The 64,354-nt window shown below is 47.7% G+C and overlaps 2 protein-coding genes across 3 annotated transcripts; one reads left to right on the top strand and one right to left on the bottom strand.

Annotated features, from left to right (window-relative positions):
* Positions 1-973: 973 nt before the first annotated feature.
* Positions 974-27,445, bottom strand: PPP1R9B (protein phosphatase 1 regulatory subunit 9B). 2 transcript variants are annotated; one of them, XM_043963178.1, is made up of 10 exons: positions 25,062-27,445; positions 19,474-19,606; positions 17,133-17,253; positions 13,248-13,352; positions 8,198-8,333; positions 6,888-7,022; positions 6,696-6,749; positions 5,062-5,291; positions 3,623-3,719; positions 974-2,735 (listed from the first exon to the last, which is right to left on the bottom strand). In XM_043963178.1, exons 1-10 carry the CDS (start codon positions 26,445-26,447, stop codon positions 2,682-2,684), a joined length of 2,451 nt encoding a protein of 816 aa, XP_043819113.1. In that variant the 5' UTR covers positions 26,448-27,445; the 3' UTR covers positions 974-2,681. The 2 variants fall into 2 exon arrangements, with proteins under 2 accessions (XP_043819113.1, XP_043819112.1); XM_043963177.1 differs by having other exon boundaries at positions 6,870-7,022; positions 25,062-27,081.
* A 15,393-nt stretch (positions 27,446-42,838) lies between these two features.
* Positions 42,839-56,828, top strand: SGCA (sarcoglycan alpha). The gene is made up of 10 exons (XM_044005045.1): positions 42,839-42,992; positions 44,521-44,634; positions 44,874-45,028; positions 45,394-45,466; positions 45,958-46,156; positions 47,091-47,253; positions 48,571-48,779; positions 49,457-49,483; positions 55,502-55,705; positions 56,676-56,828. Exons 1-9 carry the CDS (start codon positions 42,950-42,952, stop codon positions 55,680-55,682), a joined length of 1,164 nt encoding a protein of 387 aa, XP_043860980.1. The 5' UTR covers positions 42,839-42,949; the 3' UTR covers positions 55,683-55,705; positions 56,676-56,828.
* Positions 56,829-64,354: the final 7,526 nt, after the last annotated feature.

Consider the following 64,354-nt stretch of genomic DNA (forward strand, 5'->3'; position numbering starts at 1 on the left):
AGGCCTGGCACTCCATCCCCTGCACCACCTAGTTGGAAGCAGGTATGTATTATCATTTCCTTTATACAGATGAAGAAATCAAGTTTCTGAGAGGTTAGGTGATTTGTCTTTTGTCACGAAGCTAGTGAGCATCAGAGGAAGTATTTGAACACAGGCTTTCCTACCTCTGAGTTCAGATTGCTGATCCTCTATGATAGGGTTTGGGTCTAGGTCTCCCCACCTCAACCCAAGCTGGATTGAACCTGGTGCCGAGGAGGTAGAGAGTGGTCTTATTCTGTACGGGGGCAGTGACTTAACGAGACATAAATTGGTGGTCTCAGCTATCCCAACCCTAATCCCTCACTCATCACTAGTCTGCTTGAGGAAGGGGGCCGCATGAGAAGCCAGACTCCAGTTCCCCCAACACACACAACCCTCTCCCCTGCCCCTCAAAGGAATAAGTCAGGCATAGGCACATGGGGGATGGGGTGGGGGGCTGTTTTTATGGGGACAACCTGACAGAGGGCATGGTTCATACAAAACCGGGGACAATACATACATACATATATATATATTATATACAGAGACATGGCCCCTCAGCAGGGGACAGGGGCAGGCAGGAGAAACCTGGAGATGCTCCCTGGCCAACTCTCCCACTGCCACCCTAGCCCATCCTGAGCCTCTAGCTCCCTTCCCTCCCCGACATCCACGTTGCCCCAGAGGTCCCCTCCATGTGCCAGGGATGAAGTCGGGGCAGGGCACAAGAGCGGGGACACTGAGACATCCAGCTCTTTGCGGGAGAAGGCAAAGGAGAGGGGAACAGAGTAGGAAGAAGGGGCCAAGAATACTGATCATAGGCCTATTTACAGGGGGAAGCAGAAATTAATACGTGTTGTTTCTAAAAATTAAAAAATGGGGAACTGCTAGGTGGGGAGGAGATAGTGATGGGGTAACCTCTAACCCTGGTCCAAGCAAGGTCCACCCCCTTCCTCCCACCCATTGCCTGGGACTGCAGGGGTCGATAGTGGAAAAAAGAGAGAAAATGAAAAAAAGCAAACAAACAAAAACACTAAGCGGGAAATAGAATCTGAAGGGGGTGGGAGTGGGGAGGGAACATCAGGGTCTCTCCTCCCTTGGTCCAACGGTATGTCTGTGGAGGGGAAATGTAGGAAGAGGTGGTCTTATTTAGAAAGTAGATCTGTAGGCATCTATCTCCTACCATCTATCTCCAAGGAGAAGAGGGGATAGGGGACAGGGGAGAGAGAGGGAGAGAGAGACATGAGCTAGGATGTAGAAACTGAGAAGGTGGCACTGAACCAAAAAACGGGGAGCCAGGAAGGCTTAAGCCACTGAGAGGTTGAGTTTTTTACCCTCAACAGGCACTGGGGGAAAGAGGGGGTGCCCTGAAGAGAGACTGTTCAAAAGAGCCCTGCCCCAGGACTAGGAGTTGAAGAGTTAACATTCAGAGTCTAAACAGCCAGAAAGAGTGAGTTTTCCACCTGCCCCTTTCTCCATCTGTCTCCACCAGAGGCCCAGGAACTAAAAGGGACAAAAGAATTCTAACACTATTTGGCACCTGCAGGGTGAGGCTGGTCAGGAAGGAGCACAAAACTCAGCAAGGAGGGGGTGGGATCAGGGAGAAGACTGACCTAATGGAGTTTGCCCCCAGGGAAGGGAGGAATAGGAGGTTGGGGACCCAAGGGTCCTGAGCCCTCCCCTTGTTCCCTCTCGATTCCCCTCCGTGGATACCAGGAAAGGGAAATAAACCAACCAGAAGTCAGTGCGGGGCCTGACCCAACCTCCACGCATCCCCTTGTTCTTATCCACCCTGACCTAGGCCCCAGGACCAGAACCCAGGGAAGGCAGGGTTGGGAGAGGGGCACTGGGTCCCAGGAGCGGGAAGCTCCCCCCACCCCAGAAGCAGGAGGAGCAGGATGAAACTGAGACAGCAAATTGATCCCCAAAGTGAAGTGGAGTGGGGAATGAGAGGATGAGTCAGGAATGAAGTCTACAGCCAAGAGGTCCTGGGGGCCCTGGTGGGGACAACAGGGCAGCCCCTTCAGTTTTGTTTTGTTTTGTTGAGATCTTTGGGGTAGGGGCAGTGGAAAGGGGAAAGAGCTGGCCAAGAAGCACAGTGGCCGCTCCCCAGAAGTCTCCAGCTACTTCCCTTCCCATTCCAGTTTGGAGGCAGTGGCTTTTGGAGTTGGACAGTTTGGGTGGTGGGTGGTTGGGTCCGTCTGTCCATCCAGAACCCACCTCGCACACATGCCCAGAGACAGCAAGAGGGATCACCCCATAGCACCCCTCAAAGTCATCAGGAGTCTCCCTCCACCCTGGGTAGCACCCTCAGTCTTGGGGAGGTGGTGGCAAAACTGTCTTTCAGGATGGACGCGGGCCAGGGGAGGGAAGCCACCCTCCCCAGCCACTTCTGCTTAGGCTCTGACTTGACAAATAGAAGATGAACCCAGTTGAGCCCTAAGTCCAGAGGCCTTCCCAGCTGTTCCTCTGGTCCCTGAAGCAAGGAGGGATCAGGGTTGGGAGGGGAAGGAGAGAATTGGGGCACCTGTCCCCAGGTGGGGAGTGGGAAAGAAAGGGTAAGGATTGGGATGGGGGGGGGGAGAGGAGGGAGGGGAGAATGGGGAGAAGAGGAAGGAAAAATCCAAGGGTGGGTGGTTAGATATTGACTGGGAGTTGGGTATGTGTTAAGTGGAATTGGAATTCCTCATTGTCTGTAGGTTCCCCTCTAGTTCCGAAATCTGGAAAAGAAAACAAAAAAGGACAAATGATGAGGCCAGGCAAGGGGCGATGAGCAAGGGAATAGCTGATTGGCAGCAGGCCCAGCCCCTTCTTCCCAAAGCTACACACTTCCCTGGGGAGAAAAGGCAGGGGTGACACTGTCCCCATTCCCACTCACAGCAGGTTCATGTGGGTATCTGCTAGCGTTGGGGTGGGAGTGGGGGGTGGAGGAGTGAATTTCTGGGTCTCTCCTCTTGGGCTCTGTTGCTCTTCCTTTTGGACTCTCTCAGATACTCTGATTCCCTTCCCAGCACTCCATCTTTGTCTCTCCGTGTCTCTGTCTCCTTGAACTGTCTGTTGGTCTCTGTCTCTATGTCCCTCTGTCTCTGTCTCTCCCTACCCCTCCAACTCGTGTCTCTGTCTTTTTATAGGGGGGAAGGGAGGAGGAGTACTTGAAACCTGCAGCATTTGCCTCTTGGATCCCTTCCATAGCAGGTTGGCTGGCATGGGAAGCTACAAAAAGCGTGGGCATGGACTGGGCAATACCTAAGCTTGGCTCTACCAGGGTGAAGACAACTAGGTGGGCAAAGAAGAAACTCATCCCTCACTTCCATTTCCACCTTCAGTCTCCTAGAAAACTCCCTTTGGGAAGTAAATTCAAGTATTCTAGTTTTCCAGTGTCAGCCTCCCAAACTGACCCTAATGATCACACACACACACCACCACCACACCACACCATGGTGTCATTTAATCCCAAATCCCTGAGGGCGCCATCTCATTACCCTATGCCGACCATGCTGAAAAGCAGAGAGAAGGCTCATTAACTCAGCATGAGCTTTGTAATATCCCTGATCATTGGATGGGGGAGGGAGAAAGAGAGGGAGAGGAGCAGATTTGGCCACCCTACCTTGTCCCGGAGTTTGTCTATCTCCTCCTTTCGAGCAAGCTCCGATTCTTCCAGCACTCGACGCTGTGCAGTTTCCTTCTTCAGGAACTCGATCTCCCTTTGGAAAAAGAAGGGAGGAGGGTAGATCAGGGCTGGGTGCTGGGCTCAAGCATTGGCAGGGATTCTCATGCCCAAAGAAGAAATAAGACCCAGGAGTTCAAGTTCTCCTATCTCCCCAAAGAGAGACCCAAGCATGCAAACTCTTGTCTCCAATGCCCAAAGTCCCACACCTCCTCATGTTGTGGGGTTCTATGAAGAGCCCCCATATCCCTATGTCCAGGATTGTCCTACAAAGAGGTTTCTCCCAGACTCCTTTCTGGAGACCCATTTCTCTTCAGGATATGTATTTTAAGTAGGGGGGAAGTGTAAAAAGTAATGGGAAGTTTGGGACCAAGTTCCTGGGATTCAAGATAAAGTAGAAAAACTCCGGAATCTCAGTGTCTACCTCTATTCTTTTTTTTTTTAAAGCAATTGGGGTTAAGTGACTTGCCCAAGGTCACACAGCTAGTAAGTGTCTGAGGGGGAATTTAGTCTCAGGTTCCCCTGACTCCAGGGCTGGTGATCTGTCCACTGTACCACCTAGATGTCTTTTTCTACCTCTCTTCTAAGAGGTAAGAGTCAACAGGGGTTTGTTACTCTTTGGAGGATGAGCTTTAAGGAAAACTCTCATCTGCCTGGGGCTGTTTTCCCTTTCTCAGCTCTGAGAGCCTCGGTCCTAAGACCTTTAATACTCTGGATATTCACCCCCTGAGGACTTGTGCACCTGTGTTCTTCTGGTCAGCCCCTGCCCCAGGCATCTATGCCTGCAGCTTTATCCTGTGGAGGTCCACACTTTCCCTTATACTTCTGCTAGGAGTAGCTAAAGAGATGTAAGACACTTCCTCTCTTGCAGGCCCTCCATCTGAGGTGTTCAGTTCCCTTGGATCTTGGATCTCCCAAATGCCTTTCACTAGTACTGGGAATCACTAGTGCCTTACCTCGAATGAGTACCATCTGCCCCTTAGCACCCCATCCATACTCCTCAACCTCCCTCCCTCTGGGCAGCCTAGATCATCAATGGAGAACTAGAAGAAATCTTGAAGGCCATTTAGTCTAATCCCCTCATCTTAAAAAGGGGGAAACTGAGGCTCATGGAGGTTAGGCGACTTCACTGAGATTATAAGGCAGCAGCAGCAAGCCTATGAGACAGGATTCAAACCCAGGTCCTCTTACTCCAAAGCTTGTGCTTGTGCATCTGTCCTGTGTCGTCTCCCCTTGGCTCTGATCCAAGACTCCCCAGATTTCCCCTTTGTACTCTCAGCTTCTTAGGGTTCCTCCAGAAGCCATCCCAGTCTCCCTCCCTGCACCCCAGCCCCCGAGCCTCCTCCCTCCCCTGCTCGGACCCTTGCCCAAGTCCATACTTCTGCTGGTAGTCCTTAATGAGCCGCTTGGCTTTGCTGTACTTTCGCTCCAGGGCCTGGTACTGGGCCTGAGTCTCCCTGAGGTGCTCGTCCACGGCCTGGCACAGGCTCTGCGCCTCCCCCCAGTAGCCCTCCAGCTTCTCCATCCGCTCCTTGTTCTCCTCCACACTTTGTTCTAACTGCGCCTTCTCAGCTCGCCATCGACCTTTCTCCTGCTCCAGGCCCTGAAGCTGAGACAACACCAGAAAAAGAAGGATCAGGGGGAGAGAAAAGCAAGCGCCCTCACTCCGACTGGCAAAAACATGTGGGCGGCAGGTCTGTGGATATTTCAGATCCAAGGCCCTTTTCTCTGAGGTCTCAGTCATGAGATAATAGCTTCAGAACTGGAAAGCATCGGAGAGACCATCTCCCACTGTATAGATGGGGAGACTGAGGCTGAGAGAGACAGAATTAGTCTATGACGTCCTGGTCCTCTGGCCCTCCCCCACAATTTTGCTTCAACGTCTCCTCCTCATGCACCCTGCCTCCTTTGCCGACGGCTGTCCTCTTCCCGTCCCACAATCGTGGGCTCCCCCAGGAGCTCAGTTCTTGGTGCTCTGCTATTCCGTCTCCACACTCTCTGCCTCAGAGAGATGATGCTATCTCCTGGCTTCAACTGTCGCTTCTGTTTGGATGACTCCCAAATCTCTATTTCCACACCAGACTGAGATCTTGAGATCCAGATACACACTTTCAGCTACCTCCTGAGTGCCTCTCCACTCGCCACTTAAATATCGTGGAGGAGGGGCACTGGGCCATGCTGCAGTCATTACTGAATGAATTCAGTCCTCATGGAAAGCTATCCTTTCTCCCACTAACCTGCTGCCCTTCAAGGTCTAGGTAAGGGGCAGCTAGGTGGCTCAGTGGATAAAGCACTGGCCCTGGAGTCAGGAGGACCTGAGTTCAAATCTGGCCTCAGACACTTAACACTTACTAGCTGTGTGACCCTGGGCAAGTCATTTAAACCCAACTGCCTCACAAAAAAAAAAAAGTATAGACTTGAGAAGGGAACAAGTAAAACAAACCTCCTCTCTGATGAGTGAGTAAAAAGAAAGAAAGTATAAAAAAACTTGAGCCCAAGCTATAGGTAAGTTCTGTCTCCTTTATGAAGTCCTCCCTGACTCTTTGTGTGTGTGTGTGTGTGTGTGAAGGGAGTCTTGTAGTCTCAGAAAGGGTCAATCCTATCCATCCACAAGCATTTATTTGTTCGTTCGTTCATTCATTCAATTCATCTATCTATCTGTCCATTCATTTGTTTACTTGTTTGTTTATGTATTTATTTTGGGGGCAGGGCAATGAGGGTTAAGTGACTTGCCCAGGGTCACACAGCTAGTGTCAAGCATCTGAGGCCAGATTTGAACTCAGGTCCTCCTGAATCCAGGGCTGGTGCTTTATACACTGTGCCACCTAGCTGCTCCTCACAAGTATTTATTAAAGACCTACTATGTGGCAGGTATTGTGTTAAATACTAGGGATACAAGTATAAAGAAGGAAGCAACCTCTACCCGCCAAAGAACTTACAGTTACAGAATCCCGACCAACCTCCCACCAAAGTGACCCAAAGAAGGCCAGGGTATCCCAGGAGAGACCCTCACCTTTCTTTTCAGCTGCTGGATCTCAGCCTCAGTGACAGCGTGCTTGATCTGGAGCTGTAGGGAGGAGTGGAGAAGCTGGTTCAGCCCACAGTTCAGCCAGCATGACACCCCAGCAGCTGGGCACCCCCATCCCCCTTCCCTCTTTAACCCCTGGGAGCCCACCCCCACCCCCACCTCCTTAAACTTGTGCACCAGCTTCTCAGGCTCCATCTCTACTGGGGACAGGGCATCCTCATTCTCCGCCAGCTCAAACACCTCTATGGCCATTTCACTGCCCGGGAAGGTGGGGCTCATCTCCTCGTCCTCGTCTGTGGCGTACTCGCCTGTCTGAAGGGAGGGAAACAGGGCTGTCGTGACAACCTCCCTCTAGCCCCCTGCTGACTCCTCCCTATTTTCCTCACCTCAACTCCACCTACCCAGCCACCCATCCCCAGACTTTGGGGCTAGAGCGCTGTCCATCCAGAAGCTGCTCTTCCCTCTCTCTCAGCCTTGTGCATATTTCCTAAGCTCTCTGTCAGGCTAGAATCCACCCTGCGGGACAGTGTCCAAGTCACTTACTTTACAAAATGCTTCAAAGGTTAATAGGGACTACATATCTGGAATAGTCCTTAAGGGTAAAGGGAAAAAGGAGAGACAAATAAAACACACACAGCAGGTAAGAAGTATATAAAACCCTAAGAGATATAGGCAGAAAATGTAAGCGGATTCAAGAAAGGACTGGACAGATCAATGAGCAACAGAGCCAAAAGTGTCTGTGAAAGATGCTGAGCCATACTTAACCTTAAGGAGGAACAGTGGGAAGGAAATCAGGACTTCCCGTGGTATGGAAAGGAAAGAAAACATCTAATCCAATCCCTTCCCCGAAAAGAGAAGGAAACTGAGGCCCAAAGAGGGGAGGAGATTTGCCCAAAGTCACAGCAGCCTTTGAGCTAGTGATGATCATTAGAGAATTGAAAGGCTGTGGTCCAGGCTCACTCCAATGTGGACCGAAGTCACTTTGGAAGGGCGGGCAATGCAGCCTTTTCTGTTCTCTTCCTCCTCTCAGTTATTGTTTAACAAATATTGTGAATTAGCATGATAACTAGTTAATATTTAAATGTTTTGAAAACCTTAAGGTGCCATAAAAATGCTAGCTATTATAACAACAACAACAACAACAATAATAATAATAAACCATTTTGCACTTTGCATATACGTTATTTTTGAGCCTGTAAGTCTTGTTTCTTCACTCTACTATAATCCTCTGTGGGCAGGGAGAATGTATAATATATTTTTGTATTCAATATACATTTCCTAAGCACCTACTACATCCCTCTTAGAGGATACACAGTGCCAAGAATATATAACCATTGAGTACTGAGGAAGGTGAACAGGGATGAGGGTGTGATACCCAATATGACCACCAGGTGGCACCCCACACTGGCATGTGAGGCCAAATGATGGGCAGCAAAGAGTTCTACCCCTTCTGGGACTGGACAGGTGGAATCAGGGCTCCACACTACCTCTTCATCTTCTTCTGCATATTGGGCATATCTCTGCTCCATCATTTCTCGTTGCCACCGCTCCTGCTCCAACGTCTGCTGAATCAGTTGGGCTACCTCACTCTGCTCTCCCGGACGTTCCCGCCCAATAAGAAATCTGTAACGTTTGGAGGGAGGGAAAGAGGAGAGAGATAGATATCTTTGTTTCAGTGGTGAGCTGGTAAATGTGCACACAAAACACTTTTAAGTTTCGCTTGCATTAACATTTTCTCCATCACTTTCTTAAGCCTGAATAATCAACATTTGTAGAGTTTGCCGATTTCCAAGATGTAAATGCTCACACTGAAAATTTAATGATTTCTGAGGTGTAAATTATCACACTGGAATTTAACAACCAGCTCTCTGGAGACTGTAAAATCTGGTTCCCACATACCCCTGAACAGACCCCTTTGTAAATGTCTGTGTTAAGAGCTGGACTTTTGAAGGAGTGGGGCCTGCTAGGGAAAGAGGGTAGAGGAGACAGATATGAGAGATATCCTATGCATAGATTGGTCCAAAGCAGTTGATGTGGTTCTGGGGATATCATTTGTCCCCTCTGTGTTTCTCTCTTTACAATCTCTATCCCTTTTTGTTGCTGTTGTTCAGTCATTTCAGTCATGTCTGACTCATCTTGACCCGATTTGGGGTTTTCTTGGCAGACATCCTGGAGTGGTTTGCCATTTCCTTCTCCAGCTCATTTTTCACAGATGAGGAGACTGAGGCAAACAGGGTTAGGTGACTTGCCCAGGGTCACACAGCTAGTAAGCGTCTGGGGCTGGATTTAAACTCAGGTCTTCCTGACTCCAGGCCTGGTACTCCATCCACTGTGCCACCTAGTTGTCCTAGCATTTATATAGTGCCTACTTTATGCCCTGGGCAAGTCACTTGATCCTATTTGTCTCAGTTCCTTCATCTATAAAATGATCTAGAGGAGAAAATGGCAAACCACTCCAGTATCTTTGCCAAGAAAACCCCAAATAGGGTCACAAAGAGTTGGACACGACTGAAAACTACTGAACAACAACAAAGATATGCCAGGCATTGTGCTTTGTGCTTTTTACAAATATCTCATTTGATCTTCACAATAACCCTGCAAGGTATAGTTGTGGAAACTGAGGCAAAAAGTAAGTGACTTGTTCAGGATCATACAGCTAGTAAATGTCTAAGACTGGATGTGAACTCAGATTTCCCAACTCCAGATAATTGTTCTATTTGCTGTGCCTCTGTCTGCCTCTCAAGGCCACTCACTCAGAGGGGAGCCCAACTACTTTTTTGCCCAGATATATAGTCTGACTTTATAAGCTGACCTCTGAGGAAGAAAAGAAGATGCTAGAGGAGATAGCAGCAGGATCCCTGTCTACCATAGTTAAATAGTCAAAGAGCAGCATTGTTTCTCCTCAGTCCTCCATGAACTCACTGCTTCTTTCTCTTTTGGTCTTAGAAATAATACTTTCTTGGCTTTCCTAACTCCCTAACATTCCTCCAGTTGTACTGCCTCCTTGTCTTTATCCGGGGACCAGGAGTGTGCTGGTAAATGTTTAACAATCAGCTTTTCCCACCTCTCATCTACTCCCTCCAAATGTATGCATGACACACAAAGTTTATTTTGCAGTATTAACATTTTCTCCATCACTTTCTTAAGGCCAGACAATGAAGAAAACAATAGATGAAGCCTTTATTTGTAGCTTTGCTGATTTCCAAGGTATAAATGCTCACACTGAAAATTTTTAAATTGGCTCTCCTGAGATTTTTTTTTGGCAGGGCAGTGAGGGTTAAGTGACTTGCCTAGGGTCACACAGCTAGTAAGTGTCAAGTGTCTGAGGTCAGATTTGAACTCAAGTCCTCCTGAATCCAGGGCCAGTGCTTTATCCATTGTGCCACCTAGCTGCCTCTCTCCTGAGCTTTAGAGCTGGCTTGAGCACACCCCTGTCCGACAACATTCTATCCGAGGTCCTCCTCTCCTCAATCAAGCACTAAATCAACATTTATTAAGTGCTTAGTATGTGCTATGTATACTGTGCTAAGTGCTGAAGCCTCAAAAAGGGGCAAAGAACAGTCTATTCCCTCAAGGAGCTTATAATCTAGTGGGAGAGACAACAAACCAACATATAGAGGCAAGCTACATACAGGATAACTAGGAAATAATTAACAGAGGGAAGGACTAGAGTGAAGAGGGGTTGAGAAAACCTCTCCCTGTAGAAGATGGGATTTTAATGGGACTTAAAGGAAGCCAGGGAAACCAAAGGGTGGCAATGAGAAGGAAGAGTACTCCCACCATGGGGGACAGCCAGAGAAAATACCAAGGGCTGGGAGATGGAGGGTGTTGTATGGAGAGTCTGAGGGACTGGGAGGGATAGCTGTACATTTGTTTGGATGAATGAAAGATCTCTCTGCCAAGCTCCAACTGCAAATTTCCAAATGCTTTTTAGACATCTCAACCAACATGTTCAATATAGAAATGATCATCTTTCTCCTGATTCCCTATTTCTGTCAACAGAACCATCTTTTATTCAATTATCCCGGCTAGAAGCTTTGATGTCATCTTTCACTTTCCTCTTTCCTCCATCTCATCATCATCCCTCAACAGCCAATCAATTGTCAAGTCCTTGTTGACTCAGCTTCTGCAACACATGTCACATGTGTTCATCAACCATCTGGATGTCACCACCTGAGGAAAGACTCTCTCACCTACCTGGATCCCTACATTACCTTCCTTACTGGTCTCCTTGACTCTCTCCTCCCACTTCTACTTCACAATGATGCCTGATTAGTCTTTTTTGTTGTTTTTGTATTTGCTGTTGTTTTGGTTTTTTGGCAGGGCAATGAAGGTTAAGTGACTTGCCCAGGGTCACACAGTAAGTGTGAAGTGTCTGAGGTCGGATTTGAATTCAGGTCCTCCTGAATCCAGGGCTGGTGCTTTATCCACTGAGCCACCTAGCTGCCCCCATCCCCCCATTAGTCTTACCTATGTATAGAGCCAATTTGATTATTCCCAGGCTCAGAATCCTTTCATGTGGGCCACCCCCATCCCATCCCTCACTCCACCTACAGACACTGTCTTTTGCCTTTTTTTATGTGCACTTAGCACAGTATCTGCAATATAGTATTCACTTAAATGTTTATTGACTAAATAAAATTCAGACTCCTTAGCTTGGCATTCCTGGCCTTCCACAAGCCAGTCTCACTCTTTTAATTCCTATTGTGGTACATTCTATTCCCTCTTCTATATTATAAATGACATAAGGACAGGAAACATGTTTTAATGAGCTTTTTAAAAAACAACACAACATGGGGACAGCTAGGTGGCACAGTGGATAAATCACTGGCCCTGGATTCAGACACTTGACACTTTCTAGCTGTGTGACCCTGAGCAAGTCACTTAACCCTCATTGCCCTGCAACCCCCCCCAACCCCCCCCCAAAATGCACTACTTTCCTAGCACCTGACAGAAGTGTTCCCAATGTATTGGGTGATTTAAATAAATGGTTGGTGAATGAACAAATGAAAATATTTGTAGGAATGGAATCAAATCCTTTGGGTGTGGAAGTAAGGCGTTAGAAGGGAAGAGATGGTCATGCCAGCAGGACTGAGGGAAATGAGAAGAGTGTTTTGGGTATCCTCCTGCCCACTGAACTTCAGGAAGGGGAGGGGAGATGAAGAAGGGAGATTAGGATGAAAAGGAAATGGCAGGAGGCCTAGTCTCTTCTGAATCATGCCTCCTCCCCCCACCACAAACATCGGCCACATACAGATACAGATACACACACACACACACACACACACACACGAACACGCACACGCACAGACATACACACAATACATTTCCTGTTTCTCTATTGCTCATGTCCTGACCACCACCCCTTCCCAGGAGAGTAGTTCCCTTCTCCCCAGGGTCAGGATAGGGAGAAGTAATGGCAGCAGTGGAGATAAGGGTAAGAAGTGGAAAAAGGAGGTGGGAGGGAAGAAAGTGGAGATGGGGGAGTTATGGGCCACTCTGTAGTCCCTGGCACCCAGTTCTGATTCATTCCTCCTTCACCCTCAATCAATGTCCCACTGAGTTGAAAGGGAGGGAACAAGGAATGGTTTGAACTAAGAAGACTACTTGGAGGACGAGGTCTACACAGAGGGCTTGAGAATCAGACTAGTGGAGATGGCATTTGGGAAGATTTGAGACAAATGAAGGAAAAGCTGGTTTAAAAAAAAGTTCAGAAGAGATCTGGGAGGGGATTGTACCCTTTAGAGCAAGGGTTCTCAACTTTTTTGTGTCATGGACCCTTTCTCAGAATAATGTTTTTAAGTACATAAAAGAAAAACTGCAAAGGAAATCAATTATACTGAAATATAGTTATCAAAATCTTTTTAGGGGCAGTGGATAGAGCACGGGCCCTGGAGTCAGGAGGACCTGAGTTCAAATTCGGCCTCAGACACTTAACACTTACTAGCTGTGTGACCCTGGGCAAGTCACTTAACCCCAATTGCCTCACTAAAAAATAAAAAATAAATCTTTTTAAAAGAAGTTTGTAGACCTTAGGTTAAAAATAACGGATTTAGAGTATTTTCCCCCAAGAATTCTGAAGCTGTATCCTTCCCATCTTAATCCCCAGAGCCAGATGAGGAAGCTCTGGGTAGTAGAGTTGGGGAAGATTCTGCCATGCAGTGAATAGAGTGCCTGGTCTGGAGTCAGGAAGACCTGGGTTCAAATCCAGTCTCAGACATTAGCTATGTGACCCCAGGCAAGTCACTTAACCTGTTTGCCTCAGTCTCCTCATCTGTAAAATGGGCATGGAGAAGAAAATGGCAAATCATTCTATATCTCTGTCAAGAAAACCCCAAAATGGGGTCATGAAGAGTCAGACAGGACTGAAAAACAGCTCAACAATTGTCCATTCTATGGCTTAAATCCCAAGGTAAAACCATAATCTTATCTGGGTGGGAACAAATCTATTGGAGGTGGGCATAGTTTGGTTGGTTGATTGCTAAGAAGTCTGGGGTTCCAACACCCACCCTTCTCCCAGAACCCGGAGTTTCTCACCGCACTCGGCCCTTGGTGTTCCTAAGCACAGAAGCTGCAAAGCTCTGAGTCACGCCTACCAAGCTGGTCCCATCCACTTCTACCAGGAGGTCATTCACTTGGATCCTAGGGAGAGAAGAAGATTGAGTATGTAAGAGGAGCCAGCAGGCACCCAATCCCCGGCTCAAGAGGACTGGGTCCATCACCACCTAGGACAGATTCCACTAGCTCAGCTGTAGTTCTCCACTTCTACAGGAGAGGGGGAAGAGCTTGGAGAAGACACCTGAGCTGCCCAGAAGCAGCTCCCTCTACTTCAGCAAGTCCCCCTCGATCAACCCCTCTGAACATCTGCAGAGCTGTGCAGGAATCTCTAGCCTTAGCTGCTGGTTCAATCTTATCAACCTTGGCATTCTCTCTCTCTCTCTCTCTCTCTCTCTCTCTCTCTCTCTCTCTCTCTCTGTCACACGCGCGCGCGCGCGTGTACACACACACACACACACACACACACTCACACTCACACACTTTTCCAAGGCAGACAGACACAGATACACAAAGGCATATTTTCCTAGCCAGACATGCGCATTCATGTACAGACACACTTTCCTTGCTAAAGATCCACAGGTGTACAAAGACGTATGATTTCCTAGACACAAACACACACATAGACATAGAGACACATTCAAATAGACAGAGTCATATGGAAATGCTGATCATGGCAATGGAGATAGTAAGTATGTTGCGGCACAATGGGTAGAGCCACTGCATGCCTCCTCCTCCAAGGAGTTCCAGCACCTTCCTACCAACTCAGTGGGACCTGGTGTGAGGAAGGAATGAATCAGAACCAGAGGAGAGGGAAAAGCTAGAGTCAAGGAGACCTGAGATAAAAAATCACCTTAGACATTCAGTGTGTGACCCTAGAAAGTCACTTAATCTCTTTCTGTCCTCTTCTATCAAATGGGGATAACAATAGCCCCCACTTCCCAGAGCTATTGTAAGGATCAAGTGAGACAATATTTGTAAAGTGCTTCACAAACCTTAAAAGGATATACAAGTGCTAGCTATTATGCTTAAATCACACTCCCACTTAGCACACATACAGCACAAAGAAACCACAAGACTTCATCTGTATCCATGTACAGGAGGAAGGGTGCATCCTAAATGTTGTAGTGGAAGGAGTACAGTATTTAGTGTTCCTGAGGATCTGAGTTCAAATCCCACCTCTGGGATCTGCATCACACTGGGCAAGGCATTTCATCCATTGAATAATTGTTTAGTTGCTGATTGAATGATTGATCTCTCTGGGCATTGGTTTCCTGATCTGCAAAATGAGGGTGGTGGGTTAAGTGGCCCATAGGGTCCTTTCTAGCTTTTTTTTTTTTAATTTTAGTTAGGCAATTGGGGTTAAGTGACTTGCCCAGGGTCACACAGCTATAAGTGTTAAGTGTCTGAGGCAGGATTTGAACTCAGGTACTCCTGACTCCAGGGCTGGTGGTCTATCCACTGTGCCACCTAGCTGCCCCGTCCTTTCTAGCTTTAAAAGAATGACATGTCATACACACACACTCATATAACATGCATATGCATGAAAATACATGCCAGTATCTCTCCTTACCAAAATATAAGCCTACATTCACAGAACAAGTACACGACATCCTTGCACACACATATGATGATTCACAACCAGCACTTAGCACAGTGCCCAGCTCATAGTAGGCACTTAATAAATGTTTGTTTCCTTCCTATAGCTCCAGTTGTTTCTCCCCTGTTCTCCCCACAAGAGGGTGACAGAGACTGTGAATGACCCAGATTTGATCCACTGAAGAGGAAGTAGGAGTGGAGAGGGGAAAGAGTCCTCCCCCACATTCCCCATCTTCCCTGGAACGCCAGTGATGTTCCCACAGGACCCTATACGGGAAACAGAGGAAACTACTCCATTGTAAACAGGTTCCTCCCACCAGTGCACATGCGCACAAATGCCCAGAGATGTGTCTGGGCAGACACAGGGAACCAGAGAACCAGAAATTGGCATCTTTACACACACCCACTCAACCAGCCACAGCTGGGATCGGCCCGAAAGGGCTTGGAAAAGTCTTTAAAGCTGAATGGAAAGGTAAGGGATGAGTATGACTGTGGCCATTACCATATCGACTCTGGGGACTCACATTAGGAGAAGAAACTCACACCTTGACAAAGCTCAGAAGCCACCCCAAACCAACCTGGACAAAGAAATACAATTCTTATAACAGTCTGTTCACACATATAAAATGCCACAACAGATCTCTGTGAGTTTCTACAACATCAGTCTGCTTGTGGGAAATTTAGGGATGTTGCTGTCACCCACTATAGCAAGTATAGATTAGTGGTGGTGGTGGTGGTGGTGGTCCTTCATTCTTGAAGAGGACCAGTGACATCAGGAATATGATGTCTGGACTTGCACTGAATTGGAGTTTATATGAGAAAAGGCTGTGCAAAGTCATCAAGCCTCATTCTGTCCTCCACAGCCATCTGGGTCCAATGGCAATATATAGATCAGGATGACCAGATGCAGCAGGAGACCTCAGCCTTTTTAAGCTAAAGCCTTTTCCAGGTCTCAATTTGTCTGAGGCGATGCCCATTCAGCAATTAAAGACTAGGTCAGAACTGAGGCAAAAGATGGCTTCAGTTGCCTTCACAAAACAATCAGTCTGAGAGGGGAAGACCTTCAGAGTTTCTGTCCAGAACAGAAACAATTGCTATTTACACTCACTCACAGCAAGAATAGACTGTACACCCAAGAGCAATTCACTTAACACATTCCAACACCCAGTTGCATATGTGCTCAGCTCCTCTGAAAGACTGCTGCACAATTATGGAGATACATTTCAGATGGCACAGAGATAGCAAACAAGATGCCTGCATTCACACACTCACACACACAGCTCTAGTGGTACACACCACAAGCCCATACAACCCACTACATTTAACAATTCACGGGCATCTATTGCTCATGGAAATCACATCTCCTCAATCCAGTCTTGTAGGCTCTTGCACACATCCCCCTAAAACTCAGCTCCCCATCAGTGCCACAACTCATCAACCTCAGGAGAGGACACACAACCACCCAATGCACCAGCCCTCCTTTCCTGGCCTGCTTTTTTCCCACCACTGTTCTAGTCTTCCCAATAACCTTACTAGAAGGGCATAAACTTTTTTTTTTTTCTGGGCAATGGGGGTTAAGTGACTTGCCCAGGGTCACACAGCTAGTAAGTCAAGTGTCTGAGGCCAGATTTGAACTCAGGTACTCCTGAATCCAAGGCCGGTGCTTTATCTACTGTGCCACCTAGCCGCCCCAGGCATAAACTTTTTTTTGGTGGGGGGGGGGCAATGAGGGTTAAGTGAGTTGCCCAGGGTCACATGGCTAGTAAGTGTCAAGTGTCTGAGGTCACATTTGAACTCAGATCCTCCTGAATTCAGGGCTGGTGCTTTATCCACTGTGACACCTAGTTGCCCAGGCAATAAACTTCTTAATCTCAAGGCTATGGGTTTGAGCACCCTGTTAAATCATTTCTTTGGCATAGTAGAAAGAGTATTAATTCTAAAGTTAGAGGATTTGAGTTCAAATCTGACTCTTAGCCCTTCCCTTCCTTGGCCTCCTGTTCCTTATCTACAAAATCAGGGAACTGGATTAAGTAACCTCTGTTAACCCCCGTTGAGGTTACAACACAACTGAATGATTCCCGAGTACAATTCATGGGAATAACACAGAACCTTCTACCTCCAAACCTGGTTTCTACCCTACCCACAAAGGAGACCAGGGAAGTAGCACATCAGCCCTCAGGACCCGCTCTGGAGGAAGACAGGGTTGGTGCCGATCCCACGAGAGCACCCCAGGGCAGTGCCCACCTGGGATGGGAAGGGGACAGTTACCTTCCATCACGATGTGCAGCGCCCCCCTCCGTCACTGTCTTGACAAAGATGCCGAGCTTCTCCAGGCCCATGTCAGCCCCAGCACCCATGCCAATGATACTGATGCCCAGGCCTTCTGAGTCTGCAAAGGGGCAGATGGAAGGGAAAGCTCAGTGCCACTCTGTAGGTCAGAATGGGGGAGTAAGAAGGAGGATCAGAGATGCCTGAGGAGGGGGACATCCGCTCAAAATATACCCAGCAAACAATGGGTAGGCTAGGGGAGGGGGTCAGGAGACGGACCTGGGAGGGTAGCACTAGGCTGGGGACAAAGTATAAGGGAGGCTGGGGTATAAGACAGGGTTGGTAGGGAGTATATATGAACAAGGGAGCTAGCTGCTTTGGGGTGTGTGATGGGGAAGGGCTCCAATCTAACCATCCCTCCGGTAAGTGCTAATCAAACCTCCTCCCATTCCCTGGGGTTCGGCCTCACCCCTGAAAGCAACCATTTTCATCTTAATCCTAATGCTCCCACAGCCTTCATAGAATGGGATGCTTTTGTCCTTGTGAAACCCCTTCGATGCCAAGGAATACCACCCATGCTCCTGATCGCTCCCTGTCCTCTGGAACCTTCTCGGGGTTTGCAAACCGTATGTATGCAGCCCAGTGATACGGATGCTATTATTCACACCCATTTTACAGTTGAGGAAACTGAGACAGACAGAGGGGAAGTGACTTGCCCAGCCAGCAAGTGTCTGAGGCAGGATTTGATCTCAAGTATTCCTGACATCAAGTCCAGCGGGCCACAAGGGCTTTATGGAAAAGCCATTTCCAACAGAGGGACAATTAGGTGTGTTTAGCTGTAATGAGGCTCCAGAACAAATGGTGCATGGTTCTGAGGGAAGGTCGATGGCAATACTTTGGCTATAAAGAGGACTAGATGATGGTGACTGTTTGGGATCTGATGAGGCTGATGATTTGGGTTGGGGCGATGCTCTGATGGAGGCAAGATGTGGTATGGAAGGGCTGATGACAGCATTCATCTGTGAATGGTTATGATGGAGACTGGTATGGGTCCTGCAGCTAAGTGATGGTGAATCGGCTGTTATTCAATTGAACAATCTAACAAACGGTTATTTAGTGCCTGCCATGTGCAAGGCATTGAGTTAAACAGGGAAGATATAAAGACAAATTAAACCTTCCCAGCCTTTCCCCTTTCCGTTTAGATTCTATTGAAATGTAGATAGAGCAACAATAAGGGCCAAGCCAAGGTGTGTTATTGGGCTAGAAGCTGGTTACAGTGTGGTTGTTATGGGATTAGGTAGGGAATAAGCAAAACTATGCGCCAGGGAGCTGAGGTAGTGCTGAGATGAGATGGCCACCCGCAAGGTGGGACTGGAGCAACGGGAGAGAGCTTCCACATGCAGACGTGCAGAAAGCCAAAGCCCGAAATTCCCGGTTCATCCTTTTGGGCTCAGAGATTCTATCAGGTTAAAATGCAAATACCCTTGGGAGGGGGCTTAGGGTAAGTCTTAATGAGGGTAAGCTTCTATCTGTCTTTAACACATTGATATGTGAACCTCCTTCCCTTCCTTTTTCCTTGTTTCCTCCTTGCTTCCTTCCTTCTTCCCTGCCTCCCTTCCCTCTCTCCCTCACTCCCTCTTTCCCTTCCTTTCCTCTTTCCTTCTCTTTTTTCTTCCTTCTTTCCTTTCTTCTTTCATGTCTTTTTCTTCCTTCCTTTCTTTTTTCCTCCTTTCATCTATTCTTTCTTCCCCTTTTCTTCCCTTCTTTCTTCCCTTTTTTCTCCTTCCTTCCTTCCTTCCTTCCTTCCTTCCTTCCTTCCTTCCTTCCTTCCTTCCTTCCTTCCTTCCTTCCTTCCTTCCTTCCTTCCCTCCCTCCCTTCCTTACCTTTTACTAGGGCTCAGCAATGGGCAGGTACTGTGTTTAGGAGAAAACTGAAGAACTGTTTTATAGAATCCTTTCTAAGTGACTGTTGCCAAAGAGAAGGTTTTGATAGGGAGGAGGGGAGAGGGAGAGGGACAAGAAGGGGAATGGGTTTAGGGGACCACAGAAAAGCAGACCTCCAACAAAGCATTACAATGGAGATAGGAGGGATGTGCCACCACACCCTAAGAGGCAAGAGGGATGCTGCTTCTTGTGACCTTGTTCTATATCAGCCCTGAGTCATGGAACATATGGGGTAAGACTGTGGTGGGGGGAAACACAGGAATGAGAGAGGAGGATCATGGGTGAGTGAGCGCGAGGGCCTCGATCCTCGATCAAGCAAATCAGCAAACTAGGGCTGGAGAAGAGAAAGGCTCAGAGCCTGGGTGGGAGAAGAGCACCCCCCGAGCTCCCACCTCACCCTTGTCCAGCTCCACCGGGAACAGTTCCAGCCTCTCCACCCGCTTCTCCAGCTCATATTCAGCCGAAGCTGCCATGGGATCCACATCCTCATTGCGACGATCGTAGTCCTCATTGGAGTACGTGCTGAACACCTGAGCATAGGAAAGAGGAAGGTTGGAGGGGGGCCAGGGAAGGATGGATGGGGCTAGAGGGGGATAAAAACTGGGCCTGGGGCAAGATGGGGCGGTGACTGAGACTGAGCCAGGGAGCTGCTCCCTCCTCCTCCTCCTCTTCCTTCTCCTCCTCTTCCTCCTCCTCAGGCCATAACATCTCCTCGCCGTGCCGACTTGGGCAAATCACTTGGCCTCTCTAGACCTCATTTCTCACTCTGTCAAGTGATGAAGGTTAACTACATGGTCTCTAGCTGTAATGAGCAATGAAAAACTAAGCCAGAGATTGAAAACCAACCAGACCCAGAAAGCTTGTAACAGAGACAAACCCAGAGACAGAGGTGGGAGAGAAACTCATATGAGATGGAAAATGAAGAAGAAATAAAAGGGCAAGGGAAAGAAAGGGAGGGGGAAAAGGACGGGAAAACACAAGAAGAAAATAGAGATGAGTATGGAGGGAGCCAGATGGGGAGAAAGAGGAGGGGATTGGGTGTGAGACAGGGGGGGGGGGAGGGGAGGGAGAAAAGAGCAGGAAAGAAATGGATAAAGAAAAGGAGACACAACAGGAGACAGAAGCCAGAGAGGACACAGACGAATCCTGTGTCTGCCTGTAACCTGATTTCTGGGGGATGGGGAGAAGACATTGGGAGTAGAGGAGGCAAAGGGGGAAAATTCCAGGCTTTTCTCCTTCCCCCCCCACCTTCTCCTTTAGAGAGAAGGGCTTTTCTTAACGTGACCATAGTTGCCCACGCTTTCTCCCGTTGCACCCTCCAGTGCCCACATATCAGGTCACTGAATTGAGACTGTCCTCATTTGAGACTGAAATAACAAAAGCAAAACATTCACCCCCCCACCTCCCCCCAAAAACCCTAACAGAACACACATTTTCTTTTGGCACCTCCCACAGGAATCTCTTCCACTAGGAGAGAAAAAGAACATTTAATATCCTCCCCACCCCCCACCCCATCTCCCTACATGCCTATAACCAGATATTGCTTCACCAGCAGTGCCCACGGGCATGACTAGGGAGTGGAGCCTGAATTTTAATCTCACTAGGGCACTATAAAATATTCCAGTCTGCCCAATGGATCATGCCACCTGAGGCTCTGTAAAGAAGGCCTGATTGAAGGCACTGGGGCCAGGGCCACTGTCCTTATTTAAGGGTAGCTTTGAGGGATCTTAGGAGCTCAAAACAGGACCAGCTTCCCTCTCCAAAGGGCATCCTCTCTGCTCCCAGAAGATATAACAGATGCAGAACAGGGGCAGCAGCCTTAAGGCCCCACTTCTCAGCACTGCAAATGCCAGCCCCATGCAGTGCCCATTCTGTGGAAAGGTGCCTATCTCTGGGCCTGAGGTGTGGTGTATGTGTGGGTGTCCACAGTGGCAGATTAATGAGGATCATTTTGGGCATGGTGGCATTTTCATGCTTCAATGCTTCTAACGACAGGTTGGCACCATTCGGTGCCAAGCGGGGGCGAGGGGTGGGGGGGGACTGATGCCATCTGACAGCCTGGGCTGGTGGGAGGGGAGCACTAGTTTCTCTAACTTCTCCCCATGCCCCACAGAAAGCACCCCACCTTCGCTTTAATGCCAGGACCAGGGCAATCTTATTTCTCTGCCCAATGGAATGAGGACAGTGTAGACAAACCTGAGCCTTCTGCTCTGCTCTGTTCTGGTCCCAGTCTTCCATCCAACTGTGAGTTGGGGGATGGGGACAAAGAGTCACAAAATGGTAGCGCTGGCAGGCACCTTCAGAACAAAGAATCTTAGAGCTGGCCCATCTAGTCCAACTGTTTCATTTTACAGAATAGGAAACTGAGGTACAAAGAGGGGAAGGAACTTGGGGAACTAGCTACAAAGCTGGAACTAGAACCCAGGTTATTTCTGGCAGATTAACCTCCAGGGACCAGTTTTGGGTGGGGAAGCTTTAAACTGACCTGTGCATATCTTTCCATTCTTATCTTCTCACTTCTCAATACTCCCTACAGGAACTGTTCCCTGTCACCAACTGGGTCTACTCACTGTCTTGTTCCCCTCCCCCCCATAACAATAATAAATCACATCAAAAAATTAAAATAATAACTCACATTTATATAGTGCCATCGAGGTTTTTAAAAGTGCTTTTTATCCTATTTGGTCCTTACAACAACCCTGTGAGGTACGTACTATCATTAGGCCCATTTTACAGACGGGGGAATGAAAGTTCAGGGTGATTTGGCCAGGGTCACACAAACTAATGAGAGTAAGAAGCAGGATTTGAACTCCGGTGTTGGAGACTCTTGAGTTAGTCATTATACCACACTGCCTCTGGAATTCAGCCTTGGCTCACATCCAAACTGCCCAGGCCAGGTCCTTCCTTCTCCTCTCTTTCCTATCAAAATCCTAACCAAACTTGGAAGTCCCTGCTCCAAATTCACTATCTTCCTGAAGCCTTCTCAGCTCACCTAAGCCCACAGGGATCTCTCCCTCCTCTGAATCCTACACCACTCATTGTCTGCACCTCACACTCTGGCAAGCACTTATCATACAGCTGCCTTGTCAAGTTAGCTATCTTCCCATGGGGTGTGTGTGTCTTATCTTCCCAATGAGATGAGTAGAAGTCTTATGTTTCTCTCTAGGCCCCAGAGGGGTCTGGTACAATGTACACAGTCATCCAAGCCAGGGAAATGCTTGTTGACTGATCCCACCCCCACCCTCCTTCAGAGGGATCAGTTTATGGGCCTTATAGCTTCAGGGTCCCGGGTGTCAAAGGGTTATCAATGTCCCTGGGAAATGGGATGGGGGACAAGACTCTTCCACACCACCTTTTCAGGTGGGAGAGCAAGAAATTCCTCCAAAGGTCACAAGTCCTAGAACTAATGTTTACAGCTCACATTGATACAGGTCTTCAACCTAAGACCTCAGTTATAGAGTCATATTTTCTAAAGGTCAAGGTTAAAAGTTTATTAACATCTCAAACTCATGTGTGTCAAGAGGCTCTTGCCAAACATTTTCTGGGTGTCAAAATATCCTGAATCAAGACCTAGAGAAGCCAGGTCAAACAATTCCTGATAACCTCACCTGCCTGCCCCAAGGTGGGTCACCTGCCTCAGTGGGTCAGAGGACTCCTCATCTCTTACCTGCTCTTCTCCCCAATCCCTACCAAGGTTTCATCTACATTCTGAGAAAAGGACAGTATGATATAATGGAAGAGCAGTCAAAAGATCTGGGTTCTGAGCTTGTCGCTGCCATTAAATGTGTGACCTTGGGCAAGTCATTTCCCTCCTACTGATCCTATTTCCTCCTCTGTGAAAGAAAGAAACGGGACTACAGCAATCCCTGTTGTGACATTTGGTGATTCTATGGCTTTATCTGGTTGGGGGAGATTGGCTGGTTGAAAGGGCTATCAGAGGCTGGGCCCTCTGCTCCCACGAGTCAGAGATATAACACAGGTTCAGGTTGTAAATGAGGGGTCCAGTCACCTACTTTCAACCCTTTGCCATTTGAGTGGCTGGAAGAGGAGAATTCAGGGACTGGGAAAGGAAAATTTTGCCTCTCCCAATCCCTAGGGAAGGAAGGGCTGGTCACTGGCCATGAAGTTGTTATGGAAATGATAAACAAACAGATGGGGGGGGGGAATGGAATGCTGGCCCCTCATGCCAGTCTAGAAAGGGGAGAGATAGGGAAGGGAAGGCCAGGCCCCAGAGTTACCCAAACCACAGAATCATGGGGTCTTAGTTCTAGGGCTAGATCTGAGTGAGAGAGTTCAAAGTCAGGACATACACATGGAGGAAAGGAAGCTATGGAAATACTGGGGGTATAATGGTCTATGCTGGGGCCAGACCTGGGACTCAATTCTTATCATGTTACTCTCCTGCTCTGTGTACACACACACACACACACACACACTGAAGAGAACCAGCCTCAAAACACTTTCCATTCTCATCTAAAGAATCAAAAGCATTTATTAGGCATGGTAGTGAGCATGGGGTGGAGGGGGGGTAGGTGGTAATCAGGGGAATCTTAATAGAGAGGCAGTTCAAGGCATCCAAACTCCCTCCCCCCACTCCACCTCCATCTCACTGTTACGGAAGGGGGGTTGAAAGAGCCCGATAGCCTCAATTTTATCATCCATAAAATAAAAGGTTTGGACTAAGTAATCTCTAAGATCCCTTTTCCTGGCTCTAACATTCTAAGATTCTGTTATTGGAATTTCCGGCCAGGGTAGGTTCTTCCTCAGGACAAGCCTTGGGCGAATCTCCTCTTTTAAATGATTATAAGGAAGAAGGTAGACAGAGCATGAATCAGGCCTCCTCCCTTTCTGGGATTGTCTCCATTTCCCCAATCCCCTTTTTCTTGATATCCCCAGGGAGGCCTCACTCCTAGGAATTCAAGAAGCTTCCCTTCCAGCCTCTCCAGCACCCTTTCTGAGACAAGCCTCTAGCTGCTCACCCAGGAGATCCCAATCCATCTTTACTAACACCACCAGGGGAAACCCTGGTCCTTCACAAGCTCCAGTGAGGTGGGGGTGGAGGTGTGAGGAAAGCCCCAAGAGGAAGAAAGTCCCTAGACCCCATCATCTCCCTAGCACCCTAGGAGTCATGTGATCCCGCTCCTGAGCTCTCCCTTGGCTACTTCCCCCTTTCACTTCTGCAAAGTTGAAATGGGAGAAATGCTGATTTAGATAGGACAGGGGAAAGCACTGCTTCCTTCTGCACCCCACCCCCTGCCGTTTTTTGGAGGGGGAGGAGGGTAACGATCTCTCAGGTTCGTTCCACCTGCCTCTGTTTTGTGGGTCCTCTCCTTAAGTTTGGAGTCTTCTCTAAAAGAACTCTGGGGTTGCTACCCTCTTCTCCCCATCCCCGGCCTCCAACTATCCAACTGTCTACCCCCAAGCTTCCTGAATGAAAGGATTTCTGGGAATGGGAAAAATAATCTGGCATTATCAAGGGCAGGGCATAGACTGCCTGCCCCAGGCAGCTGTGTGGGTGAGCAGGAAAGGGAGAGTCACCTCCTCTTCCTCCCTCTCCACCTTCTCCCTCTGACACACAGTTGGAAGGGGGCGGGGGGCGGAGGGAAGAGTAGGCCAGCACGCCAAAGGGGACCTGAAGGATGGCTAACTGTAGATACCCTGACGGCCACCCTCGCCGGAGATGTAGGGCATGGGGAGGGGGACTGGTGCAATGCCTGCCCTTACTCCGACACAGGGCACAGCTTCTTGAGGGAGACTCTGATGAGCTTTATTTTATCCCATATAAATAGTTCTAACTAAGCGATACCCACTCCCAAATATAATCACTTCTGGGTCAGGGCTGCAGGGAATAGCTGGGAGGGAGGCAGGGTTCCCACCAATGAGGGAGCTGACTCAACGTGCCAACCTCAGCTGGCAGGGCGGAGGCGGGCAGAACGCACATGGCAGGGGGTTGGGGGGGAGTGGGCGCCAAGGGACCTCACTTACTTGGATGGGTGCAGTGCTGAAATGGATCTTCCGGCTAGGGACCGGCTCCTCCTCCTCGGAGAGCCCTGGAATCTCGACACACCCCGATTCTGGCTCATAGGGGGGTTCCCCATCTTCCTCCTCTTCGTCGTCCTCTTCCTCCTCCTCCTCCAGCCCGCTACCCCCAGAGTCCTCCCCAAGCCCACTATAGGCGCTCACGTCCACTAAGTCCGCTTCGGAGAAGTCTTCCCTCTTGGATTCATCCCCTTCCTCCGGGGCCACGTCAGGCGCCCGGCTGCCCCCCGAGACCCCTACTCCCCTCTCTCCGTCCCCTTCATCCTCCGGGGCTGCTTGAGCTCTCTGCTCCTCTGGGGGTCCGGCGGGGACCGCCGCTGCCACGGCACCGTTCTCTAGGGCCGCGTGGACGGTCACCTCAGCCTGGATCACCTCTCCAGCTGCTGCCTCGGCCTCCGATTCCCCACTCTCTTCCACTTCCACCGGCTTAATCTTGCGCACCTCTCGGGGTTTGGGGGGCGGGCGGACCGGTGCCGAGCGATGCGGTGGCTGCTGGGGCTGCCCTCCTCCAGGGCCCCGCTCCTTCTCTGTGGGCCCATCACCCGACGGGGCGGGAGGCGTGGGCAGGAAAGCCCGAGACCTCTTGCTGACCAGCTTGGAGTTGAGCGGCGGCGCCCCGGGCCCCCGGTGGAGGCCAGACCTTAAGTCCGCCTTCTCGAAGACCGCGCTCAGCTGGCTGACGGTCGGGGACACGGCGTCGGTGTCCAGCTTGTCCAGCGCCTCGGTGCTGCCGTTGAAGCGCACCACCACGTCCAGCTTCCGGTCTTGCAGGCTGGCCCGCTCCTGTCTCAGGAGCCGCCGGGTGGCGGCCTCCTTGTCGCCGCCCGGCCCGGCCGCCGCCCCGGCGGGACTGCGCTCGAACAACTTCCTTGTCTCCTGCAGCCTGGACAGCGGCTGGGGCGGCTGCGCCGGCTGGGGCGGCTGCGCCGGTTTGGAGTCGAAGCGGCTCACCCGCTCCGATACACTGGTGCCCAGCTTCAGCAGTGCGCTGTGGTCCACGTTCTCATTGAGGCTGCTAGCCCGGGGCAGGGAGAGGCGCACCGAGCGCTCCGACACCCGGGGAGGGGGCTCTGGGGGCCCGGCTCCCCCCGCGCCGCCGCTCCCCTCTCCCCAGCCGCCGGGAGGCCCAGCAGTCCCCATCTGGAGGAACATGCTCTTGATCCGGTGGACGTTGGAGCCATATTTCTTGTGATGGGGAACCTTCGGGGCCTCGTCTGCCCCCGGGTTGTCCGACGGGGCTTTCAGGGCCTGGATACCAGCCTCATAGGCGCTGCGGTGAGGGGAAGCGCTCCGAAGGGGGCCCCCGGGGCCGCGCGGCTCCGTCTTCATCATGATGGGGGGAGCCGGGTTCGCATCCCCCCTTTCTCTGCCCCTCCTCCGAACAAGGGACCGGCTACCGTCCGGATCCCCTCCCGAAAAAAGCCCCTCCAAGAGGCTCCCTCGAGTCTGACCCCCCCAAAAACAAGCGGCCGACCACAGTCGGAGCCCCCTCCCTCCCCTCCCCTCCCCCCGAACAAGCGGCGGGCGGAATCCGGTTCACATTGTAGGCGGCGGTGTCAGCGAGAGATAGGCAAGCAGGCAGTCAGTCCATCCCCCACCCGGGATGGCAGATTCGGCTCTCTGGGGGCCGGGGGACCCCGGGAGCCATGGTCCTGTCCCGGAGCTCTTCGAGATTCTTATGCTGCTGTCACCGTTCTCTCGCACGGCCCCAGATCGGTCCAGGCTCCGCTCCCGCTCTGTTCCGGCCTGCCTGCCTGCCTGCCTGCTTCCCTCCCCCCAACTCCCCTTTTCCTCTGTCTTTCTCTCCCTCTGCCACAGCCGCTGCTGCCTGAGAACTGAGCCGGTGCCCTTCTCTTAGCGGCCGCTGGGGGACGGGCCCTTCTGGGTCCTAAAGCGACAGGGGTTTCCGGGGACCTGGGCCCCAGCCTCCCCCTCGCAGGGGAGCCCTCTCTTCAGGTTTCTAGGGCCAGTCACTAGTGGACCCGCCCCTTAAGCCCCCACCACCAACACACCAATCAACTGCAAGCCTGTCCATTTCCATCTCTTGCTCCAATTCAGAGAAATGAACATAGCTGCTTCACCCCTTCAAGAAAGGGGGCACATATTCAATTGCTTCTTTGCAACTCCCCCAAAACTCAGAACTCTGGGTAGGAGTTGAGTAGGTCGGAAGGACTTGCTTTTAGGGAGTACTCCTATGCGTCCAGTTCTGGGGTGGTGTTGGAGAGAGGCGGAATAGCTAAGAAAACGAGATCCAGTCCCTCATCTGGCTGAAGGGAAAAATCCGCAGACCGCCACTCTCACCTTTCAGGAGGCTGCAAGATGATATGCAATGGGGGTCCCGGTCTGTCTCCTTGATCCTTGGAGCTCCCTGGCTGGGCGTTTCTCCAACAGAAATAACAGGTTCTTGGAGGTGAGGCCAAAAGGGCCCTAGAGGCCGGAAATTTTTTCCCCTAGTGGCACCGTTTAATTTGGCCTTTATCTAGACTAGTTGCTTCTAGGTACTGGGCAAGGATTTAACCCCCCTCCCCACCCCATCCTCATCTCTGCATCTCTACACCATGCCCCCCAAAGCAGAGAGAATTGAGGTCCTGCTTTGAGAAGAGCCTAGAGGACCCAAACCCCCCCAATACTGGGAGTATTGAGAAGCTCCCTCAGTGATACCCCACCCCTAGGTGCCCTGATCAGTGGAGTAAATTTCTCCACTTCATCCCCAGAAAACCTGTGCCCTCTGCCTAATTTTTTCCAGATCCTAAAAATGGGGTACACGGAGGACCCTAGGACCCAGAAGACAACTCAGGCACAAAGCCTCCCACCCCCCCACTCGAGACTGCTTCCTGCATCTCTAGCCTTCCTGCCGCCCTCCCTCCCCTCCCTCCTTCTCCGCCCCCCTTTCCCCTCTTCCCATCCTCCTCCTCCTCCCCCTCCGCACTTCCCACACTCAGGCAGCTGGCCCTGTCCGCCTGGAGAGAAGGGGGGTAGTGGAGTCATCCCACGGATGGAGGGCCCTCTAAGCCGTAGGGAGAACCTGACGGGGAGGGGGCGGTGTCTAGGACCCTGGGATCTTTGGGAATGAGGATGGGAAAAGGGTCTGGGAACCTCAGAACAGGAGCAGTCGACAGACAGGGCCGGAGCTAAAGGGTATTTGGGGGAAAGCTAGTGGGAACTGAGCTGCAGACAGGAAGAAGACCCTGAGGTCTTGTCTCCAGTCTACACTTTAACCCAGCTAACCCTGGGAGATAGCCCCCGCCCCCCCCCCAAGAAGGAGGTCCTCAGTGACACTAGAAAGATAGCTGGGGAGACCTCTAATCCTCCCGTGTGGAAGGATTCATAGAATTTCAGAGCCCAAAGGTACCACACAGATCGCAGGACCACACATCACTTGCTAGCTTTGTGACCCGGGCCACATCACTTGACCGCCGAGTCTATTTTCTCATCTGTATAATGACAATAATATTTTCGCTGCCTCCCTCCTGGGGCTGTTACTACTACATTGGGTTGTTGTGAGGAAAATACTTTGCAAAGCTTTAGGCTCTAATATGTAACAATAAGAACAATACTAACATAATAATAACAACGATAGTAACAATAATCACAATACCCGAGGATAATGATGGATTTGGAGCTGGGAGACATCTTAAAGGTGATCTAATCCAACACCCCTTCCTTTTTTTTTTTTTAAACAGATGAGGAAACTAGGGCCCCAAAGAGGTGGATTGACTTTTCCAAGGGGAACGTTGCTAGCAAGTGAATCTATTCCTAGGGTCTCTTTCAGCTGACATTCAATTACCACCCCAAAAATGGGCAGAAAAGAGATCATCTAATGGCCAAGCTAGAACTTAAACCCTGATCCTCTGAATTCCATTTGTTGTTGTTGAGTGTTTTCCATCCCGTCTGACTTCATGACCCCATCTAGGGAGGAGGGGTCTTGGCAGCGATACTGGAGTGTTTTGCCATTTCCTTCTTTAGCTCATTTTTTTTTTCTTTACAGGTGAGGAACTGAGGCAAATAGGGTTAAGTGACTTGTCCAGGGTCATACAGCTATAAAGTGTCTGAGGCTGGATTTAAACTCCTGAAGATGAGTCTTCCTTCCTCCACGCCTAGTGCTCTAACCATTGCCCTATCCTTTCCGTTATGCCACTGCTTTTGGGGGAGGAAGGGTGGACAGAAGGCTTTGGACCCTGGCTCTACCTGTAGCATGGCCCTTGCTGAATCCTAAGATCTGGGTTATGGGCAAAGCTGAAGAAACTTTTAAAAGGACCTACTTGAGCCCCAAGGGCTTCCACCCCATGTCATGGTGTGGGGTTGAACAGAGCCTCCTATAGTCTTGTATAGACTGGAGTTCTCGGCTGATCATCTTTGATACCCAGAAGGGTCAATCACCTTGGATGGCTAAGAAGCCATTTCTTGCTTCTGGCTAGATGGGGAAACTGATGCTCAAGGCCACCAAGGAGAGATACAATAGCAAAACAAAGTACTTAGTATCCTTTAGCCTCCAATGCCAATATCTCTGCTTTCTTCCCCACCCTTCTATTTTAATTGGAGCTCAAATATGGTACTGAATTACTAGGATGGCTAGCCTTAACCTAGCCTGTGATATTCTGGGGACAAAGCCAAGGAAAGTGCTTTGGGATCTGGGATGAGGTAGAGACGTACCCCCCTAATATGCAGGCCAAATGAAGTCCCTAGTGGATCTGAACAGAATTAATAAGAAGAATTATTCTTTAATGGGTCCCTGGTTTGTTGGGCCACTTTTCTCCCTCTTCCTGCCCATTGCATTCACAATTCCAGAAGAAGCTTTTAGGGAGAGCTAAGTGCTTTGCAATAACTTCTTCCCTACGGTTGAGAAGGAAACTGGGTGGGGCAGGAACTACTGAGAGGGTGGTGATGGGAAACCTACAGGTCACCTTGTCCTATCCCCTACCTCAGATCCAGACCTAAATCCTGATTGTCCTTCCACCAAGGAAAAGATTCTCCCCATCCCCAGACATTTATTACCAGGGTTTCTTGGTCCAGTTGGGAAATTATTAATGTCCAAACCATTCCTTTTACTGCAGTACCAGCTCATTTCTATCTGTTCAGCCTGCAGAGGAAAAGGGAAATAATGCACCATTCTTTCTTGCTTCTTTATTGTTACCTAATCTGTTCTTATTAAGGCAGCTAGGTAGCTTAGTGGATAGAGCTCTGGGCCTGGAATCAGGAAGACCCGAGTACAAATTTGACCTTAGACTCTTACCAGCTGATTGACCCTGAGGAAGTTGCTTAACCTTTGTTTGCTTTAATCCACAGGAGAAGGAAATGGCAAACCACTCCAGCATCTTTGCCAAGAGATACTATGAAGAGTTGGACATGACTGAACAACAAAAGTTAGTCTCTAACATGTAGTTGTTTAATTAGTTGGTTAATTGGTAAATCTGTCCTTTTTCTTCCCTGGGAAATCTGGTTCCAAAGCACACTTTTCTCCTGTTTACTTTGATAAAGAAGTTTGGGGTGATTGCCTTCATCTTACAGATGGGGAAACTTAGACAAAGAGAGATGAAGGTGAAGGCAAAACTCTCTCTCTGGACAATTCACTCAGCACTTTGAAGTCTATACCCATGGGCAATGAGCTGTATGACTCAGGCTGGAGGGAGTGGAAGGACCTTCCCCAGTTAGCACTCAAGGCCTGAAAATTTATGTTCATACACAAACTTCCTGTAAAGCCTCAAACCAACTAGTCCCAAGGTACAAAACCCTTCTGTTTTTGGACACCCCCCTCAGGTTAAATGTTTGCATTTTCTCTCTTTTCTCCTGTGAGATCGCCCTTGATGTAGCTTAGTTTCATCTGGGTACAACTGGCAGAGGAAAGGGGAAGACAGTAGTGATCACTCCCTGAGCCTTTACCTTCACCTAAGTATTTTTGTTCACTTGTTTTTAATTGCATGTCCGACTCATTGTGACTCCATCTGGGGTTTTCTTAGCAAAGATGGCAGAGTAGTTTGCCATTTCCTTCTCCAGTTCATTTTAGAGATGAGGAAACTGAAGCAAACAGGGTTAAAGGGACTTGCCCAGGGTCACACAGCAGTGTCATGGGATTTGAAGTCAGGTCCTCCTGACTCCAGGACCAGCACTCTTATCCACTTTGCCACCTTCCTAAGTATGGCCCTGAATAAAAAGCTAGACTCCTTTCAAGCATGAGCTCATGGTTGCGTTTGGGTGCGAACACACACATGCCCACACACACATCCCTTGACTTTCCCTGTTTCCATTCTGCTAATCCTTAACCTTGAATAACCCCGACCATCAGCCTTCTGTCACTCTGCTCTAAGTCACCTAGCTTTTCCTGTCTGATTCCTATGGGGATTTCTCTTACCCACTAAGAACATTTCTCTCTCCATCCTCCTCCTTTTGTTCTCTCTAAAACCTCTTGTCCATCTCATCCATTTTCCTGACTTTAGCCATCATTTCTATAAGAACAATGCCCAAATCTCTTTCCCCAGTCCTAATCTCTTGGAGTTCCACTTCAGAGGGATGTTGGAGCCAACTCCTACCAGCTTCCGAGAACCAACTATTCAGTTTTCAGTGTGAGTATTCACACCTTGGAAATCAGCAAAGGATAGGAATCAGGGCTTGATTTATCTTGACTCAAGAAAATAGAGAAAATATTAGTAATTCAGATTAAATTTAAAAGTGGGTCATTTATACAGATTTTTGTTTGTTTGTTTTGAATGAAAGAACCAACATTTACTAGCACTGTCCTGCATCGGTCCCATATTTCCAGCTGCCTGCTGGATTCAACATATCCAAAATGGAACTCTTCGTTTCCTCCTCCAAACCTGATCTTTCTCCCAATTTCCTTATTTCTCTTGTTTAGTCCATTCTTCACATCTGATTCTGTGTGACCCCATTTTGAGCTTTCTTGGCAAAGATACTGGAGTGTTTTGCCATTTCCTTCTCTAGCTCATTTTACAGATGAAGACACTGAGGCATACAGGGTGAAGTGACCAGACCAATGTCACACCGTTAGTAAATGTATGAGTTTAGATTTGAATTCAGGAGGGGGCGGCTAGGTGGTGCAGTGGATAGAGCACCGGCCCTGGAATCAGGAGGACCTGAGTTCAAATCCGGCCTGAGACACTTAACACTTACTAGCTGTGTGACCCTGGGCAAGTCAATTAACCCCAATTGCCTCACCAAAAAAAAAAGATTTGAATTTAGAGTCCTCCTGAATCCAGGGTTGGCTATCCACTGTGTCACCCAGCTGCCCTGAATGTAGGTGTCTGTCTGTCTGTATATATGTGGGTGTATCTATACACATACATACTCACATATACATGCATCTATACATATACATGCATATGTACACATACACATAGAAATATAGCACACAGCACACACCCATACACATACATGTGCATACACAATACAGACATACATGTATAATATAGCCTATATGTACATACATACACTCTCTGAGCTCAAAACCAGACATCACTGGGGGAGGCAATGGGGATTAAGTGACTTGCCCAGGGTCACACAGCTAGTAAGTGTCAAGTGTCTGAGGCTGGATTTGAACTCAGTTACTCCTGAATCCAGAGCTGGTGCTCTATCCACTGTGCCACCTAGCTGCCCCAACCAGACATCATTTTACTCTCTCCTCCACACAGCCAATCAGTTGCCAAGTCTTGTAGTGTCTACTTACACTATATTTCTCACCCCCCCCCCTTTCTACTCACACTATATCACTCCAGGTTCTCGTTACTTCTCACCCGGATTATTGCAATAGCCTCCTAGCTGCCCTCCCTGTCTCTTTCACACAGTTCCCACTATAATCTTCCTAAGACACAGGTCTGACCATGTCAGTCCCCTGTTTACAGACTTCCTATGACTCACTGCTATTGCTTGCCAAATAAAATAAAACTCCTTAGCCCACCATTCAAGGCCCTCTCTAGCCTGGCTCCCTTTTATCTTTCCAGCCTTATTTCCTACTACTCCTTTGTGCTTATGGACTCTGCACTCAAAGAGCCAAAGTGTACCCACTCCTCTACATTCTGGACCTGTCCTTTCTCACCTCAGTGCATTTGCATGTGTTGCCTCCTCCTGAGTTTTGGAATGGACCTTCCCTCCACCCCTCATCTCAGCCTGTTGGAATCCTCTTTTTATCAAGGCCCAGCCTGGGGCCACCTCCCACCTGAAGCCTTCCTTGATCTTATGACCTGGATGCCATCTCTCCTTCCTCAAATCTTTCTCTTTTTTTCCTTTTTTCTTTTTTTGCAGGGCAACGAGGGTTAAGTGACTAGCCCAGGGTCACACAGCTAGTAAGTGTCAAGTGTCTGAGGTCGGATTTGAACCCAGGACCCTCCTGAATCCAGGGCCGGGGCTCTATCCACTGTACCACCTAGTTGCCCCCCTTTTTTTCTTAATTAAATTCAATGTGTTTTCAATTAACAAGCATATATTTTCCCTCCCTCCCACCTTCTCTTCTCACACTGGAAAAAAAAAAAGAAAAACAAAATTCTTGTAATAGATATGCAGAGTCAAACAAAACAAATCCCCACATTGCCTATGTCTAAAAACTATGGCTCCTCTTGTGTCAGGAGGTGGGGAGCATTGTCGCCATCAGCACTCTTCATTCTTCCTCAGATCGCTGATCCTCCTTGGTTAATCCTTTCCAAATTCACTCTGTTACATTCTAATCTATATTACAATGGTCTGTGTATATTTTTCATTCTTCCCTCAGTACCACGCAGATTACAAAGAAAGGAAGCATTTATTAAGCACTTGTTGTGTGCTAAGCATGGTTTACAACTATTATCTCATTTGACCCTCACAACAGCCCTGGAAAATAGGTGTTATTATTTTTCTCACCTTACAATTGAGGAAATTGAGGCAGACAGAGGTGAAGTGACTTGGCCAGGGTCACACGACTAGTAAATGTCTGAAGCTAGATTTGAATTCAGGTCCTCCTGAGACCCAGGGATTTATCCACTGTGTCACCTAGCTGTCTCTAGAGGAATTGTCCTTTTTTTACTCATGATGTCCAGTATCATGAAGTTCATCCATCCATCCGTCCATCCATCCAGTTATTCATTCATTCATTCATTCAGGGGCTTGGACTAGACTCATGATTTCATTAGTGTGAGAGAAATCTCAGTATGGAAATTCCTGCTCCTAATGTAGATGGGAGCTTCAGCTCATAAAAGACTTGCCGATGCATTCGAGGAAGGACTTGAAGGCAGCTCTTCCTTTCCCCAAAGGCAGCCCTCTATCTACTCTGCAACATTGCCCCTCATTGTGCACATAGTAGGCTCTTCACTGTTGAACTGAATTCATTGACTGGTCATTGAGGGCACTAGGGTTTGAACTGGGACTCAGACTCAGGCTTCTTGGATCCCTTTACATCTGTATCAGTATACTTTGCACCTGCCCTGCTGCATTCACCCCACTTCGGCTCCCTGCTGAACCATTTCTTTGAGAAGGTCAGCAAAAAGAAATCAGAGCCCCAGAGCCTATCCGGTACTTCTCTCAGTGGAAGATCTACTTTGTGGATTCTTTTTTGTTTGTTTGTTTGTTTTGGGGGTTTTGTGAGGCAATTGGGGTTAAGTGACTTGCCCAGGGTCACACAGCCAGTAAGTGTTAAGTGTCTGGGGTCAAATTTGAACTCAGGTCCTCCTGACCCCAAGGCCGGTGCTCTATCCACTGCGCCACCTAGCTGCCCCTACTTTGTGGATTCTTGGTGGGTTTCCCTCACCTCATCCCCTCCCATAGTGGGGTCTGGCCTTGGTGAGAATGAGCTTGTGTGACCCTCCTGGCTCTGTTACTTCTTCCCCAGGGGCCACAGTTTCCTCATTTGACAAATCAGGAGTGGGGGTGGGGTTTGGACTAGGTGACTTCCAAGCTCCCTTCCAGCTCTGAAACCATACGCTGCTTAGTTGGTTGGCCTGGAAGAACAGGAAGAGACTGTAGTGATTATCTAGGCCAACCCTCTTATTTTACATGTGAATGTGCCTGTCTGTGTCTCCAAATGAGTATACATCTTGGAGCATATGTTTATGTCTGCGTGTTCCTCTTCACATTTTGTCTGAGGTGCAGGCTGACTATGAGCATGGGCCTCCACCTGAGCACACGGGTGTGTGCTGAGTGGGTTTGAGTCTGAGGAGGAGCATTTGAGGTGGAATAACAATTAAAACTGCCCTAAGATTTGGGGGACCTGCAGTATTTCATTTGGGGGTTACGGGTTCTTTCTGTGTTCTTTGTGAAATGCCTTTCTATTGGATGGCACAGTGGACACGATGCTGAATTTGACCTTTGGGGTAATCTCAGCTCACCCCCCAGCTAGGACACTTACAAGCTGTGTGACCCTGGGCAAATCACTTAACTTTGTTGAGTACAAAGCTTTACTTCATCTATAAAACCAGGATGACAATAATGTCTCTTGTACCTACCTCCACAGGCTTGTTGTGAGGCTCGGGTGAGATAATGGATCAATTTGTGAACTCAAAAGTGCTATGTAAATGTCAACTATTATTATCATCGCCCCTTGAGTGGTCCCACTTAAAGGGGATTGGCCACCTCCACTGATGCTACTGCCATTTCCCTGCTTCAGGACCTGGAATTCTTGGCTTCCTGAGGGGGAACAGAACCCAAGATAAACAGATCAGGTCCTCCGAGAGTTTCACTCTTCAGTTGTTCTTAATATTAGAACACAATCCTCCGCTTCTTCGACGCCTAAATCTCAGGCTTCAGTTTAGTCCGGAGACAGAGGGATCTCTATAATGACTCCAAACACCTTCCCCGCTCTGTAATCCCTGTTCTCTCTCCTACTATCCTCTCTGGTATCATAGCCATCTCCTCATTTCATTCTCCCCATCTCAAGATTTGACATATTCATAAGATACGCATGTCTATAGAAGTATACTCACATATGTCACACACACACACACACACACACACACACACACACACATCATAGATCTGTCCAAGGAGGAAAGGGAAGGATTATTATTAGTGGGACTTCTTGGGGGAGGGGGGGTTCAGTAAAAGATGAGAAGAGATTTCTCCAAATCTCCCTTTGCTTATTGCTTAAAAAGAAAGTCTATATTTAGCCGGGTTTGGAGGGACTGTAAAGATGTATTTTGCAAGGCGCAGGCAGCACTCGTCAGGCGTGGGAGCCCCAGAGATACGGAGGGAGGTTGTGGAAAAAAATAAAATGTAGCAATCCTTCCTTGAGCCGGCATTTTCTAAGAACTCACACTCTTTTTTTATCCCATATCAAACTGTCAATGCATATTTTCATATATCACTTATGATAGATATAGCATAAAGATCCTTGACTTGGGAGTTGGAAGACCTGTGTTCTAGTCCTGTCTTTGGCACCTACTAGTGGTATGAATGTGCAAAGCACTTAACCTAAACCTCAGTTTTCTCATCTGTCAAATGGGGATTAGAATATTTGCACTAACTACTTCACAAGGTTGTTATGATGTTATGATGTTCAGTCTTGAGCATTGTAATTGGAAAGGGCAGAGAAGGGAAATTCCACCTTCCTCCCCACCTCAAAAGTCCAACTCAAAACCAACCTGCTCCAAGAAGTCTTTAGTGATGACTTATACTTACCTATCTCATAGAGTTCTGTGGAATTACTGGAAATGTGGAAGTAAAGATTCCAAATAACTTTCTTGGCAGCAACCCTGAAAGGTAGGCAGAGTAAATATTACTTTGACCTGTGGCCTAGTGCCACAAGCTCTGGGCTTCTATAGACTCAGTCCAATCTTAAGGCATCTCTGTCACATTAGTCACTCTTTGACTCATTTCAGAATTGCCTCTGGGAAATCTCAGAATATTGCTCATGTCTAGGTTTCTGCCAGAGATAAGGATAAAAGGGTTTTGGGACTCCAAGCAAGCTTCAAGGACTGGCCTGTACCTATCATACTCATTTTACCCTGAATGCTTGTCAAGAGTCTGCTGTTGGGGGCAGCTAGGTGGTGCAGTGGATAGAGCACTGGCCCTGGAGTCAGGAGGACCTGAGTTCAAATCTGGCCTCAGACACTTAACACTTACTGGCTGTGTGACCCTGGGCAAGTCACTTAACCCCAATTGCCTCACCCCCCCCCAACAAAAAACCCATCTTAAAAAAAAAAAAGAGTCTGCTGTTGGATCTATAATCTAGCTGTATTTTGAGATTTCCAGAGTCAATTGGACAAGGGCAAAATGAACCAAAAGCAAATTATTGGGCCAATTTGGAGGGGGCGGGGGAGGTAGGGGATGTCCATAGATTGTACCTCATTGCATTCTTACATTCATTGTAACACCAGAGCTTGAAGTACTAAACCACAGATTACATTATAAATCTCCATTTTACAAATGAAAAGTTTCAGAGAAACTTCTCCAAGGCCACAGACCTATTAAATGTTGAAACTAACACCTCTGATTCAGTCTAATACCATACTGCCTCTAAAAAGAAGATATTTTCATTCTTACAAAAGAATGGTTCACACTCCACGTGGGGCTCAAACCCCACAATCAGTGGCTTGAGAAGCCAGTGCCTAAGTCACAAAACTACCATGGCAGTCATTATTAATATTATCATTCCAGCCCACATAGATAGGTACTTTTCTGGGTTCCTCCAGTGCACATTGACAGAAGGATGATTCTGGAGCTTAGATTATATTTCCATGAAAGGAGAGGCAACACGTTATAGGGGAAACTTTGATGCATCTGGCGTTGGGAAAGATCTAGGTTCAAATCCTGCCTGTGACACCAAGTGTGTGACCAAGGTCAGGATGCTTAACCTTTCTAAACCTCAGTTTCCTCCTCTGTAAAATGGGGGTAATAATGCTGATAAAACCTCCCACCCTCCTCTTCCCCCTCCCCCCAGGGTTGTGGTGAAGTTCAAATGAAGGCTTAATTCTTCTGAAACTTGGAAATGCCAGATAAATGTCAGTTATTATTAGTATAAAGAATAGGGACTAGACCTGTGATTTCATTGGTATAAGAAATTCCTTCCACTAATGGAAACGGGCACCTTCTCTGCTATGAATTAGCCTAGAGAGCCAAGAGGGTCTGTGTTTCCAATACCCAGACAGTCAGAACGTATCCGAGGCAAGACCTGAATTCAGGTCTTCCTAGCACCAAGATCAGCTCTCCATCCACTGGGCCACACTGATTAATCATTATGGTTATCTTTCTATGTTGCCTGCTTCAGCAGCCTTAGGAGCAGAGCAGAAGTTCCACAAGAATAGCAACCTCGTCTTACACAGTTTTGTTCCCTGCTCATTGCTTAGCACAGTGCTCTGCACATAGTAGGTGCTTAATAAATTTGATTAAATTCTCTGGTTTAGGTTCATAAGCTGAGCTGGACAGGGGGGAGGCGGGCAGGAAACATTCGGCTTCCCTGGTTCCTAAAGAGAACTGGTGGCACTCTGCCTGACCCTGGTTTCCCAAAATAGTTTTCTTTTTCTTTGGGGGTGGGTTGGAGTAGAGGGAAGGTCACTGAAAAATAAGAGACAGAGTGGGAGCAGGAAGGTAAGGAGACACCGAATACAGCTGAAAGGCCTGGAGAGGTCATTGCATCCATTCCCCTGCCTCCATGTTCAGGCTCGCCAGATAACATTCTCTAGAGACACTGGTTGCCTGACCCCTTCTGGCGCAGGCGTAGATCCCGAGTGAGAACATGTACAGGTGCCCTCTGGTGGCAGATAGACACCATCGCAAGCTCAGCAGGTCATTTAAACGTGTAAGGGGAAGAGAAAGAGACTGGTAGATAGATACAAAAGGCTGCAAAGATGGAGACATGCAGTTGAGGAGAGAGTTATAAAGAGACGGAGCTGGGGAACCCGATAAAGAGCTGGTGCAGGGATGGAGAAGTGAATACAGTGCAATGGAAAAACAGAGGTGAAGAGACAGATACAGAAAGACAGTGGTGGGGAGACTGATGCAAAGAGACACAAAGGAGAGATGACAGAGGAAGGAAGATGAGAGGATCGATACAGACAAAGAGGTACAGAGAGGCACTGAGATGGAAAAACTTGCAGAGACAGAGACATAGATAAAGGGTACAAAAGAAGAGAGAGGCAGAGATAAGGACATACGGAGACAGAATGGGGGAAAGGACATGGAGATAAGACAGAGATAGCTTCTAGGAGCTAGCCCAAACTTATCCTCCTTCTCTACCCTCACAAGTCTCTCCTACAAATTCCTTTCTTGTAGGAGGGGACACCCTCTAATATCATCATAAGGTAAAACTGAGACACAGACATCACGAATTTCCCAAACCATTGAAAATCACACATTCTTTAGTGCTTGTCTGATGGATGATATGGGAGAATTGTCATTCCCACCCAACCTTGGTGTAGTGGGCATGGAGGGAGGAAATAATCTTACATATATCCACAAACTGAACTCTGGATTAGAGGGTGGGGGCTATAAGGGTATTGAGCCTGGGCACAACTCTCTCAAGGGCATGAGAGCCTCCCTGTTCTATCTTAGAGTGCACCCTTTCTCTCTGAAGTAATGGATGAGGAAGTAGCGGCAATGGGTCTGTCAGTAAAGGCAACATGCCTTCATGGGACTCGAGTGGCATTGGGGTGCTGGCATTGCCACTTTAAGCACACTAAGTATGTGAAGGAGTTACTCTAAAAATAACATTGGAGGCAGCAGGGAATCACATGGAGTCCGGTGTGAGGGGCAGAGCCTGGCAGTTTTCTTGATGGTATCATGTCCCCTCTGGCCTAGGCACTATTGTGCCCTCCCTGAAGGATCCCACCATTGTCTTTTTCTTTCCAGATCCCTTTTTACTTTATTCCTGGAAGGGACCACGTCTTCCATCCTCACTCCTGATACCCCCTTTGAGAGAGATGTCCTAGGAAAAGGTACCCTGTCCCTCACCTTCATAGAAACTAACTTGATGCCATCCTGAAATGAAAGTTGAATCTTGAAGGCTTCTTTTTCCTTCCTTCCTTCCTTCCATCCTTCCTTCCATCCTACCTTTCTTCCTTCCTTCCATCCATCCATCCATCCATCCATCCATCCTTCCTTCCATCCTTCCATCCATCCATCCATCCTTCCTTCCATCCTTCCTTCCTTCCTCTCTCTTCCCTTTTCTTTCCTTTCTTTTTCTTTCTTTCTCTCTTTCTTTTTCTTCATCCTGCCTTCCTTCCTTCCTTTCTTTTTCTTTATTCCTCCCTTTCCTTTCCTTTCCTTTCTTTCTTTCTTTCCTTCCTTCCTTCCTTCCTTCCTTCCTTCCTTTTTTCTTTCTTTCTTTCCCTCTTTCTCCTTTCCTTTCTACCCTTTTTTCTTAACCTATAGGAAACAAAAGTCCATAGTTTTTTACATAGTACGTGTAACATCTATTTAAATATCTTTTCCTATAGAGAATTTAGATAGAGTTATGATATTTTTGAGAAGCTTTGGAATGTTGAACAATGACAGTTTAACTGCCAGTTCTTGAGAAGTCAGTGGTGAGGGCACGAGTTTTCACTTTGATCTATGAGGAAGCAAAGAGTGTTAACTGCTATTTGTAAAGAGATTAAATTTTAACTGGTATTTGTAGAGATTGAGTTTTAACTGTCATCTCTAGAGAGACTGAGTTTAACTGTCATTTGGGAGAGACTATTGACAGTGAGAATTTGAAGGAAACTGAGAAAAATCAAAGAAAATTAAGAAAACTTCTTTCCTGGTGAAACTGTTCTATATCTTCTCTTGTGAAGAAACAAGATTTGAGAGACAGCTGCAATCATGAGAGTTGAATGGTGGGACTGTGTTCTAGATGTGAGGAGAGATCAAAATAGTAATGGTAAAAGATGAGTCTGGCTATAGCTTTTCTTATAGTTAAAACATTGCAAATAATTCTTTTTTTTGTTTTGTTTTTTTTTTTTTAGTGAGGCAATTGGGGTTAAGTGACTTGCTCAGGGTCACACAGCTAGTAAGTATTAAGTGTCTGAGGCCAGATTTGAACTCAGGGCAAATAATTCTTTAAGTATTTATGGGGGTAGCTAGGTGGTGCAGTGGATAGAGCACCAGCCCTGGAGTCAGGAGTACCTGAGTTCAAATCCGACCTCAGACACTTAACACTTATTAGCTGTGTGACCCGGGGCGAGTCACTTAACCCCAATTGCCTTGCTAAAAAAATAAAAAAAGTATTTATGACTTTGTGTTATTGTTTGTTACATTGCTAATAAATTGTGTAACCATGTTTATATTTTTCATATTTATTTTATTCCTATTATAATTTTCACATTTATTTAAGCCAAGAAGATTAGGAATTTTGATAAAATGAAATGAGCAACTGCTCATTGGGAAAAAGAGATTTCTTGAGTTTATTAGATGAATAATCATCTAAAACCATGGACTAAGATCTCAGAACTAAGTAGTTAATGAGAAAGATATTGAAATTTTAGAAATGAATAAGTAAATATCTAAACACACTTCTGGTTTACCTTAGAACTCAGGATGATGAGTATGGATATAGTAATGAGTCAAATAACAGGCCAAAGGGAGACCATTCCATGGTAGGGCCTGTGACTTGACTCTCTCTTTCCTCTTTGTATTTTGAAATGTTTGTGTTTGTTAATGACTAGTAAGTCTACAATAGATAAGATTTGAGAGAGAGAGAGAGAGAGAGGAGAGAGAGAGAAAGAAAGAGAGGTATGTGTGAAAAGGTCCCATATATGTAAAAATAATTTTTTTTAGCACTTTTAGTAACAAAGAACTGAACAAAGAGTGCCCATCAGTCCAGGAATGATTGAATAAATTTTGGCATATGGAGATAATGGAATATTATACATTTTAAAAACCTATGAATATGAAGAATACAGAATAGGGGCAGCTAGGTGGCGCAGTGGATAGAGAACCAGCCCTGGATTCAGGAGGACCTGAGTTCAAATCTGGCCTCAGACACTTAACACTTACTAGCTGTGTGACCCTGGGCAAGTCACTTAACCCCAATTGCCTCACCAAAAAAAAAAAAAAAAAAGAATGCGGAATAACTTGAAGAGTTTTGTGTGAGCTTATGCAGTATGAGATAAGCAGACCTAGAAGAAGAGTGATCACCATGGTGACCACAATGACCACAGTACTGTAAAGACAAACAATATCGAAAGACTTCAGAACTCTGATCATTGCAGAGAACAATCATAATTTCAGAAGACTTTGGCTGAAGCACCCCTCCTGTCTCTTTTCAGAGGGTGTAGACTGTAGGTATGGAATGAGGCATACATTGTCAGATATGGTCAATGTGTTGACTTGTATTGCTCAATGATGCTTTGTTACAAGGAAGGGTTTTATTGGGGTAGGGGGTGTCACTGTAAAGTTATGGTGATTTTTTAAAAAGCATCAATAAAGTCTTTCTGAAAGAAAAAGAAAAGAAACATACAAATTAAACAATCAAATAAAGAACCCAGCTGGTGTCTTCTCTCAGGGGAGAGTCAGCCAATAGACATAGGAAATAAGGAGTGACCTCATCCATTCCCCTGCCTCCAGGCAAGCTGCCACTAGGCAGGCTGCCACTTACCCCATCCTGGCCAGAGAAAAAATATTTCTCCCAGCGCCCAAAACAGGGTTTTGCCCATGGGTGCTTGGTTTGAGCAGACATAGGAAGAGAAATGGACAAATCTGTACCTCCCACATCCACTAAGGGGCATATTACATCTCTGTTCCATAGCACAACCTTTTCTCTTCCTCTCCCCCTCCAAATCAGTCACTGACTTAGGGTTGGGGTGGAATACAGTGAGCGGCAGAATATTTGGGACTGCAACTAGGACCCAGCTTCTCGGCCTGAATACCCTCTCCTCTGCCCTCCCCCCTCCAGCACCCGCCTGTCTGTGTCAGTCAGAGGGGCCCCAGCTGAGTTTGGGGCAGAGATGGCGGCAGCTCTGGTGCTGGTCTGGACTTACCTTCTTATAGGCAAGTGGGGGAGACCTGGGGCTGGGGGAATGAAGGGTTAAAGAATCAGGTTGAGGGGTTGGGATTGGTGGGGTGTGAGCAAGATGGGGTTGAGACTAAGGGAGGGTAAGGATAGAAGGCTATGTATGGGCTGTCAGAGTTGAGACTCTGGGGACTGGACTGTGAGCTCTGAGGTCAGGATGGAAGGGCTGGACTTATTTAGTGGCTGTAGGGCCAGGGGCTATTGGATTGAGGGCACCTAAGGAAAGTGGGGTTTTAGTTCTCAGGTTTTGCTCAAAACTTCTGTCCCATTCCCTTTAATGGACTGGCCTTGTTGGGGGTGTGCATAGCTTCCTAGCCTGCTTCAGAGCCTGTAGCCCAGCCCTGGCTAAATTTGGCAGGGGGGGGGGAGGGGACCTGTATCTAGAGACACCAAGGAGCTCAAGGCTGGGTTTTTTTTAACTCAGCCTTAAGAATCCCTATCCCCAGGAGAAGTCAGCATCCAGGCCCCCCAACATAACTCCTGTCTGCTGCCTCTAAGGGGCTATAGGTGAAGATAACCTTTTCCTGGGCAGTCCTGTCTAGCCCCACCTCCTTTCTGCTTGCCTCTGTCTATCCTCCAAGCCATCAGAGCACAATGCCACATCTTTCCACTCTGTGGTCAGTTCTGGATCCACACTTTACTCACTTCACTGTAATTCCTGTTAACAGGATTTCTTTTTTATTTTATTTTATTTTTTGTTGTTGTCGTTTGTTTGTTTGGTGAGGCAATTAGGGTTAAGTGACTTGCCTAGGGTCACACAGCTGGTAAGTGTTAAATGTCTGAGGCCAAATTTGAACTCAGGGCCTCCTGACTCCAGGGCCGGTGCTCTATCCACTGCACCACCTAGCTGCCCCCTTAGCAGGATTTCTTCCCTTCCCCAGCCATACCCCCAGTACTCACTCTTATCAAACTTTATCCTTATGAAAGACATTATTGGATAGGAGCTTGTGGGCACAGTAAATAGTGCCGACTGCCACACCTAGTTGCCTCAAGCAGGATCATGAGATCAGGGTGGAGCAGGGAACCCCCCCCAAATGAAATCATAACAAAGAATAACTGATTATTGCTAATTAATCATGTCATGATTTACAATCATTACACTATTCAGACTCCCTCTTTTATTACAGAAATTGAGGGCCAGGGGAAAGAGTTGTTCTAGCACCTGCCCCCAGTATACTCCATTCCTCAAATGTGCCATACTCATGCACCTCCTCAGAGGCAGGAGCCGCTCTGTAGTTTGAAATGGCAATGTCTCCCAGCTCTGCTGAAACATGGGAAGGACCCATCTTAGGGCATCTTAGGCATAAGGGTAGATATTGGGACACTCCAGGAAGAGGAAAAGGAGAAGAGTAGTTCCTCTTTCCCATCAACTCTCTGGCTTATCTGTACCCCTCAACTCCAACCTGACCTCCAGGCATGAATTCTATTCCTAGAGGTTGGTAAAACTCTGTTGATGGGAGGTTGAGCCTCTTGGATTTGAACCTGTATGCACTGGTGTCCCCACAGGACTCCTGTCTAGGTTTGGAGGTATTGTGGCCCAGCAGATGCTGTTTCCTCTCGTTGGCAGAGTGTTCATCCATACGTTGGAGCCTGCTCACTTTCTGGATCTGCCAGATACTGGTGAGGAGGGTTACTTCCCTACATGCCCCTCCCACCCCGAGATCTTAGAATGCCCATGGGACCTCTATGATCAAGCAGGGTAGAAGGACTGAGGTAAGGGGTACTCAGCTCTCCTGGTAGCTGAATACATAGGTAACTTCTGGTGCCCATGAAGGGGGGTTGTTGGATGCCTTTTCCCCCAGAAGGTGGAAGAGCTAGATGTTAAAGTCCCCTTGTGCTTACTTCTCTCCTCTTCCCAGATCCTAGACCCAACATTCTTGTCACCTTTCATGCCAACCTACTGGGGCATCCAGATTTGCCTCGATGGCTCCGCTATACCCAGCGCAGCCCCAGTCAGCCTGGTTTCCTCTATGGAACCCCTACACTTGAAGACCGAGGCCAACAAGTCATTGAGGTATCAGAAAGGGCCCCATGGGGACTCTAGGCCTCTGAACCCTTATATCCACCCACCCCCATCACCCTTCCACCTCTGAAAAATGAAGGGGTTGGGCTCAGATGATCGGAAGAGTATATTCCAGCTCTGACATTCAATGGCTCCCCAGAGGTGGAAGGCATCTTGCATCTTTATTTACATGTTATTTACATATAATTTGCATGGCAATTAGTCAATATCCAGCTGCACAGATGTCACCCACCCCTACCCCCTCCTCTTCTCCTTTCATTACTCTCCTCCCCTTGGCAAGGCTTCTGGTTCTACTACTCCCTCCCCTTAGACTTGGCATCCCTCATCCACTCACTTCACCCCATCCCCTCCCACAGGTCATAGCCTACAACAGAGAGAGCTTTGAAACAACCCGACAGAGACTAGTGCTGCTGGTAGGGGAGCCTGAAGGTAACGCTGACCCCCTTCCTACTCCAGATATTCTGAGATCTCTCCTAGAAAAGAAAAAGAAGTTAGTTTGTGTAGAGGGGGCTGAGGGGCTCTGGCAAGAACCAGGAATGGGGAATTTGAGAAAATGTGAGATTATTATTATTATTATTATTGTTATTGTTATTATTATATGATATGGAGTGGATTCTGGATTCGGGAAGCTGGGAGCTGGGTATTAGGAAAGGGACTGAAGAGGAACACAAAGCATTGAAATTGTATGGGAATTTGGGGTGCCATGGGGGGATTCTGTGATGAAAAGGTGGAGCTTTAAAGGGACTTCACAATGGCACTAGGCTATGGGATTAGGATTTGAAGTTGGAAGAGGGAAAGATGGAAGAATAAGAGGAATTGGGGAATCAGAGACTGGGAAGTTGGAGTTGGGGATGTCTGAAAAGGAAGGAGGTTATGGGGGGTTATATGGATCCTGCCCAAGGCACTTCCCCTCTTTACAGGCCCCTCACTTCCATATGAGGCTGAATTCCTGGTGCAAAGCCATGATGTGGAAGAGGTGTTGCCCTCACCCATCAGCCAACGCTTTTTGACTGCTCTGGGTGGACTCTGGGTGCCTGGAGAACTACAGTTACTCAACATCACCTCTGCTCTGGACCGTGGGGGCCGTGTCCCTCTTCCCATTGAAGGCCGCAAGGAGGGGTAGGCTTGGTGGGGGATCCTCATGTCACCTCCCAGTTGCCTGGTCTTTTCGATGCTTAAAAATGTCAAGGATGTAAGATTTCGGTGTGGCCATTCCTCTCACTCAGTCTAGAGAGATGACCACACACAACTGGTAAATGTCAGGAACAGACCTTTTGGGTCTTCTCGAACCCAGATCCAGCATTCTATCCATCACACCATGTTGCCTTTTGCACTTCCAAAATGTCCATCAATGAAGTCCGGGGAAAATTCTTCTAATAGTCTCCCCATCCCAGCTGCCATTTCTTTGTTTTTGTTTTTTTTGTTTTTTGGCAGGGCAATGGGGCTTAAGTGACTTGCCCAAGGTCACACAGCTAGTAAATGTCAAGTGTCTGAGGCCGGTTTTGAACTCAGGAACTCCTGAATCCAGGGCTGGTGCTTTATCCACTGCGCCACCTAGCCGCCCCCCCACTGCTGCCATTTCTTTGAATGAAAGAGAGGGAGGGAGGAATAAGCTTCTAATTCTCCTAATTCACTGGGTTGTCCCCACTCTCCAGCCCCTTCCACATACATCTCTCATGGACTTCCATCAGTTTTATGGTCTTTGCGCCCTCCCCCCCCCACCATTAGAGCATTTTATTTGCATGTATGTTTTTCACCCTTAGAAAAAAAAATAATCCAATTAATAAACTTTTTTCTCTTCCTCTCACCTCCTTCCTCCCTCCCCCTAAAATAAAGAAAAAAGAAAAAAAATCCTTGTAACAAATATTATTCAAGGAAAACAAATTCCCACATTGAAGGCAACCAAACATGTATGTCTCATTCTGCATATTCTCACTGTCTTTTCCTCTCCCTGATCACCCCATGCTGAGTCTCCCTGCCCTCCTCAAGCCTACAGCACTTCTTGGTGGCCAGAGCTGTTCTTGCAGTTCAGGTGTGATCTCTTCTGGCCCAGGGTTTACATCCAAGTGGGTTCTTCCAGACCCTTCTCCACCTGCTTGAAGGTGGTAGGGTCCCCTGCCAGCCGTGACCGCTGTATCCAGGGCCAGCCACCACTTCTGTCCTGCTATGACAGCTTCGTACCCCACTTCAGAGTCGACTGGTGCAATGTGTCCCTGGTGAGAAATGTGATGTCCCCAATGGGCACCCAGCCTTCTCCGCATCACACACACACACACACACACACACACATACATACACAAGACCAGGAGTCAGAAGACTTAGGTTATGTGCTACTTAAATATAAAAGTGAATGACCTTGGGGGCAGCTAGATGGCACAGTGGTTAAATCACCGGCCCTGGATTCAGGAGGACCTGAGTTCAAATCCGGCCTTGGACGCTTGATACTTACTAGCTGTGTGACCGTGGGCAAGTCACTTAACCCCCATTGCCTAAAAAAAAAAAAAAAAAAAAAAAAAAAAAAAAAAAAAAAAAAGTGAATGACCTTAGTCATTTTACCTCTTAGAGTCTCAGTTTCCTTATCTATAAAATGGGGACAATCAACCCTGCCTGCCTCACAGGGTTATGGGAAGGATCTAATAATGTGAAAGTACTTTGCTAATTATAACACACTAAGAAGAAGGGGATAATGATTGATCAATTGATTGATTACCATTTTGGTATAACCTTATAAGCCACACCCCCTGCCAACGCAGATCAGCTGCTTATCTGTAATTTATAGTCTTAGAGTAACCTTAATACGAGAGAATTTTAAGGTGTTAGTCTAAATACAAACACACATCCTGCAATTCTCCCTTTGTACAGAAGGGGGCCTCAGCTGCCCAGCAGACAGATGTGCAAGGAGCCCTGGAGAATCATCAAACATAAACCTTCGAGGTTATCTAGTCCATCATCCTCATTTTGTAGAGGAGGAAACTGAGATCCAGAAATGTTAAATGACATACCCAAGGTCACACAGATAGAAATTAGCCAAGCTGGGATTTGAACTCTAGGCCTCGACTCCCAATCCAGGGCTTTTTCCAATGGGCCCAAAAGCAAAGGGAATTAGGGAAGCTGGGTGTTGGGAGGTGGGTTCCCAGATGTGACTCCACCTGTGGTTAATGGACATTCCCCATTGCCCTCAGAGGGCGCAGGAAGGTCCTGGTCAGAGTTCAGGCCACAGAGGTCTTCAACTATGTGAGGATGATAAAGCAACCTTTCCCTTCCCTCCCCTGGTCCCTAAACTACTACCCGGTCTCTCACTTCACCTTGGATTGTTTTGTTGTTTGTTTTGGGTTTTGGTTTTTGGTTGTTTTGTTTTTTTGGTTTTTGTTCTTTTGCAGAGCAATGGGGGTTAAGTGACTTGCCCAGGGGTCACACAGCTAGTAAGTGTCAAGTGTCTGAGGTCAGATTTGAACTCAGGTACTCCTGAATCCGGGGTGGGTCTCTATCCACTGCGCCACCTAGCTGTCCCTTGTTGTTTGTTTTTAAACTAGGTGGATAAGTCCGTACCTGCACTACCTGGGCCAGCTCCCACCTGGGGCGATGGCATTTTGGAGCATGACCCAGACTTCTGCCCCCCAACGGAGGCACCTGACCGAGACTTCCTGCCCGACTTCCTGATCACCCTCCTAGTGCCCCTGCTGGTCGCCCTGCTTCTCACCCTGATCTTGGCTTACATCATGTGCTGCCGGAGAGAGGGCGTGTGAGTTGGGGGGCAGAATGTGACAGAGCCTCTATCCCTTTCCCTCTCCCTCTTCCCAGTCCCCTCACTGGATTTGGAGTCAGGGAATTCTGTCTCCATTTCTTGTATTCAGGTGACTGTGACAGTCATTTCTCTGGGGGCCCCCAAAGTGTTGCTTTATTAAATGAGGGTAGAACTGGAAGAGCTCTAAGGTGTCTCCCAGCTTCAAATTCTAGGATCCTGTGATCCCTAAGATTCCAGCTAGAGCCCGTCCAGGCTGCGTTAGGAGCCAGGGGTCACAGCAGCCTGAACAGAGGGTTCAAGATGGGTCAGGAACTAGTCACAGAGCTCTCCTAGGTCTATAAGGAGGACCTGGTCTTTGCTGACCATTTGACCCCTTAGTGACATCTTCCTCCAGGACCTTCTGTGTTTCCTAGGTAGCTGAATCCTGCCCAGGACTTGTAAATAAGTGATGGTGCCCTCCACCACCCAACGGCCCGTATCCATTCTCAGTATTGTCTCTTTAAGAAACCAGCTGGCTCTAACATTGTCTGTCCCTCTTTGGCCCCCTTTGAGAAAATCAGCCCTAGGGTCGAGTGTATGCTGCTCACCGCAGTTGGCTCTGGCTAGAAGCAGAGGCTGAGAAGGTGGGCTTGGCTTTCCTCATTTGATGCTGTCTCTAACTCTCCTTCCTACAGGTTGAAGAGAAACCTTGCTACTTCTGAGTGAGTATAACCGGGAGAAGAGGGGCTTAGGGGAGACGACTCCTTCTCTTGGGAAAATGGGCACCATCTGAGAGGGTTGTCCATGTTGAGGGCCCAAAAACCTTTTGTTCCGGCTCTGCATGACAGAGGTTAAGTTCTCTTCCCTGCTGAGGTTGGTGCCTTAGGTGTGGTGGGGTCAGGGGAACCTAGCAACAGAGAACTGGTCCAGCTGATTCCATCCTGATTGGTCCATAGTAGCAAACATAGATCTCCTGTTCAGGAATGAAAGGGAGGACAGCTCCTTCACCCCCCTCCCTTCTTTCTCTCCTGCCAATGCCTGGATCCCAATAGAGCCTTGATTTAGCTTAGGAGTCCTTTCATCATTTTCCCCTCCCTTACCTATGTTTGCCTTGCTCCCTTACCAACCTGAGGCTCCCACCATGCCAGCAGACCCTCTCCTCCCCTCCCTCATGAGAACAATGCAGGGGCTGCTGGGTGGCACAGTGAATAAAGCAGCGGCCTTGGATTCAGGGGGACCTGAGTTCAAATGTGGCTTCAGACACTTGACACTTCCTAGCTGTGTGACCCTGGGCAAGTCACTTAACCCTCATTGCCCCGCAACCAAAAGAAAAAAAAAAGAAGAAAAGAAATGAGAACATGGGATCCCAAAAAAGCCTCCAGAGGCTGGTGTGAAATAACAGTTCCCTTTTATTCACGCCGTGCCTGCGGCTGGCCTGAGTCCCCTCATCTCGCCGGCCTGGCCTCCTTCACTATTTCCGGGAGCGGCGGGCTGGCTTGCGGGACCCTTTTTTCTGGCGCCCCTTGGCCTTCGGCTGCTGCTCGGGGGGCGGCTGCTTCTTCTGGGGCTTCTGCCTCTGCTGCTGCCCTGCCTTCTTGCACTTCAGGGTCTTCTTGCCCATTCGGAAGGAGCCCGAGACCCCGGTGCCCGTCACCTGCTTCAGCACCCCCTTGGCCACCAGCCCCTTTAGCACCCGCTTGAAGCGCTGGGCATTGCGGACCATGTTGAAGCCTGTGTTGCTAACGGCCTTCTTCAGAGTGGCCAGCGAGACTCCCCGGCGTGTCTTGGAACCTGCAACTGCCCACAAGATCACCTCTGACAGGCTTGGTCTCCGGCGATTGCTCGGGCGGTCAGATTTGTTCTCCCCTGATGGCTCTGTGCCATCAGGCACCTCCCCCCCTGGGGAATCGGCAGAGATCGGGGCTGTAGGAGGAGAGGGGGGCTGATGTGGAGGGTTCCCCTCTCCTTCCTCCTCCCCGGCCTGGGCCGGAGAATTAGGCATTAGGACTTCCAGGTTGGTGGGAGGGAAAGACTCTCAGAAGGGCTAATCCTGTGTAGTCGGGGCTGTCGATAGGCTGACTGGGTGAGGCTTGTCTCTGACTCCTGCAGCCCCTTCCCTTTCAGCTCTGACTAGTGGCTTCCGCTGGTGGGAGGACGGACTGAGGTTGTGTGCCCCTCGCTTGGCCCTGCAAACTGGTGGGATCGGGGAGAGGGGCACAAGGCAATCTCTATGGTGACCCAAGGTGGGCATTATGACAACATCAGAACCCTGTCGAGGGGGTCACAGTTGGGCCATTGTTCTCTGCCCTGGGGGGCACAGAGAACAGAAGGGGCCTGGGTGAGGTAGGGGCAAAGATTGAACACTGAGAGAGCCAAAGCATCCCTGCCCTGAGGGGCCTGTATCTATCTAGCAATGCATGATAGAGGACATGTGTAGGTAGTGGGCACGTTGGCGAGTTTATGTCTAGGCATGCGCTTTTCGTGACATGCCTGATGAGTCCCCATGATGGAATGAGTGTTGGCATGTAGCACATCTACATGCTGGTAGATGCAGGCACATGTGTCATTAGGTAGCCTGTACCCGTGTTTCTGCATGGTAGCATCTCATGCTTTAGGTGTGTGTGGCTTAAATACACTTTGGAACCCAGCTTTCCATGTGTGCATGATAGAATATATACATGTCATAACATTTGTGTTGACATGGTCACGTGGAGTGATGAAGCACATGTGAGGAAGCTGGAAAAGGGCAACAGGGCCTCTGGCTCAAGTCGTAGAAAACTCGCACTTGGATTATTTCCACATATCTGTGTGTTGCTGGCTAACCCTAACAGAAGCTAGCACTCATACATAATACTTTAATGCTTTGCTAAGACAATCTCATTTGATTCTCACAACCACCCTGGGATTAGGTGGCAATATTATATCCTCATTTCATAGATGAAGAAACTGAGACTCATAGAGGACAAGCAAGTTACCCAGGGTCTCACAGCCAGGAAGTAACTGGGAAGGAAGAAAGGATTTGAACTCAGGTTTTCTTGACTCCAGGAAAGCCTAAACTTTGCTGCCTCGAGATCCTCCCTTTCTTCTTCTTCTTCTTCTTCTTTTTAGTGAGGCAATTGGGGTTAAGTGACTTGCCCAGGGTCACACAGCTAGTAAGTATTAAGTGTCTGAGGCCGGATTTGAACTCAGGTACTCCTGACTCCAGGGCGGGTGCTCTATCCACTGTGCCACCTAGCTGCCCCCCTCCCTTTCTTCTTAAATCTCTGCTTTGGAGAGGAGGCATCTTCCTGGTCTTATCTTTCCCCATCCTACCTGATTGTCCTCCCAAATTTTTTATACAGTCCCATCTTCTCCCTTCTCACCCCCTCCTCCTTTTCTAGAAATGTAAATTTGAGGTTTGCACAACTTTTCCTGATGAATTCCAGACTCTCTGAGGTCATTCTAACCCTTCCCCTGCTACAGACAGAACTTTCTTTTCCAAGGCTTATTCGCATTCCAACATCTTCTGTTCTCTAAGGCTTGTGGAAAAGGAGATTCCATGCTGATCAAATCTGAGGCTTTGTAAATCCATCAAATGATAGCTTGATTGAATTCAACAAACATTAAGTGCCTATTGTATACCAACCAAGCCTTGTGCTACACACTGGGTGGGAAGGGGAAAGGGAATACCAAGATGAAAAACCAACAGCTCCTGCCTCAAAGAGCCTAAAATCTAACAGACTGTCATTTTTCCAGGCTCCTGGGACTGCACCTGTTTGTCACTATGCATAATCCTTTCCCCAAATGTGACTTGGAGTTTTAAATGAGCTGGATTTACTCATGTTGGAGGCCTAGTTTACCCCATGTGGAATACTAGAACTTCCCTTTAGAGCTGTAACTAGGGCAAGGTGACTGGTGCTTCATCTCAGGGCACCTAAATTTAGAGGAGGCTGACAGCACTCTTCACTGGGTAGAAACAACCAAGTTTAGGACCTAGTTAACAAGAATAATTAGTTAAAATTAGAAGCTAGTAGATGCTACCTTGTACTGAACCTTTCTTGGTCAGAGACTCGTGCTGGACACTAGAAGCAAGACCCAGAGGAAGGTGATACAGTCCCTGTCCTCAAGAGCTTCCAGTGAAATGAGGGAAATAGGACACACAGCCAGGGCAGCCTCATTCAATAAGCATTTATTACTCACTGTTAGTTAGGCATCATGTTAAGCACTAAGGGTACAAAGAAAGGCAAAAACATGCACGGTCCCTGCCCTCAAGGGGCTGATATTCTGATGGGGGACATAACATACAAACAAGTCAGTACATACAAAATCTCAGTGGGAAGGCATTAGCAGCTCTGGAGGACAGGAAATACACACAGAAGGTAAGATTTGAGCTGAGTCTTTAAAAAAGTCAGGGACCATAGGAGGCAAGAAGTGAGGAGAGAGTGTTCCAACCTAAGGAACAACCAGTTCCAGGCATGGAGTTGAGATGTGGAATATTATATGGGAGGAGCAGGATGTAGGTCAGAGTCGCTGGATAACAGAGCATAGGAAAGGTCGGCACTAGGCTTGGAATTGGAAGACTCATCTTTCAGAATTCAAATGTGACTTCACATAGTAGCTGTGTGACCCTGGGCAAGTCACTTAACCTTGTTTGTCTCCATTTTCTCATCTGTAAAATGAGCTAGAGAAAGGAAATAGCAAACCACTCCCATATCTTTTCCCAAAAAAACCCAAACAGGGTCACGAAGAACAGCAACTAAAACAACTGAACAACAAAAATGGAGAAACCTGGTCAGGTTGTGAAAGGCTTTTAATGCCACACAGAAAATCCATTTTTTATTCTAGAGGTAACAGGGGGCCGTGGGAGTTTATGAGTCCCACAGGTGACATAGGCAGACCTGTATTTTAGGTAAATCACTTGACAGCTGATGGATTAACACAGGGAGGCCAATTAGGAGGAAATATTATAACAGTTCAAGGGAGAAGTGATGAGGGCTTGTTACAGAGCATATAAGAGCATGGTTGCTATATAAGTGGTTATACATGAGATGTTGTGAATGTAGAAATGACAAGATTGGATATATAGAGAGAATGTGAAGACTAGAGAATGACACCAAGGTTAGGAACATGGGTGACTAGGAGGATGGGGGTGTCCTTAACAGTAAGAGGAAAGTTGGGATGAGGGGAAAGAAATTAAGAGCCAAGGGAAGACTCTTGGACAGACTCATCAATGCTAAGGCTAGAGGGATGGAGGGGGCAGATTGAGGTGGGAGAAGTCAGGCAGGTTTCTTAGACTGTTGGGGAGGGGGGAGTGGGAGGGGGGGGACTGATAGGAGAAAGAGATATGAACATAGGTTTGAATATAGAGGCCAAGTCAGAGACAGGGAATTCTGGGAGATGAGATAAGACTGGGAGGTAGATTGGGGAGGGGAGGAAGCAGGAGCAAGGAGGAAGGAGATCAAGTTAATGGAGTAAGGATTGAGCACTCCATGGTTACCATGGACATACCAATTGTCATGGGATGGTTAAGACACCCTGGTGAGGTGGGCAGCTAGGTGGCGCAGTGGATAGAGCACAGGCCATGGAGTCAGGAGTACCTGAGTTCAAATCCGGCCTCAGACACTTAGTACTTACTGGCTGTGTGACCCTGGGCAAGTCACTTAACCTCAATTGCCTCACTAAAAAACAAAAAAACAAAACAACAACAACAAAAAGACACCCTGGTGAGGTGGGCACTGGGCATCCAATAAGTGACAGAGGCACCTTCTGACATAACTTAATTCACTGCTCTTTCCTTATTACAGTAACCGTGACTGAACAGTGACTAAGTTTGGGGTTTGGGGGGAAGGAGAGGGTTGAAATGACATCCAGAGACAGAAAAGGAATTGTAAGAATGGAGTTTAGTGGAAAGAGCACTTAATTTGGAATCAAAGGACTGGGCTTGAATCCCTGCTCTACCTGTTTGACCTTGGCCAAGTCATTTCCCTGAGACTCAGTTTTGTCTTTTGTAAAATGGGGAGGGTGGGTTGGAGTAGATGATCTTGAAGGACCCTCCCCATACTTTGAATATTTATATAAAGAAACAAATGAAAGAGTCCAAGGTCATATAAACATCCAGAGGCACCGCATGTCTGATAGAAGGCCTGCTGCTCTCCATCTCTGAGAATAGAATAGGATGAGAAAAAAGTGCTGAATTGGCAGGCAGGGAGCTGGAGATAGGACTTCAATCGAGCATGAGAGTTCTGAAACCCTGGGCTTGGTGCCCCAACTTCAGTGAGAGGTTTCTTCAAACCTCAGAGAACTTCCTAGGTAACTGGGTAGAGGCAGGGCAATGGACAGAAAGGTACTGGCAAAACATTCTCCAGTGATTACACAAAGTGGCCCAGATTTGTTCTCTCCCAATGCCTCCTTTGTCACCTGGCACCTGACCTCGTAGGGCACTGGCAGACATGAATGCTGGAAAAAAGGGAGGGGCTGAGGTGTGAAGTTTCTAAGGTGGGGTGTATTCTGGGTCTGTACGTGGCTGTAATTTGACATGACACCCCCCCCCAAGTATTCTGCCATATTCTCCTCACTGTACATGTTTGCCCTGTCCTGCTTCCCTCCTAGTTTTGTTGGGTATACGGGCTTTTTGTCTGCCACCAAACATGCGCTTTGTGGCACGGGAGGGAGACAAGCGACCTGCTCCATATAACTTGCATATATCCCCACATCAGACCCTTGTGTGCTGATTCCCCTGTTTCTTCTCCATCCCCCAACAGCATCCAGATGGTTCACCACAGCACCATTCACGGCAATACGGAGGAACTGCGGCAGATGGCAGCAAACCGATCAGTGCCTCGGCCTCTCTCCACCCTGCCCATGTTCAATGTGCGCACGGGTGAGCGGCTGCCTCCCTGCTCTGACATTGCTCAGGTGCCCCTTATCCTGGACCAGCACTGAAAGGGGACCTCTGACCTAACCAGGTGAGTCAAACTAGATGGGCACACCATGGGTACCAACCTCTCCTCCAAGTGGTCTGGAGGCAGGGGACCTGTACCCAGTGGGGCAGATACAGATTTCCCAAATTGCCAGCCAGGGAAGCCAAAGTGCTTGGCATCTGCCTATAACTATTTTTCTAAGATCCTACCCCCACTCAGATAGTGTATATTTTTAGAAAAGGCTGGATTGGGAGACAGGACCAGTGTTCAAATCCTGATCTCCACAAAGGGGAAAAAAAAATCACATCTTGCACAGTTAGAGGGTGGCCCACTCCAGGATTTCAGAACTTTCATGAATCACATCTTTGAAGTGGAACTTCAATCACCATAACTGCAAAGCCAGGCCCTTTCTCTTGCCCTTTAGTCACTCCCTATGTGACCTTGGATATGTCATTGAGAGAAAATAGAGTAGAGGGGGCGGAGCCAAGATGGCGGAGGAAAGGCTGTGACTCTCAGATATGTTGTTGAATCACTGAGCTTCAGTTTCCCAATCCACAAAAAATGAAGGCTTTGGATTAAGGTGATCAATAAGGGTTCTTATTACTATAAATGCCATTATCCATGTTGTTTCCTCCTCCACTCCTCCCCCCCACTCAAACCCGGAAAAAAGATAAGGCAGAGTCCATCCTACTCCCTCTTCAAAGTTCCCCGGAGGCTCTAATGTTTCTAGGGTAGTGCACAGGGTTGGTTACATGCTCTCCTAAACTTCCTGAGGAGACTCACTCTTCAAATCTTAGGCTTCCATGACAACAAGCTGAATCTGAATGATTACTTGAGTCCAATGAGGATATTGTAGTTGGGATAGATAACCTCTGGGTTCTCTTCCAATTCTAAGACATTGTGATTTTGTGACTAGGTGACTCCATGCTTCTATGATATGGGATGAGGGAAACTGGCTCAGTTTCTCCCTGTTCCCCACTCCTGGCCTCACTATTTTCTTTCTCCTCCCCTCCAGGGAATGGCCACAACCCATCTGAGGAATCCAGCGGCTGTTGAGATGAATCACTTACAACAAGGGGCCATGCTGGGGCTTGGGCTGGAGCCAGGGTGTGGGAAGTGGTAGGGGCCAGAAGGGACTAGAGAAAGAGAGAAAATAAATTCACCCATCTGCAGGTGACTATGGTCTCCATCCTTTTTCTAGTGATCCCTCACCTTACCTCACCCACCTCACCATCTCTGACTTCTTATTTCTTTTTGTTTGTTTGTTTGGTGTGTTTTGTCGTTTTTTGTAGCAGGCAATGAGGGTTAAGTGACTTACCCAGGGTCACACAGGTAGTAAGTATCAATTAAATGTCTAAGGTTAGATTTGAACTCAGGTCTTCCTGAATCCAGGGCCAGTGCTTTATCCACTGTGCCACCCAGCTGCCCCTGTTTTTTTTTTTTTCTTATTTCTTTTTCTGGTACCTGGAATGACTGGAGATCCTAATGTTTATGATAGGGGGGGAATCTGGAATCTTCAAGCAATAGACTTCCTCATTTCTGGAATTCTTTCTTCTCTTGGGTTTGACTCCTGCCCGGTTGGATCTACTCTTGGAAAGTTGCTATTTTCCAAGATTCTTTAGTCCAAGGGTTCTTAACCGTTTTGGTGTCAGGGACCCTGGTCTGGTGAAGCCTATGGACTCTTCTGAGTCTTTTAAAATCCACAATTGAAGGAAAGGCTCAGTTTTAGTTAGAGGTTAGTGAGAAAGAAAATCTAATGTTTTCCCCCACCCAAGTTCATGGACTCCTTGAGTCCATGGATCTGTAGATCCCAGGTTAAGAACCTCTGTCTGGAGAGGGTGGGGGATAGTGAGGAAAAAAATGCTACAAGAGAGAGAGAGTGTGTGACTATATGGTATGGGCCCTAGAATCAAACTAGAAAACTAATATCTATCCTTCCCCTGCTCTGCCCTGGAAGCCTCTCGTGGACAACAGCCTTGTTCTGGGAACCAAAGATGCATTTACAACGAGGAGACAGGATCTTGGAACTTGTAAAGCTCCAAGTCTGATGGGGGAGAGAGAGATGCTTGTGCAGGGTCCTCCGTACAAGCCTGTACTCTTACGATATATAACAGGGCCCTATCCCTGGGCTTTGAGTTCTAGTGTTCAGAAATGTGGGAGGAGATGGAAAGGTGTCTTTATGCACTGTGTGTCAAGGACAAAAGGGGTCCTACCCTAATCTACCAGATATCACTTGGGAGATTGTTCTCAGTAAAGGATTCAGTCCTGGGCCTTAACTTCCCCTCCCTCCAGGCAACTTCCTGGGGGTCCCAGGCTCTCTGCCAGAGCCAGTACAGACAACCTGCCTTTGATTCCTGGGCTATCAGCTTCCTTCTTTTCTCTTTAACTTCTTGGCCACCAAATCCCATCTCAAGGCACCTTCTTGGACTCATTTGACTCCTCAGCGGATTTGGCTCTCTTGGTTGTGGGAGCTGCCTCACTGAAGTCCTCATTTCTTCCTGTCTCCTTTCTGCTAAGGTACTCAGCCCCGGCACATAGCCCCTCTTTGCCTTTTTCCACTTTCTCCACCAGCTCTAGATCACAAGAGTTCATTCTCTGGGGCTTCCTTATAAGGCAAAAAATAATATACAGACTCAGAAATAAGACCCCTCCTCCCGCATATCATACTCCCTAGATTTGTTGTTGTTGAATTATTTCAGTCATGTCTTACACTCTGTGGCCCAATTTGGGGTTTTCTTGGCAAAGCTACTGGAGTGGTTTACCATTTACTTCTCCAGTTCATTTTACAGATAAGGAAACTGAGGCAAACAGAGTTAAGTGACTTGTCCAGGGTCATATGGCTAGTAAATTTCTGAAGTCAGATTTTAACTCAGGAAGATGAGTCTTCCTGACTTCAGGTCCAACATTTTATCCAGTGCACCACTTACCGGCCCACTCCCTAGATTAGGTGACCCTAAATTTCAAAAGAAGAAGGAGGAGGAGGAGGAGGAGGGGGAGAAGAAGGAGAAAGAGAAGAAGAAGAAGAAGAAGAAGAAGAAGAAGAAGAAGAAGAAGAAGAAGAAGAAGAAGAAGAAGAAGAAGAAGAAGAAGAAGACTGTTATGGGCCTAGCGTACCCTAAAAGTTCTCTGGGGCACATGAAAGAATCTTCTCCTTGAGAAACTAAACCAAAGGACAGACACACCTAAAGAGATAAATAGCACCAGGGTCGGGACTGAGCTAGCTCCAGGACCACCACCCTTCATTCCAGTCTTCCCTACCCCTCAGGAGATAAGATTAAGTGTGGCAGAGATGGCTTGAGAGATCCAGAGCTGCCCCTCACCCAACTTCTCCCAGCCACCACCAGTGGGGATGATTCTCCCCCAATAAGGGAACTTTCCACAGTCAGATGATCACCCCCATCAGTCCTCTATAAAAGTATCTGCCTGTCTCCTGCTTGATGAGATAGGTATCTCAGAGAGCCATGCCTCAGTGCCATGCCTTCTCCCTAGGAGAAGAAGTCCAAGGATTTCTCTCTTGGTTTCCTTTCCCTAGCCCCTAAATAAACTATTGTTTTATTCTAATTGGATTTGTGTGTAAGAGGGTGTAATTCTTTAAAGAGGAATTCCTAAGAACCCCTATCCCAAACCCCCATATATTTCCCCATAACACAGACAATGGTAATTCAATATTTATTAAATGTTTTTATGCTTTTAAAAACATTTTACACATTATCTCATTTGAGTCTCACAACACTGTGCAATGTTAATTCCATTCTATGAGATAAGGAAACTGAAATGGGTTCATTGACTTGTCCAGGGTTCACACAATTAGCTAAGAGGCAGGATTCAAACTCAGGTCTTACTGACCCTAGGACCTCTATGCCCTACCCCTAATTGCCTCTCAACCACTTTGCCTAATGACAGTGCTCTAGGTTGGCTCAACCCATCCTGATTCTTTCTGGGCCAGAGGAAAGTGGCATCTATCCCTGGGCTCCCTGGATCAGGCCCATTGTATCCATTCTTCCAATTCCAAACTCTCTATTAACCAGACAGGAAGCAGTTGGCAGGCACGCTCTAGCCACATTCCATCTCCAGGCTTCAGGATTCCCCCCATGGGAAGGGGATGAGGGAGGCACCCCCAAAGCAGCAATTTCTGCCACTGTCTCCTGCTCTATGTGTCTCATCTGTCCCCTGAGGTGGCACCCTCCGTTCTTCTGGCAGTAGGGTCAAGGTTCACTCTGGATTGCCCAAGACGCTCATAATGTCCCCTGCCTTCCCCTCCCTTGTTTCTCTTCCAGTTTCCTGAACATCCACCAGCCTCGTGACAAACCCCATGGGCCACACAGCTTTAACACTGAATTCAAGGCTTTCAAACAGCCATCCTGTCTGCCTCTGAGGAGCATCTCATCCTCTCCTGAAACCCATAAGCAACTTCCTAAAGGGAGAGGGGAGAAGTTGTCCTTCCTCTCAGGCCCCTATTTCTGTGTATTGTGTCCACTTTTAGCCAGGAAAACCTTTTGTATGCCCTCAATCTCTCCTGCCCAAGCCCATTTGTAGAATCATCGAAGGTCGGCCCTGGAAAGGACCTTAGAGGCAACCTAGTCTAAACTGTTCATTTTACAGATGAGAAAACTGAGGCCCAGGGAGTAACTTATCCAAGGTCATGCAGGAAGGAGGCAAGACTGAAACCAAGGTCCAATCCAGAAAATCTGAATACTGAACCATTGATTTTGCCATTCTGTTAAAGAAAGACATGCTTCTCTCTAAGCAGGTGGGAATCCAGCTGCTCCCTTTTCTCCTCTTAACCAGTAGGTCCTAACAGCTCCTCCCTTCTCTCCCCTCCCCTGCCTCTGGTCTGAGAAAGACACAGGAGCCCTTGTCTCAATCAGGGCAGAAGGGGCGTGGCACCAGGGTAGGCCTGGGATGACAACAAACCAAAGTTAAAATCAGGAACTCTTCCTCCCCTTCCCCCCACACAAACTCATATTGGTCCTCCATGACAATGTGTGTGTGCACATGCACACACAGAGTACAAATTCCACACCCCCACCCACACAAACACATTCCCTCATTCTCTCATAAATCAACCCACAACCAATGGCCAGGCACAGAATCACACACTGTTTGGGGGGGGGGGGGGCGGGGAGGGGAAATAACAGACAAATGATCAAACCAAATCCCCTCTCCTTCCAGCATCTCAACAAACACTCACAACGTTTTATGCAGGACCCCACCCTCTCTCTTGCCCAACGAACAGCCACTGGACCTGAGATTGGACTACCAGACTTCCCTTGGACTCCCTGCCCTCTTCATTCCCGTCTCCCATTCATAATCTGATCCCCAGCCAACACCTATTTGTCATTTCCACCCACACACTATCAAAAACAATCACCACACATACATGTCATCTACTCCAAACTAGGCAGTCTTTCAAGGATATCTATTTCTTTGTTATTCTCCTGACTTCTTGCACTGGGCCAAATGCAGCCCAGATCAGACTCAATACTTTTTCCACACAAAAAATTCCCTCATTCCAACTCACACAAGAATGGACACACACAATATATATATATACACACACACATACACACATACACATACATATATACATACACACATACATACATACATACATATGCAGAGATATACAAAGTGCTCATAAAGTACAGGTTCTCTTCTCTACTGCCTTCTTTGAGCCAATCCTCCATCCTCCACCCCAAACATTTCTGAGCCTTCACCAAGGGCCGCCAGTGAATTGGGTGAACAATTAAATGTGTACATGTCATCTCAAACATATAAACACACAGACCCTCTCACACACACAATGTTACTCTCACACAGTAGTTTCTCAAGCATCTTACACCTGGCTACCCTAAAAGGCTTAGTTATACCCCTGTGACATCCCCTCTAATCTCACTCAGTCATATCCCGATAGTAACATACAATCCCACCAATTGGACAACCTTGTTCAACCCAACACATTCTGACACTCACAGTCACTCACAATCATGTACTCACAGGCATTCCCAGTTGCACACACTCTCCGACATTCTCACATCTGCCCACTTGCACAGATTCCCACTCCACAGTCACTCACACTCCAACACTTCCATACACAGTCAGTCACAATCACATGGACTTGAATGCTCTTACATAGCCACTCACAATCACACTCTCACCTATAATTGCACACTCACAGCGACACACATATACATTCATATACATAAACAGGTCTGTTGTGGTCCACTTCTCCGACCATATGAAATTCAGAAGTCATCCACATAGAACAATCACAAACCCTTCAGCATACTTCATGCCACGTATGAAACACCATGCACACACATATGCATGCACACATGCACGCACATGCACACATGTCCCTTCCATGTACTGTCCCTGCTCACCATTTCCCTATATGAGTTGTCTTCCTCAGTAAAATAAGGACAGGTACTATTCCTTTTAAAAATAATTTGCTTCCCCAATACCTAGCCTGGCTTAGAATAAGCACTTAATAAATGCTTATTCATCCATCCATCCATTCATTCATTCATTCATTCATTCATGGTCTAAGCAGCTTATTAAAGTCATCCGTGGACAGCCCTTCCATCTTTTCTACACCTACCCTTGGTCTTACCTGTTTTCTTCCAGCACCCAAATAATATGATCATAGATTGAGAGATAAAGAGGATCTTAAAGATATAGTCCAACCCCCTCATTTTTCAGATTAAGTAACTGAGACAACACAATTTGTCATCACACATGCACACAGTCCCAGCGAGACATACACCCCCTCTGTCATACCCATGGGGAGCTGCACACCTGTCTGTCACACATACTTCTCCATTCATAAGGCACATCATAGGTGCCTAATAAATATTTATTTGTTAATTCTCTCTCTCTCTCTCTCTCTCTCTCTCTCTCTCTCTCTCTCTCTCTCTCTCTCCCCCTGCCTCTCCTCTCCTCTCTCTCCCTCCTTCCCTTCCTCCTCTCCTCCATCTCTCTATTCTCTCTGTCTCTCCCCTTCCCTTTCTACCCTTCTCCATCTCTCTCTCTGTCTCTCTCCTTTCTTTCCTCTCTTCCTCTATATCTCTGTTTCTTTCCTTCCCTTCTTCCTCTCCTCTCTCTCTCACACACATGCTCTCCTATTCAACTAATTTATCATAAAAGTATTTTATTATTTTCCAGTTACATATAAAGATAGTTTTCAACATTAGTTTTCATAGGATTTTTAGTTCCAAATTTTTCTCCCTTCCTTCCCCTGCTCCCCAAGATGGAAAGCGATTCCACTAGCATTCAACTAGTTTATACACACAGTCATAAATACCTTCTCATACACCCTGGCATACAGGCATAGTTATTCCCTTACAATCTGGCACACATAGTACCCATAGATCAGACAAAATCACACAAATTTTCTCATACTCAGTGACACACATAATCTGACACAATCATACAGACTCAGGTGCCTGTTTGAGTGCACACACCTAAATGGCACACATCATGGTTATAGACACATTCAGATATCTTCATTCACACACACACACACACACACACACACACACACACACACCAATTCTTCCCCCTCCCACAGTCTAACAGAGAGAGTCACACATATAATGTTTAAACTCCACCCTCCTAACCCTGGTCCCCCCCCCACACCCCCCCCCCCAAAAAAACAGAGTTTGGTGATCCTAGTCCCTCTCTCTGAGCTCAAAGAAACCACCCTGTCTCACCAAACCCAGGGGTCTGGGTGCCCTTCGGAGAGGATCCAGAACCATGGAAAAGACAGGATGGAGAGAAGAAAACCAATCTTATCCCTGCCTTTGGAAATTCCAGCAGGATACAGTCCGAATCCAGCAGGGCTGGAGTGGAGTCAGGAGGAAGGTAGAAGCTTGGAGGGCTGGGAAGTCAGAGCCAGGCACCAGGGGAGCCTAGAGCTTCAGGACTGAGGGAAGGAACTTGGGAATGCATCCAGCATGTCCTCCTCTTTCTGGAAAGCTGTTGAATTCAGACTTGATTCCTCCATCCCGATCCTGGGAAAGACAGTATTGTACATCCAAAGACAGCAAGGATATTCCCTCCAGAAAAGAGAAGGGAATGAGAAGCAAGAAGAGGCAGCAAGGTGTCCAAAGGCAGAGGGGTCAGCTGCATCGGCAGGGTCTGGGGGAATAGGGCCCCTTTCAGCTGTATTTAGCACAGTTATGATGTCAGCAGGAAGAAGGGAGGGAGGGATGGAGCCAGGGATGCAGTTACAATGATCCCTTTGTCCCCCACCCCAGCCATCCACAGCTACACAACTGTAGGCATGTCACAAAAGCACAAACTCACACCTTCACAGATTGACTTCCAGGAGAGTATGCACTCACACATATGTGAATACACACACACACACACACAGAGCCCTTTTAAAATTTTCTTGACTCATGCTTTTTTTGGTATTTCTTTGCTTTTCCCCCACCCAACAGCAACAAAAATCTCCCCTAAACATGCAGTCATACAAATAGTCTTATTTAATCACACACTGGAATATGTGCTCTCTTCATTCTATTTCGTTCTATAATTACCTTTAGAGCACTTTCTTTGTGTTAGACAAAGTTAGGCCTTGTGAGAACTATTGAAGATAGAACTGTCCCTGCCCTCAGGGAGTTTACAATCCAATTGGAGAGCTCATTTTAACAATACTCACCTAGGAAGGGCTTTGATCTATGGGAGTAG

This window comes from Dromiciops gliroides, chromosome 4, assembly GCF_019393635.1.
Source record: "Dromiciops gliroides isolate mDroGli1 chromosome 4, mDroGli1.pri, whole genome shotgun sequence".
Taxonomy (NCBI): Eukaryota; Metazoa; Chordata; class Mammalia; order Microbiotheria; family Microbiotheriidae; genus Dromiciops; species Dromiciops gliroides.

Excerpts from the sequence above, each read along its gene's own strand:
- SGCA (XM_044005045.1), top strand. The coding sequence starts at position 42,950 with ATGGCGGCAGCTCTGGTGCTGGTCTGGACTTACCTTCTTATAG. Across the intron at positions 42,993-44,520 it reads CTGGACTTACCTTCTTATAG|GACTCCTGTCTAGGTTTGGA; the intron begins GCAAGTGGGGGA and ends GTGTCCCCACAG. Across the intron at positions 46,157-47,090 it reads ATTGAAGGCCGCAAGGAGGG|GGTTTACATCCAAGTGGGTT; the intron begins GTAGGCTTGGTG and ends CTTCTGGCCCAG.
- PPP1R9B (XM_043963177.1), bottom strand. The coding sequence starts at position 26,447 with ATGATGAAGACGGAGCCGCGCGGCCCCGGGGGCCCCCTTCGGAGCGCT. Across the intron at positions 13,353-17,132 it reads GCTGCACATCGTGATGGAAG|GATCCAAGTGAATGACCTCC; the intron begins GTAACTGTCCCC and ends TTCTCTCCCTAG. Across the intron at positions 3,720-5,061 it reads ATTAAGGACTACCAGCAGAA|GGAGATCGAGTTCCTGAAGA; the intron begins GTATGGACTTGG and ends CTTTTTCCAAAG.